This window comes from Chelonia mydas, chromosome 18 (genome assembly GCF_015237465.2).
Source record: "Chelonia mydas isolate rCheMyd1 chromosome 18, rCheMyd1.pri.v2, whole genome shotgun sequence".
In the NCBI taxonomy this organism is placed as follows: domain Eukaryota; kingdom Metazoa; phylum Chordata; order Testudines; family Cheloniidae; genus Chelonia; species Chelonia mydas.
In genome coordinates, this window is record NC_051258.2 from 2,618,113 (window position 1) to 2,690,201 (window position 72,089).

Consider the following 72,089-nt stretch of genomic DNA (forward strand, 5'->3'; position numbering starts at 1 on the left):
AGTTTTGCTTTATCCTCCTTGGTGATTCTTTGTAAGTGTTATACAAATAAAACTCTTTTTCTGCTAAAAAAAAAAAATCACTCTTCTGTAGCTCCTATGACTGTGGGCCCTATGTCCGATCCTCAGTACATTCACGTATCCTGGCGGAGTTCCTCTGGGCAGCGTCCACTGACTCCCTTGATGCCTTCGAGGAGCGGTGGGTGCTGTCTGAGGTTCTCTGCTCGGTGACCCAGTCCGGTTCCCTCCATCTGACCCTTTGATTGAGGGGAAGAGCGAGAGACCCCAGCCCCAGCCGTTGCCGCTGTGGATACCGTCATTATTGTCACCTAGGAGGGGTCCTATCACACGTGGGTGTACGTCCCCTCACCCCCAAACCGCCTACCTCGCAGCCGTGCCCATCTTGTCGGGCACTCTCAGGAGAGGAATAATCGGTGACACTGGGTGAGGCACTAGGTAACTCGAGGGGGTGGAAGACCATGAGTGTCAAGGAAGCCCCCGTGCTCTGGGCCCAGGCTAGCCTGAACACTTCTCCCTCCTGAAGGCTGCTGTGTTATACCTTGCATTTGCTTTTGTTTTGTTGCGTAGTTTTTTTTTTTTTTTCCTTTTTGGTGATTTTTTGTAAGTGTTATGCAAATAAAATTCTTTTCTGCTTCAAAAAAACAATCACTCTTCTGTAGCTCCTGTGACTGGGCCCTATTTCCGATCCTCCGTCCGTTCACGTATCCGGGCAGAGTTCCTCTGGGCGGCATCCATTGACTCCCTTGACGCCTTTGAGGAGGTTCTCTGCTCGGTGTCCCTCGGTGTCCGGGGTTCTCTGCTCGGTGTCCCCGTCTGGTTCCCTTCGTTTGACCCTTTGACCACACTCCGGTCCCTGTTATTTCATTAGTTGTCCCCCAGATTTATTTGGTGTCCAGGTCCTGTGGATCCCCCTCTTAGGCTGGGGGGGGATCCTTCCCAGATCCCAATAGGATCACTCTCCTGTAGCCATCTGGCCTGACCCTGTCACAATACATAGACTTTAAGGTCAGAAGGGACCATTATGATCGTCTAGTCTGACCTCCTGCACAACGCAGGCCACAGAATCTCACCCACCCACTCCTGTAACAAACCTCTAACCTATGTCTGAGCTACTGAAGTCCTCAAATCGTGGTTTAAAGACTTCGAGATGCAGAGAATCCTCCTGCAAGTGACCTGTGCCCCACGCTGCAGAGGAAGGCAAAAAAACCCCAGGGCCTCTGCCAATCTGCCCTGGAGGAAAATTCCTTCCCAACCCCAAATATGGCGATCAGCTAAACCCTGAGCATGTGGGCAAGACTCACCAGCCAGACACCCAGGAAAGAATTCTCTGTACATACAATATGATGGGGGCTAATTTAGCTACAACCAATCAGGAAAAAGATCTTGGAGTTATCGTGGATAGTTCTCTGAAGACATCCACTCAATCTGCAGCAGCAGTCAAAAAAGCAAACGGGATGTTAGGAATCATTAAAAAAGGGATAGAGAATAAGATGGAGAATATCTTCTTGCCCTTATATAAATCCATGGTGCGCCCACATCTTGAATAGTGCATACAGATGTGTTCCCCTCATCTCAAAAAAGATATACTGGCATTAGAAAAGGTTCAGAAAAGGGCAACTAAAATGATTAGGGGTTTGGAACAGGTCCCATATGAGGAGAGATTAAAGAGGCTAGGACTTTTGAGCTTGGAAAAGAGGAGACTAAGGGGGAATATGATAGAGGTATATAAAATCATGAGTGGTGTGGAGAAAGTGAATAAGGAAAAGTTATTTACTTGTTCCCATAATATAAGAACTAGGGACCACCAAATGAAATTAATGGGCAGCAGCTTTAAAACAAATAAAAGGAAGTTCTTCTTCACTCAGCGCACACTCAACCTGTGGAACTCCTTGCCTGAGGAGGTTGTGAAGACTAGGACTAAAACAGGGTTTAAAAGAGAACTGGATAAATTCATGGAGGTTAAGTCCATTAATGGCTATTAGCCAGGATGGGTAAGGAATGGTGTCCCTAGCCTCTGTTTGTCAGAGGGTGGAGATTGATGGCAGGAGAGAGATCACTTGATCATTACCTTTTAGGTTCACTCCCTGTTGGGCACCTGGCTTTGGCCACTGTTGGTTGTCAGGATATTGGGCTGGATGGATCTTTGTTCTGACCCAATATGGCCATTCTTATGTTCTTATCCCAAATATGTCGACCACTTAGACCCTGAGCATGTGGGCAAGACCCTCCAGCTAGACACCTAGGAAAGAATTCCTTGTAGTAACTCAGAGCCTTCCCCATCTAATGACCCATCTCCAGCTCCTGGAGATGTTTGCTACTAGCAGTCGCAGAAGGGCCACGTGCCATTGTAGGCTGTCTCATCATACCATCCCCTCCATAAACATATGAAGCTCAATCTTGAAACAAGTTAGGTGTTTTGCCTCCCACTTCTCACCTTGGAAGGCTGCCCCAGAACATTGCTCCTCTGATGGTTTGAAACTAATTTGTATAATTTAAAGCCTAAATTTATTGATGGTCCATTTATATATATTTGTTCTTGTGCCAGCTTTGGCCCTTAACTTTAATAATTCCTCTCCCTCCCTGGTGTCTATTCCTCAGATGTATTTATGGAGTGTAATCATATCTCCCCTCATCCTTTATCTTGTTAGGCTAAACAAGCTAAGCTCCTTGAGTCTCCTCTCAAAAGGTAGGTTCTCCATTCCTTGGATCATCTTAATAGAATCATAGAATCATAGAATATCAGGGTTGGAAGGGACCTCAGGAGGTCATCCAGTCCAACCCCCTGCTCAAAGCAGGACCAATCCCCAATCAAATCATCCCAGCCAGGGCTTTGTCAAGCCTGACCTTAAAAACTTCCAAGGAAGGAGATTCTACCACCTCCCTAGGTAACGCATTCCAGTGTTTCACCACCCTCCTAGTGAAAAAGTTTTTCCTAATATCCAACCTAAACCTCCCCCACTGCAACTTGAGACAATTACTCCTTGTCCTGTCCTCTTCTACCACTGAGAATAGTCTAGAACCATCCTCTCTGGAACCACCTCTCAGGTAGTTGAAAGCAGCTATCAAATCCCCCCTCATTCTTCTCTTCTGCAGACTAAACAATCCCAGTTCCCTCAGCCTCTCCTCATAAGTCATGTGTTCCAGACCCCTAATCATTTTTGTTGCCCTTCGCTGGACTCTCTCCAATTTATCCACATCCTTCTTGTAGTGTGGGGCCCAAAACTGGACACAGTACTCCAGATGAGGCCTCACCAATGTCGAATAGACGGGAACGATCACGTCCCTCGATCTGCTCGCTATGCCCCTACTTATACATCCCAAAATGCCATTGGCCTTCTTGGCAACAAGGGCACACTGCTGACTCATATCCAGTTTCTCGTCCACTGTAACCCCAGGTCCTTTTCCGCAGAACTGCTGCCTAGCCATTCGGTCCCTAGTCTGTAGCTGTGCATTGGGTTCTTCCGTCCTAAGTGCAGGCCCTTCTCTGCACCTGTTCCAGTTTGAATTAATCTTTTTTAAACATGGGAGACCAGAATTGCACACAGTATTCCAGATGAGGTCTCACTAGAGCCTTGTGTAATGGTACTAACACTTCCCTATCTCTACTGGAAATACCTCGCCTGATGCATCCTCAGGCTGCATTAGCCTTTTCACAGCCACATCACTTTGGTGGGCCTTAGTTATCCTGTGATCAACCAATGCAACCAGGTCTTTCTCCTCCTCTGTCACTTCCAAATGACGTCCCCAATTTATAGCAAAAATTCTGTGAATAGTCCCTAAGCGCATGACCTTGCAGTTTGCACTATTGAATTTCATCCCATTTCAATTACTCCAGTTTTAAAGGCCCTCCAAATCTTCTTTTATGATACTCTCATCCTTCTCTGTATTGGCAATACCTCCCACCTTTGTGTCATCTGCAAATCTTATCAGCACATGCCCACTTTTTGTGCCAAGCTTATTTATGAAAACGTTAAATAAGAGCGGTCCCAAGACTAACCCTTGAGAAACTCCACTGATAACCTGCTTCCAGCCTGACAGTTCAGCTGGCGAACAGGAGTAGCTAACAGGTAAGTTTTGCGAAGGAGTGTGAGGGGGGCTAGATACACTTAACATTCTTTAAACTTAAGGCCAAAACCACCTTAAATGACGGCTTCTTGGAGCAGCTAGTCCTGGAACTCACAAGGGGAGAGGCAATTCTTGATTTAGTCCTAAGTGAAGCACAGGATATGGTCCAAGAAGTGAATATAGCTGGAAACCTTGGTAATAGTGACTATAATATAACTAAATTTAACATCCCTGTGGCAACATCACAGGGAAACATCACAGCAGCCCAACATGGTAGCATTTAATTTCATAAAGGAGGACTACACAAAAATGAGGAGGTTAGTTAAAAAGAATTTAAAAGGTACAGCGCCAAACGTGAAATCCCTGCTAACTGCATGGAAACTTTTTAAAGATACGATAACAGAGGCTCAACTTAAATGTATACCCCAAATTAAAAAACATAGTAAGAGAACCAAAAAAGTACCACCGTGGCTAAACAACAAAGTAAAAGAAGCAGTGAGAGGCAAATAGAAAGGAGCATAAACTCTGGCAAGTGAAGTATAAAAATATAATTTGGAAGTCCAAAAAAGAATTTGAAGAACAGCTAGCCAAAGACTCAAAAAGTAATAGCAAAAAAAATTTAAGTACATCAGAAGCAGGAAACCGGCTAAACAACCAATGGGACCACTACACGACTGAGATGCTAAAGGAGCACTCAAGGATGATAACGCCATTGCGGAGAAACTAAATGAATTCTTTCCATGAATTTTTTCACGGCTGAGGATGTGAGAGGGAGTCCCAAACCTGAGTCATTCTTTTTAGGAGACAAATCTGAGGAACTAGCCTAGATTGAGGTGTCATTAGAGGAGATTTTGGAACAAATTGATAAACTAAACTGTAATAAGTCACCAGGACCAGATGGTATTCACCCAAGAGTTCTGAAGGAACTCAGATGTGAAATTGCAGAACTAGTAATTGTAGTTTGTAACCTATCATTTAAATCAGCTTCTGTACCAAATGACTGCAGGATAGCTAATGTGACACCTATTTTTAAAAAGGGCTCCAGAGGTGATGCTGGCAATTACAGGCCGGTATGCCTGACTTCAGTACCAGGCAAACTGGTTGCAACTATAGAAAAGTACAGAATTGTCAGACACATAGATGAACATAATTTGTTGGGGAAGGGTCAACATGGTTTTTGTAAAGGGAAATCACGCCTCTCCAATTTACTAGAATTCTCTGAGGAGGTCAACAAGCATGTGGACAAAGGGAGATCCAGTGGATATAATGTACTTAGATTTTCAGAAACCCTTTGACAAGGTCCCTCACCAAAGGCTCTTAAGCAAAGTAAGTTGTCATGGGATAAGAGGGAAGGTCCTCTCGTGGATCAGTAACTGATTAAAAGATAGGAAACAAAGGGTAGGAATAAATGGTCATTTTTCAGAATGGAGAGAGGTAAATAGTAGTGTCACCCGGGGTCTGTGCTGGGACCAGTAATATTTAACATATTCATAAATGATCTTGAAAAAGGGGTAAACAGTGAGGTGGTAAAGTTTGCAGATAATATAAAACTACTCAAGATAGTTAAGTCCCAAGCAGACTGAAAAGAGCTACAAAGGGATCTCACAAAACTGGGTGACTGGGCAACAAAATAGCAGATGAAATTCAATATTGATAAATGCAAAGTAATTCACATTGGAAAACATAAGCCAAACTATACATATAAAATGATGGGGTCTAATTTAGCTGTTGCTGCTCTAGAAAGAGATCTTGGAGTCATTGTGGATAGTTCTCTGAAAACATCCACTCAATGTGCAATGGCAGTCAAAAAAGCAAACAGAATGTTTAGAATCATAAGAAAGGGATAATAAGACAGAAAATATCTTATTGCCTCTATATAAATCCATGGTATGCCCACATTTTGAATACTGTGTGCAGATGTGGTCGCCCCATCTCAAAAAAGATATATTGGAATTGGAAAAGGTTCAGAAAAGGGAAACAAAAATGATTATGGGTATGGTACGGTTTCTGTATGAGGAGAGATTAATAAGACTGGGATTTTTCAGCTTGAAAAAGAGACGACTAAGGGGGGATACGATTGAGGTCTATAAAATCATGACTGGTGTGGAGAAAGTGAATAAGGACATGTTATTTACTCCTTCTCATAACACAAGAACTAGGGGCCACCAAATGAAATTAAGAGGCACCAGGTTTAAAACAAACAAAAAGATGTATTTCTTCTCACACCACACAGTCAACCTGTGGAACTCTTTGCCAGAGGACGTTGTGAAGGCCAAAACTGTAACAGGATTCAAAAAAGAGCTAGATAAATTCATGGAGGAGAAGTCCATCAATGGCTATTTGCCAGGATGGGCAGGGATGGTGTCCCTAGCCTCTGTTTGCCAGAAGCTGGGAATGGCTGACAGGGGATGGATCACTTGGGGATTGCCTATTCTGTTCATTCCCTCTGGGACACCTGGCTCTGGCCACTGTCAGAAGACAGGATACTGGGCTAGAAGGACCTTTGGTCTGACCCAGTGTGGCCGTTCTTATGTTCTTATGTTAGGTTTTAGCATAACCCACTGTAATCTACCCTTTAACTGGTTCCTTACACACATCTTAGCTCTTGTATTAATCCCCAACTTTTCCAATTTAACTAGTAATTTCCCACATGGAACTATCAAATACTTTACTGAAATCTAGGTAGATAGGTCTGCATTTCCTTTGTTCAGAAAATCAGCTATCTTCTAAAGGAAGGAGAGCAGGCTGGTCTGGCACTATCTACCTTTTGTGAAACCTTGTTGTATTTTATCCCCATTACCATTTACTTCTATGGCCTTAACTATTTCAAAATTTGGTCCAAGACCTTCTATACAATTGAGGTCAAAATAATAGGCCTGTAGTTTCCTGGATCACTTTTTCCCCCTTTCTTAAATGTAGGTATCATATTTGCAATTCTCTAGTCCTAAGGTATGATTCCTAAATTTATGGATTCATTAAAAATCCTTCCTATGGCTTGCATGTGCCAGTTCCTTTAATATTCTTGGGTGGAGATTATCCAGGCCCCCCAGTTTAGCCCCATTGAGCTGTTTGAGTTTAGTTTCCACCTTGGATGTGGTAATTTCTACTTCCATATTCTCATTGCCATTAGCTACCCTGCCACTGCCCCTAAGCTCCTCATTGGCCTCATTAAAAACTGAGACAAAGTAATTGTAGAGGTACTGAGCCAGGCCTAGAATTTCTGTAATCTCCACACCATCCTCAGTGCTTAGCGGTCCCACTTCTTCTTTCCTTGTTTTCTTTTTATTTATGTGGCTAAAGAACCTTTGACTATTCGTTTAAATTCCCATTGCAAAGTCCAGCTCTGCTTGGCTTTGGGCAGCTCAGCTCTCACTTTTCCTGTACTTTCTGACCTCCAAGAGATAGCTTTCCTTGCAGATCCATCCCCATCTTCCATTCCTGGTAGGCTTTCTGCTTTCTCTTAATCACCTGTTTGATGTGCTTTTTCATCCAGCTTGGGCTGCAACCCTTCCCTAGGAATTTTTCCTCTTGCTTGGGATGCAGGATTCAGATAGTTTCTATAACTTTCACTTAAAGTAATTCCAGGTCTCCTAGCTTCTCTTGTATTCTAAGTTTCCATCCATTGTGAACAGAGGATCGCAGTATGACAGGTATGGCAATTTCCTGCAATAGCCTGGACAAACCTTCCTGAATTAAGTTTAAGTATTTTAGGAGTTTGTTGTACTGGGGGGAGGGATAGCCCAGTGGTTTGAGCATTAGCCTGCTAAACTGAGGGTTGTGAGCCCAATCCTTGAAGGGGCCATTTAAGGATCTGGGGCAAATATTGGGGATTGGTCCTGCTTTGAGCAGGGGGATGGAGTAGATGACCACCTGAGGTCCCTTCCAACCCTGATAATCTATGATTAAAAATGCAAATGTTTTTATACTATTGTGAGATTTTGTGGAACTCCTTTAGCAGGAAGAACAGATCAATGCAATCTCTGGGAAGTAGTGTGAGTTTATAGATTGAACAAAGTAGCAGATTGATTTTTGGGGACAATATGGGTGAAGTGTAATTCCTAAGAAGTACATGAGAGGAGGGGATTACAAAAACCCACCTATGGATTTAGCCTTTGAAGCTTCCCCTTGGGCAGGGGGGACCTTTTTCTCTGCTGATCACCTGTTACATGAGAACAGCTCAAAAACAAACTGTATAAAGGAGTAAGTGACACTCATGAGGGGCTTGTTCTGAACAAATGTTTTGTGAAGTTGTGATCACTGGAACCCTCCCCCTGCCCCACCTGGTGGGATATGAAGGACTGTTCATTGGCCAGAGCCCTTTTGGAGGTGGGTAAACTGATTAGTATGTGTGTGAGTTCTTTTCTTGCTTTACTGTGTTTTCCATGTCATACTTTACCCTAAGAATAAACGTGCTTGCTTAGAAAGAACTGTGTGGTAACTTAACTGTGGCAATTGCACTGTGTGCTGGCTGAGCAGAGAAGTGAAGCAGCCCTGCTTAGGCAGTCTGTCTCTTGTTGGGGATATCGCGGTATAGTCAGGGGACTATGTAGCCTGGAAATACCCCAGTCAGGATGGGGAGAGACATGTCACCTCTCTTGGGCAGAGATAGCCAAGGAGCCTGGAGCCTAGAATGGATTCCCTTGATGTACCACAGAGGGCAAATACGGGTGCAGTTGCCCTGAATTGTGGCACACTGTCTGGTCTTAAATTGGGAAGACAATTCCAATCTGTTGTCAGTCTAATAGTGATTGCTTTTATATCATCTGGCTTCTTAATTCCTCCCTCCCCTTTGAAACACAGAGAATGCTCACTGCAGCTTCCTTTCAAATTGAAGTGGAGTTCCAGTCCAGGACCATCAGAAATGCTGGCAAACCAATGATGGATGAGTCATGTGGCTCTGCTAACAAGGGCAAGAGCAGAAGGCAACTTAAAACCTAGCACATCTTGCCTCTCCTCTGGTGTGCAGTCACAGACACTCTGGGTCAGGGAATGCTCATCTTGATTACAAAAGAATCCATTGCTGATAACAGACACAATCCCCTTTCCTCTGGTGGAGTCAGCAATGTATCCCCTATGCTCCGGGCAGCAGGCTCAAGCCCAGAGGGACATTCCAGCCAATGGCTTTCACCAAACTGAATGGTCCCTCTGGAGGTGAGTCTGGGTGTCTAGAACAGTGTCTTCTCTTGAGCCCTGCAGAGAGCTGAAAGGCTGGCCTGCTGAGAGTCCAAACCCAGGGTCTGATCTTGATCCATTCTGGGGCTTTGAAGGAGCAGCTTATATCCAAATGTGTAATCGTGGGGACCTGACATTGGATGCCTAACACCTTATTTAAGCATCTAAGTGACATGGGGTAAACTTTTCAAAAGCACCCTAGTGATTTAGGAGCTTCAATCTCACTTTCTAAAGTGTCTAAGTGGCTTTTGAAAATGTCACCCTTGGTCTTTAAAGGCTCTGAGCAGCCACAGCTCCTGTGACTCAAATCTACCGACTTCTGCGGGAGCCTGAAGAATCAGGGTCCTTCTGTGTGCTCTGAGACAGGAATTTAGCCTTAACCTCTCACTGCCAAATTCCTCTTTGGTAAAACAAGGCTCCAATTCCTTAGCTCGCCGGGGTCTGGTGAGGGTTTGTTAAAGGTGATCTGGAAAGGACTCTTTTAAAAATGGGGCTTGTGCCCTTTCTAGTCTTTGTGACCTATAAAGGATAAAAGGGGATTTAGTTACATTTTGAGGGTTCTTCTGATGGGTTTTTTTTTTCACCTTAGAAATATCATCTCCCTGTGAGACTCAGGGGAAAAGCAGCAGCCAGGGTGGAGGGGCTGTCTGTTGGACGACATGACCTCCTGAGGTCTCTTCCAACCCTAATCTTCTATGATTTGAACAGCCAGACACAAGCGCCAGTAGAAGAGTTCTCCATGGAGCCGTAAAGCAGAAGGAGGCCTTGAAAGACCATTTGAACAGCCAGGCATTAGAGGTGTCTGCCAAATACTTTAAGAAATGGTGTTCGTCGGTGGATTACTACACTCCTCCTGCTTTGCAATCTGTAACGCTTACTGTAAACTTCGGACTACAGGTTGGTTATTGTCTCCTGCTAGGAATTCTGCCATGTTCCCTGTACAATAAGAAAGAGACTCAGAATTTTTTTTTTAAAGGACTTTATTGTGTGCAAAGAAACAGTCAACAACATTAAAGTGCCAAAAATAAGTGAAAACAGTTTAGCCACAGTGTCAAGGGGGAGCCATACTCTATTCTAAAACCCCTGTCCAGAATGGAATGAAACGCAAGTGCCGTCTGAGTCTGGTTTTCGCAGGCCATGTGTGTGTAGCTGCAGTTTGCCCTGTTTTACCCTGGTGTGGTAGGGGTACAGGGGTACACCATGCTGCCACCCATTGCATTCGGGGTGCAAAGCACCAACCATGGAGTTCCAAGGATTGGAAAGGCTCCAAAGGAGGGGGTTTGTGGACATGTAGGCCACCAATGGTCTGCAACAATTGTGTTTTGTTGCTTGAGTAAACCCAGGATTCTTGCTACAGTCCCCAGTGTGTCTCTTGGTCCTTGTCCCTCTCCTGAAGCAGCCGATTCCCTCCATTCTCAGTCTGTCTCTGTGATCTCAGCATATGGCTCCTCCAAGCTCTGTGTTCACAGTCCGAGGCCGGAGAGAATCAGAGGAGCTCATCAAACATATCATATCCCTTCCTAGTCCTCGGCTTTCCTCTCCTGACCAGGTCAGACATTCACGGGGCGACCTCACAAGGCCCCCCCACTAGGGGCGACTGACTGAAACAGATAGATACACCATTAGATTTATTGTTACAACCACAAGGGGAAAAGTCCCAAACCTCCCTTACATGAGTCCCATAAATAACATTAGTAAGAAATGCTTAGTGAGCCTTTAGCTTTGGAGTGCCTCTCTACAGCACCTCTCTGCGGCACTAACCACGGTACCTGAGAGCTTTACCTGGGAGTCTAAGGTGAATAGTGGCACCGTTTTCACAGGCAATGGTGATCTTGGCTGACATTTCACTCCTGAGGGTGACACAGGCACAGAGAACACAGCTGCTGATGGTGTTCTGAAGCCACCCTGGCCCTTGTGCTGCCAGCCTGTTTACTGCAATGGTGCCAGCCAAACTCATCGCAGAGCGGTGTGGGAAGCAATAAGGCTGCCTCCCTAGAAATCTTCAGGAGAGGATTGCAGAGTATCTCCATGGATGCTTCATGATCTCTCAAGAAGGCAAAAGGGGCATCCCTACTCAGATATCCAGAGTACTCCACGTGGCTCTCACCACCCAGCCCCAAGCTACTGTACCCCTCAGAAGTCTGATTTATCTTGTGTACCCCAAGTTTCATCTCACTTAAAACTACATGCACTACTTGCAGATGGTATTGTGCTTACAAAAGCTTTTTGCATGTTAAGCTGGCAAGTCTGGCACTCTGAAAGCTTTCTTTGAAAAAATTCTACTGGCTGACCTGCATGCACAGGGTGTTTTGTCTTCAAATGTTGTTGAAAATGCACCGGCTTCATACAGTTATTTGATAGTTTCTCGGCAAAGGAAACAAAGCTTGAGATGGATTGCTATTTGTAGATGTGAATCCAAAAGCAATATATTCCTTGCAGAACTGACGGCGGGTTTTTTTTCAGTCATTTTCACTTTCTTACAATTTTCACTGTCACCACTACTGCTGCTTCCAGCTCCTTGTGTTAAATATCTATCCAGTTTTACATCACAACTGCATATACACCATGACAACTTCAACTTCATTAACGTGCTTGCACACATCAGTAAATGACATAAAATGCATCTCTAATACAGTGTGTATATGCATGTTACGTTACCGTATAATATAGCATATAGAGCAATATGAAAAAGTCACTGACTGTATGAAATTTTAGTTTGTACTGACTTCACTAGTGCTTTTTGTGTTGCCTGTTGTAAAACTAGGTAAATCTCTAGCTGAGTTGATGGACCCCACAACAAACCGAAGAATTGAAAAGCAGAACCTGACTATCTCTGTTTATTCTACATCTCCCTGCCCGCAGGACCCTGATCTGGTGTGGATTGTGCACCTGGATTGCCAGACAATTTTTTAAATGTTTTTTCTAACACTACGCCAGTAAAGTAATCATTCAAAAGTCAAACCTTTGTTCTGTAAAATTGCAGATGGGATGGGCACCATTTTTAAATGCCCAAAAAGGGCAACAGGGAGAGGGGGTGAGATGGTGTTTCAGGAAACAAAAAGGGGAAAAAATTCTGTAAGCCGGAATAATTCCAATATGAACTTACCTGAGCTCCCTTCCCCTTCCTCACAGGGCTCATCTGCATTCACCTGTTGGGACTGGCCTGACTCCAGAGGAGTTTCAAACAGCTCCTGGTTCGAGTCCCCTGCTGTTCCCTCCCCCCACGCCCCCACCCACACTGGTCATGGCAGGGGGCTCTGCCTCATGCTCCTATGATGTATCCACAGTCAGACACGGGTTCTGGATGGGGTCCCCACCAAGTATGGCCTGCAGTTCATTGTAAAACCACCCGGTGTAGGGGGCAGCAGCAGATTTCTTGTTACCCTCCCTCCCCTTGTGGTCAGCCGGGCAGAGTTGTTTGTTTTCCTGTGGCACTGTGGCTGAGCCTGGTCATGCCCCTCTCACCATCGCAACGTTGAACACCCGGGGTTGTAGGATGGCTCTCCGCAGGTCCCAGGTGCTCTCCTTCCTTCGGGAGGGAGGGTACTCTATGGTTTTCCTGCAGGAGACCCATACGGACCCGACCGCTGAAGACAGTTGACGGCTGGAGTGGGGGGACAGGGTCTACTTTAGCCATGCCACGGTTCGACAGGCTGGAGTGGCGACTCTGTTCTCCCCCGACCTACAGCCTGAGGTGCTAGGGGTCGCCGAGGCCGTGCCGGGTTGCCTGCTGCACCTCCAGGTCCGTATGGAGGGGCTCGTGGTTAACCTCGTTAACGTCTATGCCCCGACATCTGGCCCGGAGAGGCTGCAATTCTACCAGCAGGCGTCCGCCTTCCTCGGCACCTTAGATTCTCACGAGTGCCTGGTCCTGGGAGGGGATTTTAATACCACCCTCGAGGAACAGGACCACTTGGGGACCGAGCAGAGCCCGGCCGCCGCGAACACCCTCCGGGAGATAGTCGAACATCACTCCCTAGTGGACATCTGGCGCGACCACCACGCGGATGACACTTCCAGGTTCACCTTTGTCCGGGTGGAAGCCCATCGGTCGAGCCACTCCCGGTTGGACCGCATTTATTTATCATGCTTCCATCTCTCACGATCCCACTCCTCCAGCATTCGGCTGGCCCCATTTTCTGACCATCATCTAGCTATCATGACAGCCTCCCTCTGTGCGGAGAGGCCAGGGCCTGCCTACTGGCATTTTAACAACAGCCTGTTGGAGGATGAGGACTTTGTGATGTCCTTCCGGAATTCTGGCTGGCCTGGCGAGGGCAGCGGCGTGCCTTTCCCTCGGCGCGGAGATGGAGGGACCTGGGGAAGGTGCGCGCCAGGCTTTTCTGCCACGGCTACACCTGGGGCACCAGCCAATGGAGAAATGCGTCAATAGAGCATTTGGAACGGAAGGTCTTAGAGCTGGAGAGGCGTCTGGCCGCCAGCCCCGAAGATCCGCCCCTCTGAGGAGCACTCCGGGAAAAGCAGGAGGAGCTCCGGGCCCTCGAGGACCATCGGGCCTGGGGCGCCTTTGTTCGATCCCACATCCACCTCCTTCAGGAGATGGATCGCAGCTCCCGCTTCTTCTATGCCCTGGAGAAAAGGAGGGGGGCCAAGAAACACATCACCTGCCTCCTGGCAGAAGACGGCACCCCCCTCACGGAACCGGTGGAGATGTGCGGGAGGGCCCGAGCCTTCTACGCAAGTCTTTTCTCCCCGGATCCGACCAACCCTAGCGCTTGTAGAGTGCTCTGGGAGGAGCTCCCTATGGTCAGCGCGAGCAACCAAGACCGGCTAGAGTTGCCTCTCACTCTGGCCGAGTTCTCAGAAGCCCTCAGTCGTATGCCCACTAATAAGTTTCCAGGCATGGACGGGCTGACCGTGGAGTTCTACCGCGTGTTTTGGGACGTTCTCGGCCCAGACCTAGTCACCGTCTGGGCCGAGTCTTTGCAGAGCAGGGTCCTCCCTCTTTCGTGCAGGCGAGCTGTGCTCGCATTACTGCCGAAGAAGGGGAACCTCCGCAATTCACGAAATTGGCGTCCCGTCTTGCTCCTCAGCACGGACTACAAAATCGTAGCGAAAGCAATCTCGCTGTGGCTAGGGTCTGTGCTGGCGGACGTGATCCACCCAGACCAGACCTACACCGTCCTGGACCACAGTATCTTTGATAACCTATTTCTGGTTTGGGACCTTTTGGAACTCGGGCGTAGAGACGGTCTGTCATTCGCCCTCCTGTCCCTAGATCAGGAGAAGGTGTTCGACAGGGTGGACCACGGGTACCTCCTGAGCACTCTGCGGGCATTTGGCTTTGGACCCCAGTTTGTGGGTTTTCTCTGGGCGCTGTACGCTTCCGTAGAGTGTCTGGTTAAGCTCAACTGGACCCTGACCGAACCGGTCAACTTCGGGCCAGGAGTACGGCAGGGGTGCCCCCTCTCAGGCCAGCTGTACGCTCTGACGATCGAGCCCTTCCTCTGTCTCCTTCGAAGGAGGTTGACAGGGTTGGTGCTGCGGGAGCCAAAGTTGCAGCTGGTCCTGTCGGCGTACGCTGATGACGTGCTCCTTGTGGTCCAGGACCACGACTTGGCGCTGGTGGAGGCTTGCCAGGCCATCTATTCGGCAGCCTCCTCCGCCTGGGTGAACTGGGTCAAGAGCTCTGGCTTGGTGGTAGGAGACTGGCGGGAGGCGAGCTCCCTCCCACCCGCACTTCAGACCGTCCGGTGGAGCGCGGGTCCGCTGCTCTACCTCGGCGTTTACCTTTCTGTCACGCATCCCTCTCCGCCGGAGAACTGGGAAAACTTAGAGGGCGGGGTGATAGAGCGGCTCCAGAAATGGACGGGACTACTCCGATGTCTCTCCCTCCGAGGGAGAGAGCTCGTGCTTAATCAACTAGTCCTGTCCACGCTCTGGTACCGGCTCAACACCCTGGCTCCTTTATGGTGCAGGCAGTTCGGCGTGGAGCATACTGGTGCACACCATCCTGCGCCGCATCCCGAGGGCTCCGATATGACTGGCAGCTCTTTTATCTCTGTCCGGGAGGTCTTCCGCGAGACCTCTCCGGGCTGCCGGTCTTCTACCAGGACCTTCTCCAGACTTGGAAACTGTTTTTAATGACCAGGTCCGTGGCGGCCACCGAGGGGGAAGATCTCCTCACGGAGCCCATGCTACACAACCCCAAGCTCCTTGTGCAGGTGGCAGAGTCCCGCTCGGTGTGCCAGAGCTTGATCCTGGCGGAAGTCACGAGAGTCGGAGACCTCCTGGACTACGACCGGGGAGACTGGCTGGATCTCATGACACTCGCTCAGCGCATGGGGCTCTCCAGACCTCATACTGTCCTGCACATACTTCAGGAGGTGAAGGCCACTTTGCCGCCCGCTGCTCGGGTTTATCTCGACTGGGTCCTCCCCTTCCCTCCCTGCTCCCGATGGCGGGGGACGAGACGGGTGGGGCCCCTCCAGCAGCCCCAGCTACCCCTCCCCCCCCACCCCTCCATCACTCCCCCAAGCCTCTACCTCTGCTGCCGAACCACCTGCTACCGCACCTGCGGTGACCTCCGCTGCTGCTGCATCCCTCCCCCCCTCAGATTCGGGGGGAGCCCCCCAGCCGTTGGGAAGGGCCAGGGGAAGAAGAAGGGGAAGGGCCCCGCTAAAAAGACCAGATCTTCCATGTCAGGGGCTGCCCCCACTGCCGCGGCCCCACCACCGGCCGAGGCGTCCCTCCCCGCTGTTCCCTCCACCAGCTCTGCAGGTGTCCCTCCCCCGGCCCCCAGGGCCTACGCTAGAGGACTTGTGCGCCCTCCTGGTCCTGACCTCTGTCCCTCCCTTTCTTCCCAATGCCGCCCTGTTACCCGTTACCGTCTCTGTCATCAGCCCTCTCCCGTTGGGCTGCAAAGACCCCGCCCTCCGTTACGTCCGCTCGTTCTGCCAGCAAGTGCAGCTTCAACTGCCGCCGGCGGCGCGTGATGGAGAGGCGCTCGAGGGGTCCTTCTTGGGGGCCCATTACCGGGTGCATTACTCTACGGGGAGGCCAGGTGCAATCTGGTGCAATCTGGTGGGGCCTGTGGAGGAGGGTGCGGCAGGGACACCGCCGGGCATGGGAGAGGGCCCGCCCCAGGGGAAATCCTCCCTCCCTCATGCTGCCCCACCGTTACCCCCCCCCCGAGTCCCTGAGCCATCGCCTCCGCCCCCTGACACGACCCCTGCTAGCCAGCCCCCGGATGATGCCATGGAGGGCTGGGCCCTAGTCCAGGGGAAGTGGGGCAAGCAGAAGGCTTGAGCTCCGTTCCTCCCAACCGATGCAGAGGACCCCCGGAAGACCAGGAAGGGGAGAACCGATGCCGAGCCTTCTGCTTTGCCCACAGGTGTATTCCATCCACCAGTGCCGGCTGGGGAAGACGTGGCAGCACCGGAAGGCAGTATCTCCCCTCCACGGGAGTCCCTCCCCTCCGAGACCCCTCAGGGAGCCCCTTCTGCTCTGGTACCATCTGAAGCCTCTGTAAGCCCCGAGGCGACCATCGCGTCGGGTGCCAGCGGGGAGAACCCCGGGGTGGCAGAAAGCGATTTCCCCTCCATATACGAGGAGATCAAGGCCCTGGGTCTGACCCCGGTCACCCAGGGGGCGGACGACCCTATGCCAGCGGGCCTCGATCTGGGCGACCTCACTCCAGCCCCCCTTTTTCCATGCTCCCTCCCCCTAACCGCTATTTCCGCTCCCACCTCCGAGGAGCCCCTGGACTCCTCCATCAACCTGGCCGCAGATGTCATCCCGCTGACGGCCACCGAGCCTGTTGAGGTGACGGCCAGTGCCACGCGGCCGGTACCCGAGCCACCAGGGGCACCCCTCGTTGGTGTGGAGCAATTGACTTCCTTCCCGGCAGGGGGTCCTACAGAAGATAGTCCACCTCCTGATGCCATGGCTGCAAAACCCACCAAATCTTGCCTCTGCCCCTGCCCCTGCCCCTGACCCTGACCCTGTCCCTATCCCGTCCACCTTCCACGATGTTATTGCCGCCCCTGGGGCTGTCTCCTTCCCTTTTCCAGGAGATGACCCCCAGGGAGCAGCATTTGTGTTTCCCTGTCCTGACCCACTCAGGGCTGCTATCCTCCCTCCACCGCCCCTTAATGCCCCAAGGTTCAAAGAGGGCCAAATGGTGCCAATCCATCAGGCACCCCGTCAGGGGTCCGCACCGTGTCCGCCCTGTCATTTCGGTGGGCCATGGGGCTGTACCAAGGGTCCCGTCAGGGGATAAGCAGGAGACCGTAACCCCACCCCCCCAAGCGCTGTGAGAGGAGTTGCGGGAGTTTTTAGAAGACGTCCGTGGCTCCCTCAACAAGGCACAGCTTGCTCTCCAGCGATGGGGGGACTTTCATCAAATCCTCTGGGCTGCGAGGGCCCTCATGGGGGAGGGTAAAAGGACCGGGAAGCAAGGCGCCATGGCCTACCAGTGGGTCTGCATGTTCCGTGACTCCTTACTCACTTACGGGGTAGGTCACGGACTGTTGCGCGGCCCGTCAGGAGCCGCGAGCATCCCTGCCAGCGAGGATCCCCCTAGCCCTCCTCATGGCACTGCTCATCATCTCAACATTGAACACCCGGGGCTGTAGGATGGGTCTCCGCAGGTCCCAGGTGCTCTCCTTCCTTCGGGAGGCGGGGTACTCTGTGGTTTTCTTGCAGGAGACCCATACGGATCTGACCACCGAAGACAGCTGGCGGCTGGATTGGGGGGACAGGGTCTACTTTAGCCATCTCACAGTTCGTACGGCTGGAGTGGCGACCCTGTTCTCCCCCGACCTACAGCCCAAGGTGCTGGGGGTTGCCGAGGCTGAGCCGGGCCGCCTGCTGCACCTCTGGGTCCGTATGAAGGGTGTCGTAGTCAACCTCATTAACGTCTATGCCCCGACATCGGGCCCAGAGAGGCTGCAATTCTATCAACAGGCGTCCGCCTTCCTCGGCACCTTGGATCCTCATGAGTGCCTGGTGGGGACTTTAACACCACCCTCGAGGAACGGGACCACTTTGAGACCGAGCAGTGCCTGGCCGCAGAGGACGTCCTCCGGGAGATAGTTGAACACCACTCCCTGGTGGACGTCTGGCGCGACCACCACCCAGATGACATTTCCACATTCACCTTTGTCCAGGTGGAGGCCCATCAGTCGCACCACTCCCGGTTGGACCACATTTCTTTATCACGTTTCCACCTTTCACGAGCCCACTCCTCCAGCATCTGGCCGGCCCCATTTTCTGACCATCATTTAGCCACCATGACGGCCTCCCTCTGCGCGAAGAGGCCAGGGCCGGCCTATTGGCATTTTAACAACAGCTTGTTGGAGGATGTGGGCTTCGTGGCATCCTTCCGGGAGTTCTGGCTGGCCTGGCGAGGGCAGCGGCATGCCTTTCCCTCGGCGCGGCGATGGTGGGACCTGGGGAAGGTGCGCGCCCGGCTCTTCTGCCGTGACTACAACCAGGGCATCAGCTGACAGAGGGATGCGGCGATAGAGCTGTTGGAACGGGAGGTCTTAGAGCTGGAGAAGCGTCTGGCCGCCAGCCCCAAGGATCCGCCCTTCTGCGGAGTGTGCCGGGAGAAGCAGGAGGCGCTCCGGGCCCTCGAGGACCATTGGGCCTGGGGTGCCTTTGTTCGATCCCGCATCCACCTCCTTCGGGAGATGGATTGTGGCTCCCGCTTCTTCTATGCCCTGGAGAAAAGGAGGGAGGCCAAGAAACACGTCACCTGCCTTCTGGCAGAAGACGGCGTCCCCCTCACGGATCCGGTGGAGATGTGCGGAAGGGCGAGAGCTTTCTACGCAAGCCTTTTCTCCCCAGATCTGACCGATCCTAATGCTTGCAGAGTGCTCTGGGAGGAGCTCTCTAAGGTCAGCGCGGGTGACCGAGACCGGCTACTGCTGCCTCTCACTCTGGCCGAGTTCTGAGAAGCCCTCTGTCGCATGCCCACCAATAAATCTCCGGGCATGGACGGGCTGACCGTGGAGTTCTACCACGTGTTCTGGGACGTCCTCGGCCCAGACCTAGTCACCGTCTGGGCTGAGTCTTTGCAGAGCGGGGTCCTCCCTCTTTGATGCAGGCGAGCCATGCTCACCTTATTGACGAAGAAGGGGGACCTCCGCGATTTACAAAATTGGCGTCCTGTCTCGCTCCTCAGCATGGACTACAAAGTCGTGGCAAAAGTAATCTCGCTGCGGCTAGGGTCCGTCCTGGCGGACGTGGTCCACCCAGACCAGACCTACACCGTCCCGGGCCGCAGCATCTTTGACAACCTATATCTGGTCCGGGACCTTTTGGAACTTGGGTGTAGGGATGGTCTGTTGTTCGCCCTCCTGTCCTTGGATCAGGAGAAGGCGTTCGACAGGGTGGATCACAGGTATCTCCTGAACACTCTGCGAGCGTTTGGCTTCGAACCCCAGTTTGTGGGTTTTCTCTGGGTGCTGTACGCCTCCACAGAGTGTCTGGTCAGGCTCAACTGGACCCTGACCGAACCAGTCAGCTTCGGGTGAGGAGTATGGCAGGGGTGCCCTCTCTCGGGCCAGCTGTATGCTCTGGCGATCGAGCCTTTCCTCTGTCTCCTCCGAAAGAGCTTGACAGGGTTGGTGCTGCAGGAGCCGGAGCTGCGGCTGGTCCTGTCGGTGTACACCGATGACGTGCTCCTCGTGGTCCAGGACCCGGGCGACTTGGCGCGGGTGGAGGCTTGCCAGGCCATCTATTCGGCAGCCTCCTCCGCCCGGGTCAACTGGGTCAAGAGCTCTGGCTTGGCGGTAGGAGACTGGTGGCAGGCGAGCTCCGTCCCACCCGCACTTCAGGCCATCCTGTAGAGTGCAGGTGCACCAGATTGCAAGCAGCGGGGGCGGGGCTCTCCAGGTGGAGTCCCGCTCGGTGCGCCAGAGCTTGATCCTGGCGGAAGTCACGAGAGTCGGAGACCTCCTGGACTACGACCAGTCCTCTAGCGGTTCCAGGGGGACGAACACGCCCCCCACCACCAGGCCCTTCTCCACCGCCTCCTGGGCGGCAGCCTCCGATGCTAAGAAGAAGACGACCTTGCCATACATTTTGGAGGCTGCCACAATGGCCGTGGGCTCCACCACCCTCGCTAACGCCCGCACATAGGTCTCCACGTGGGGCGAGGTGGGCACCAGGAGGCAACGGACGCTGTGCTTCCTGGTCATGGTGGGGAAGGGGCCCCAGCCGCTATAGATGGTAGCGGAGGCGATGGGTGGGAGAGATGACGTACCGGCAGGCGGGGAAGCTGCTGCCACCTGGACTACGACCAGGGAGACTGGCTGGATCTCCTGATGCTCGCTTAGCGCATGGGGCTCTCCAGACCTCATACTCCCCTGCACGTACTTCAGGAGGTGAAGGCCACTTTGCCGCCCACTGCTCGGGTTTATGTCAACCAGGTCCTGCATGAGGGCGTGCCCTGCCCACCCTCCACACCAGGCCCGTCAGCCCGTTTAATTGGGCCCCTGCCCCGTGGACCCAGCCGACCCACTCACCCCTTCAGTGTGAGCCGGCTGCATCTGTTTCCAAACTGCGCCAAGGAAACATCTATACACGCTCGTGCTCCACACCCTTCACGCCCTCACCCTCGTGTCCCACCCTGATACAAAATGGCGGGACCTCCTGCCACCTTTGGAGGGTGAGGATCCCCGGTGGGCCAGCCTTTATTCCACCTTGGTCCTGAGGCCAGCCAGGGATATCAGTTGGCGGCTCCTTCACGGAGCAGTGAGCACGGGCATGTTCTTGGCGCAGTTCACCCCATCCCAGACACCTGCCCCTTTTTGCTGCGTGAGGGAAACCCTGGCACACTTATATCTGGAGTGTGCCAGCCTGCAGCCCCTATTCTGGCTCCTCACCAATATTTTATTACGTTTTTGGCTGCACTTTTCCCCTCACCTTTTTATTTATACACTCCCTATCCATGGCCCCACAAAGTCACGGGATCTCCTGGTCAACCTCCTCCTGGCCCTAGCTAAAATGGCCATCTATAAAACCAGAGTGAGGAGGTTGGCCGATGGAGTCTCCTGTGACTGTGGGGCCTATTTCCGGTCCTCCGTCCATTCACGTATCTGGGCAGAGTTCCTCTGGGCAGCGTCCACTGACTCCCTTGACGCATTTGAGGAGCCATGGGCGCTGTCCAGGGTTCTCTGCTCAGTGTCCCCGTCCGGTTCCCTTCGTTTGACCCTTTGACCACATTCCTGTCCCTGTTATTTCATTAGTTGTCCCCCGTATTTATTTGGTGTCCAGGTCCTGTGGATCCCCCTCTTATGCTGAGGGGGATCCTTTAGCAGGATCCCAATAGGATTACTCTCCTGTCACCATCTGGCCCTACCCTGTCACACTATGCTTGCACTGTGTTGACGTAGGTAGGTGGACCACGCTGCTGCCCCCTTTGGGGAGGTGGTTATTGCGTGACTGTAGCAAGGTGCTTACATTGCGAGGTGTGTAGATACTTGCAATTAGGGCAATACAAGCCAACTTAACTGTGTCGTGTAGACCAGGCCCAAGCTCTAAAGTTTGTACAGGGCTCTGGAAATGAAGTGTTATGTGTGCTCTGGCCAAGGATTTCCAGTAAGAACTACGGTCTGGTGGACAGTTAGAGAGTTTCCAGTAAAAGCAAAGACTTTTTTTCTTCTGCATTTTATAACGCAGCCGTAACTAGTCAGTAACTGAAATTGTCAAGGAACCTCAGCGTGACAAATTATTTAAGCTCAACTGGGTGGAAGGAGCTGATGGAGCCTGTCAGCCTGTTGAGCTGTCACTTGGCATTTTCCAGCTCTGTGAATTCACAGGAGAAATCTAAAGTTTCCTGCATGAAAAAATCTGTCTTAACAGATTCCAGTTTTTCACATGCATAAAACACCACATTGTACCATAAACAACATGTAGCCTGTGCCATGTGCTGTCCAAATCCAGGAAATCTGAATGCAGGGCTGCGTTCCCGCACACAATGGTTGCATTATAAAAGTTCCCCCAGTGCACCGTGGAACGGATGGCAGGAGTAGCGATTACCGGGTGCTCCATGCCATGGGGCTGACAGCGTGTAGGCACAAATAGGGTGAGTGAAAGCCCAAACAAAGAGAATCCTTCTCCAACGTTAACCACCAAGGCCCAACATTGCTTGAGCGTCACTGGATCTGGCACCCCCTGCTTTCAGTTCCAACCCTGGTGAATATTTCTGATCATGGGTACTGGTGGGAAGTGAAGACCGGACTGGTTACACAGAGGAAATGCTACAGTCATCACTGCATCGGGCTGGGGCAGGAGGTGATGTGAGAGACAGCTGGGAGGCCCTGATGTTCTGTTCCTCCTTTTGCCACTGGCCAGCTGGGTGACCTGGGGCATGGCACCTCCCCATCCCACTTTGTGTGTGGCAACTGTAAGTTCTCTGGGGCAGGGACTGTCTCTGTGTGTCTGTGCAGTGCCAGCACAATGGAGCCCACACACAGTAATGGAGCAGAGAGGCCTTTATGCTGTGCAATGCTAAACCAGAGACCCCACATCTCTCCAACCTGCTGGCAGGATCAGAGTTGTTTCCCAGTCTAAGCTGGCAATAAAGCTCTATATCCTGACAGCCCTCTGTTTTGCACTGCTATATAAAACATACAGGGTTTGCCTGAACTGGCTTTTACCCACGTATGGCCCCTAAGCCCCCTCCCAGCCACACACAACACTCTGACATGCGTCTAGTCCTGTGTTCAACACAGGCTAGCTGGCCTGGCTGGAGGTGGGTTAGAGTCCAGATGCCACGTTCACTCAGGTGCGTAGCCAGTCCACTTTGCAGTGAGAACGTAAGAACGGTCACACAGGGTCAGACCAATCATAGAATATCAGGGTTGGAAGGGACCTCAGGAGGTCATCTAGTCCAACCTCCTGCTCAAAGCAGGACCAATCCCCAACTAAATCATCCCAGCCAGGGCTTTGTCAAGCCTGACCTTAAAAACTTCTAAGGAAGGAGATTCTACCACCTCCCTAGGTAACGCATTTCAGTGCTTCACCACCCTCCTAGTGAAAAAGTTTTTCCTAAAATCCAACCTAAACCTCCCCCACTGCAACTTGAGACCATTACTCCTCGTTCTGTCATCTGCTACCACTGAGAAAAGTCTGGATCCATCCTCTTTGGAACCCCGTTTCAGATAGTTGAAAGCAGCTATCAGATCCCCCCTCATTCTTCTCTTCTACAGACTAAACAATCCCAGTTCCCCCAGCCTCTCCTCATAAGTCATGTGTTCCAGTCCCCTAATCATTTTTGATGCCCTCCGTTGGACTCTTTCCAATTTTTCCACATCCTTCTTGTAGTGTGGGGCCCAAAACTGGACACAGTACTCCAGATGAGGCCTCGCCAATGTCGAATAGAGGGGAACGATTACGTCCCTTGATCTTCTGGCAATCCCCCACTTCTACATCCCAAAATGCCATTGGCCTTCTTGGCAACAAGGGCACATTGTTGACTCATATCCAGCTTCTCGTCCACTGTAACCCCTAGGTCCTTTTCTGCACAACTGCTACCGAGCCATTCGGTCCCTAGTCTGTAGCGGTGCATGGGATTCTTCCGTCCTAAGTGCAGGACTCTGCACTTGTCCTTGTTGAACCTCATCAGATGTCTTTTAGCCCAATCCTCTAATTTGTCTAGGGCCCTCTGTATCCTATCTACCTCTCCTCCCAGTTTAGTGTCATCTGCAAACTTGCTGAGGGTGCAACCTATGCCATCCTCCAGATCATTAATGAAGACATTGAACAAAACCAGCCCCAGGACAGACCCTTGGGGCACTCCGCTTGATACCGGCTGCCAACTAGACATGGAGCCATTGATCATTACCCGTTGAGCCCAACGATCTAGCCAGCTTTCTATCCACCTTATAGTCCATTCATCCAGCCCATACTTCTTTAACTTGCTGGCAAGAACACTGTGGGAGACCGTGTCAAAAGCTTTGCTAAAGTCAAGGAACAACACGTCCACTGCTTTCCCCTCAACCACAGAGCCAGTTCTCTCGTCATAGAAGGCAATTAGATTAGTCAGGCATGACTTGCCCTTGGTGAATCCATGCTGACTGTTCCTGATCACTTTCCTCTCCTCTAAGTGCTTCAGAAGTGATTCCTTGAGGACCTGCTCCATGATTTTTCCAGGGACTGAAGTGAGGCTGACCGGCCTGTAGTTCCCAGGATCCTCCTTCTTCCCTTTTTTAAAGATTGGCGCTACATTAGCCTTTTTCCAGTCTTCCGGGACTTCCCCCGATCGCCATGAGTTTTCAAAGATAATGGCCAATGGCTCTGCAATCACATCCAGCAACTCCTTTAGCACTCTCGGATGCAGCGAATCCGGCCTCCTGGACTTGTGCTTGTCCAGCTTTTCTAAATAGTCCTGAACCACTTCTTTCTCCACACAGGGCTGGTCACCTTCTCCCCATGCTGTGCTGCGCAGTGCAGTAGTCTGGGAGCTGACCTTGTTCGTGAAGACAGAGGCAAAAAAAGCATTGAGTACATTAGCTTTTTCCACATCCTCAATAAGGATTCTTTAAAATACAGCCAGCTCTCCTGGACTCCTTTCCCCCTCATGTTATTCTCCAAGGGGATCCTGCCCATCAGTTCCCTGAGGTTGTCAAAATCTGCTTTTCTGAAGTCCAGGTCTGTATTCTGCTGCTCTCCTTTCTTCCCTGTGTCAGGATCCTGAACTCGACCTTCTCATGGTCACTGCCTCCCAGGTTCCCATCTACTTTTGCTTCCCCATCTAATTCTTCCCAGTTTGTGAGCAGCAGGTCAAGAAGAGCTCTGCCCCTAGTTGGTTCCACCAGCAATTGCACCAGGAAATTGTCCCCTCCACTTTCCAAAAACTTCCTGGATTGTCTGTGCACCGCTGTATCGCTCTCCCACCAGATATCACGGTGATTGAAGTCTCCCATGAGAACCAGGGCCTGCGATCTAGTAACTTCCATGAGTTGCCGGAAGAAAGTCTCGTCCACCTCATCCCCCTGGTCCGGAGGTCTATAGCAGACTCCAGCCCCTGCTACCGCCCTGGGGCCCTTTAAATCACTGCCAGAGCCCCACCGCCACTACCCCAGGGCTCTGGCAGCAGGGGTCAGGCGGGGATTTAAAGGGCCAGGGCAGTAGCGGCAGCTGGAGCCCCGGGGTCCTTTAAATCCCTGATGGAGCCCGGCCACCGCTACCCCAGGGCTCGGGCAGCAGGGCTCAGGCGGGGATTTAAAGAGCTCGGGGCTCCAGCAGCCACTACCGCAGCGGAGCCCCAGGCCCTTTAAAGCTCTGCCAGAGCCCAGAGCCCCGGGGTAGCGGTGGCAACCAGGAGCCCCCAGGGCTCCTCAGTGATTTAAAGGGCCCGGGGCTCCGCTGCAGTAATAACCCCTTTAAATCACCCCCGAGCCCTGGGGCTCCCAGCCGCCTCTGCAGCTGGTAGCTCTGGGGTGATTTAAAGGGCCTCAGGCTCCCAGCCACCACTACCGCAGCTGGAGCCCAGGGCCCTTAAAATCAAGATGTAAAGGGCCCAGGGATTTAAGGCTCCGCCTCTTCCGGTTGAGGCCACGCCCCTGCTCAGGACTCCGACGTACCCGTAAGTCCTTTAACTTACTTTCACTCCTGCACGTGTCCAGGACATGCACGTTCTCCCACAACTCACTGGGAAAGAGCCACAGAGCAGCTCAGCTCAGCTCGCTGCAATACGAAGAACCATGGGACGTACCCCTAGAAGTCCTCGTGACACACATGGGGTATGCCCTTCAAGCTGCAGAACGCACGCTCCAAAGCCAGGCTCCTGATTGCAGGGCACTTCCCCTGTACACTCCACCAGGGATGCTCTCCTGGAGCACCCCACCACAATGCTACACCACCCTAGGGGAAAAGAACTGGAGTACTTGTGGGATGGGGTCCTGCCCCCCTCAGATTTGCTGCCCCAGGCTGAGAAATGCCTGATTTAGTTGCATTTGAAGTCTCACTTGGCACAGGACTTGTACTTCGATTTCCCTTCCCATTAGGTGAGTGCTGTAACCACTAGGCTGAACAGCCATTCTCTCACTTGCACTTTCTTTTTGGCCCAGCATGAGCTATTTGCTTTTCAGGCATTTGGTTTTTCCACAAAGATTAGACATTTTCTGCAGAAATCGGGCACCATCTGCAAAATACCTTCATCTGTCAAAACCCAGTTTTCTACTGTACACACTTTAGACAGAAAATTTTCATCCAGCCTCTCTGAGGATGCAGCTCCCCTTGTAGGACTCACTCCCACCCACCCCTGGCCAGGTATATACAGGCTGGGTTGCCTGATGGCAGCATGTAGTGAAGGACGAAATGCTGTTCTTCATCCTTCCTGGGCTCGGTTTCAGGCCAGAGGTGGTCTAAGCTACACCAGTGAGTGCAGGGCAGAGCATGTTCCTGGCCCTACACAGGCCACACTCCCTTTCACTCTGACACATTTCCGATAGGGTTGCTAACTTTCTAATTGTACAAACTCAACACCCTAGCACTGCCCCTTCCCTGAGGCCCCGCCCCCTGTCCCACGCCTTCCCCAAGGCCCCACCCCTGCTCACTACGTTCCCCCTCCCTCAGTGGCTCTCTCTCCCCAACCCTCACTCACTTTCACTGGGCTGGGGCAGGGGGCTGGGGTGTAGGAGGTAGTGATGGCCCTTACTGGCGGTATAGACTCCAGGGTGGGGCCAGAAATGAGGGGTTCAGGGCACAGGAAGGGGCGCCGGGCTGGAGCAGGGAGTTGGGGTGTGGGAGTGGGTGAGGGCTCCGGCTGGAGGTGCAGGCTCTGGGGTGGGGCCGGGGATGAGGGGTTTGGGGTGCAAGAGGGGGTTCCAGGCTGGGGGGTGGGGCCGAGGGATTTGGAGTGCGGGAAGGGATTTCAGATGCTGATCTGCAAGTCCACCCGGACATTCATTTAAAGAGCGGACACCTCCCAGAAAGGAACCCAAATATCCATGATACATGGCAGCCTAGCTCATTCATTTCTGGGGAAAACCCGTCCCTTCTCTTCAGTCATGTCACTGTACAACTCCCCATGAAACTGATGCAGCCTCTCATATTAGAGGTGATCGCAATTAGGGATCAAATTAAGGTCGGACAAACAATTACATAACTCAGGTACCTGGAGGACCTGATGCTAATGGACAAACTCACAGCACTAAAAAGCCAGTGGAGAAGTCCAGGAATCCATTGAACCAGACTGGCTGAGTGGGGACCATTGTCACCAAGTATGAGGGACCTTTGTCTGCATGGCAAGTACAAACCAAACGGCAGCTGGGAGGGTGCAGAAATGTCCTGAGCCCAAGCTCCTCCCATCCCATGGGGGTGGAGTCGCAGTGTCGAGGGGGTGGTGTCATTTGCATCACGACACTCTGCTCACCAAAGCTGAGCTTGCAATAGGTTGGGTGACTTCTCCTGGCCCTTGGCGGCACTGCTGCTTGTCCTGCACTGGGCACTGCTAGCTCTGCCCTCTCTTAGCCCCTGGCAATGTTGTTGTCTCTCCTGTCTTGACCACTTCCAGTTCTCCCCTTTCCTAACCTTGGGAGCAATTCCTGCTCTCTTGTCCTTGGCATTGCTACCTCTCCTGGGACACTGCTGAGCCTCCCGTCCTGCAGCTACCAATCTTCCATGGTAGTGGCTGTCTTCTCCCGGTCACAGGCATCCGGTCTAATGGGGGCATGGCTGGCTCTGCTTATCCAGGGCACTGCCATCTCTTCTCTCTCCTGACAGTGCTGCTGGCACCAGCAGGGTTCCTGGTTGCTGAGGTTAAAAGTCGTGTCTCTAGAGTCATCGGCAAGCCGCAAACATGCCCCAGCAGAGAATGCTCACAGCCCTTAGCTCTGCACAGGCTTCTGGCTGGCAAGCTAGGGCAGCTGTACTCACTTAGCTAGCAGGAGAAATCCATCTCCAGGAGATGCTCTTCACCCGTTGGCACCCAGAGCTCGGAAGCTGTTTGCTGCTGATGTCTTTATTGGTGGCAGTGGCTCTCTCTCGTGTGATGTAGCCACCCTCCTAGGCCCAGTTTGTCTGTGGGTTGGATTCATTTGGAAACTAGAGCGAATTTGTCTGAATCATAGGCTGAAAACACTGAAAACAGGCCACAACAGGATCCATCAGCACTGGAATCGGCAGGGACTGGGGGAGATCTGTGGAAATTTTACTGGAGTCTGAACAATGACTCTAGTTTCATCCTGTCGTAAAGAGGAGCCATCCAGAGCAGATAAAATAAGAGTATACCCCACACTCCCAAACCGCACGTTCCTCTAAGGATGGGCGGTCTTATGGTTAATTAATCAGCCTTGGCCCACCCACTGAGTGACCCTGGGCAGCTCATCTTCACTGCTCTGTGCCTTGGTTTCCCCATCCGTAAAGTGAGGATCATGATACTGGCCTGTCTCACAGGGCTGTCATGGGGCTAAATTCACTAATAGTTGTAAAGTGCTTTGAGATCCTCTGATGGAACGTGCTTGAGAAGGGCAAAGGGTTAAAGAGAAGAAAGCCAGTGTGGTCGAGGCACAGGACTGGGGCTCAGGAGATCTGGGTTCAATCTAAAATGATGGGTGACAAAATTTCAACCATGTCTCCTAACCCCTTCCAGGACTAGGGGCTTGACTCCCAGCTCACTGAAGTTGAGGAATAGTCCTTGCCTCTCCCCTGCAGCCCCACCCTGACTCCGCTCTGCTGGTTCCTGACATCAACTGCCACCACAGGGTCCTGGCGCCCCCCACCCACTAGTGGCAGACAGGTTGGCCTGACCCTGCCCCTCCCCCTCAGACCCTTCCCTTTTCCGGCAGGACCCTCCACCAGCACAGGGGGCTCCCACCCCACTGTCACTGCTTCTGCCCCCAGCTGGGCAAGAGTTAGCCCCATCCCCCACCCCCAGTGAGGCTACAGCAAGGGCCAGCAAGAGGGGAGGAGGCGCACATGTGATGGCAGCTGCCCCCCCCCCCGGCACCCACCACAGGGGAGGCAAGGGGGCTTCCTGGACCTGAGAGGGGCCCTAGGAGCACGTGCAGTGACAGTGGTGGGGGTGAGTGTGCTGCTGGGGGGAAGAGGGGGCCCCTCCCCTGGAACTCACTGCTGCCAGCAGGGAAAGGGCTGCGGGGAGTCCTCCTCTCTGACCCCAGCCCAGGGGCAGCCTGCCTGCACCCCAAACTCCTCATCCCCAGCCCTGCCCCACCCCAGAGCCCACACCCCCAGCCAGAGCCCTCATCCCCCGACCCCAACCCTCTGCCCTAGTCCCAAGCCTCTCCAACACCCCAAACCCCTCATCCCTGGCCCCAGCCAGAGCCCTCACCCCCCCCCCCACACCCATACCCTCTGCCCTAGCCCTGAGTCCCCTCCTGCATCATGAACCCCCCCAGCCCTAACCCCAACCCTCTGCCCTAGCCCTGAGCCCCCTCCCACACCCCAAACCCCTCACCCCTGCACCCCCTCCCTCCGCACCCCCTCCCATCCCCAGATTCCCTCCCAGAGCTATACCCCCTCCCCCTTCCCACACACCCCCTCCCGCCCCCAAACTGCCTCCCAGAGCCTGCACCCAAACTCCATCCCAGAGCCTGTACCTTGCACCCCTCACCCCCTCCTGCACAGCCACCCCCTGCCCCAGCCCGGAGCCTGCCCCCAAACTCCCTCCCAGAGCCTGCACCCCAGACCCCCTCCCACACCCAAACTCCCTCCCAGAGCCGAACCTCTCACCCCTTTTGCACCCAAACTCCCTCCCACAGCCTGCACCCCAATCCCTTGCCCCAGCCCAGGGCCTGCACCCCAGACCACCTCCCACACCCAAACTCCGTCCCAGAGCCTTAGGCAGGTGGTGGGTGGAGTTTGGGGGGGCGATTCTGGGCACCACCAAAATGTCTACAAACCTGCCACCCCTGGGCCAGACAGAGCCTCCTCCTGACTGCAGCCATTCAGCACAGCCCCATCCACTTCCCTTGCAACCCAGTGTGCCTGGAGAAGCCCTCACTGAAAATGCCAAGGTCAGGGCAGGCTTCAAAAACCAGAGCAGATTCTCCCAAAAACTGGTGGTTAACAGTGCAGTTAGACTCACTGGCCAGTCACAAACTGTGCTTCTGATCCCCCTGAACACTGATTATCAAGAAGTAAAAAAAATATAACATAGTCCCCTTTATTGCATTCCAGTTCTCTGGCTCCCAATGAGCACATAGGTCCAGTACAGTGAGAAGTTATTTAAAAACTCTGCTCATTATACAAAATGTTCTTCTGACCCGAAAGGGCCAGCCACATTACCAGGTCAATATTATTTTAGATCTTACCCAAAATATCATGCTGCCAGTCAATCCTTTAGTAACTAAAAATAAAGATTTATTATAAAAGAAAGAAAGAACGAGAAGAGAGTTGTCAAATGGTAAATCAATCAGATACATACATAAGACTACAAAGTCCATGTGTCAGGTTCTTAGCAGTGTTGGTGAGTTTTCTGGCTTGAAAGTCCCTCTTGAACGCACCCACAGCTTAGACTGGTCTATCAGTCCTGTGTCAGAGCTTCAGTTTGTGGAACAGTTACTCCAGAGGTGAGAAGCAGGAATGAAGACAAAATAGAGATGATGCAGCTACCTTTTATACCTTTTGCCATGAGGCTTGTACTTCCTTTGTCCCAAGGAGCACATGGCATGGAAAAAGCTCGGAGTCCCCTGTCCATAGGCATATCCCTACAAGTCTGCTGGCTCATAAAGTGTAGTCCCTGGCTTCTTTCAATGGGTTCATAGTTCAGATACTGTCCCTTGATGGGCCATCAGGCAGGCTTAATGCTGATGGCCTTTTATCTGAGGATGTCACTCAGAAACACAGCACAAGTTTGGAAATACAGATATACCCTAGATATCTAACTCACAGTACAAAGGTGATACAAACATATAAACAAGTTTATTGTACTTGGCAAATCATAACATTTTCACTGACACCTTACTCAGCAATATCTGGTAAGATTTATTGCAACTTTATAACATTGGTATTAATAGTATTATAAAGTGTCTCTTATTCCACACAGTGTCACATCCCTGGTCCGAAATAAGCAAAAAATTGGGGGAAATTGGTAAAACCCCAAATGCTGGCTCTTTCAAAAATCGGGACATTCTCAGGGAAAAATCAGTAAATACCGATAACAAAGGGCTTTAAAAGTAAGGGACAACCAGAGTGTGCCACGCTGGCTTGGGTGTGCCAAGCTGCTGGGTGTTGGGATTTGGCCTCAGGTGTATCCGGTATATGGGCAATAACTTAACTTCCTCTGTGTTGTGTCCTGCCAGGGGCAGGATTGTTTCCACTGAGAGAGGAGAGAAGCTGGAGAGGGAGAGGCTGAAAAGAAACAGCCCATAAAAAGTTATAGGGAGAATTGTGCTAGCTGCTGGCCCATTTATCACCCGTCTCCCATCAGGTAATCCTGCGGCCCTGGGCTAGGTTACCTGAGACTAGAGAGGACCCTGCTGTAGTAAATGGCAGCGTGTTGGTAGGTGCTTTAGAAATATGTATAACACGAGTAATAACAGTCGGTAGTAATCCATAATGGACATTGAATTTGTAATAATATTTTTTGTATCTGATGCACTGGGAGGCTGCATCTTTCCCCAGCAGCGGGATGGACACATGGTTTAACAGTGCTTTTCAATAGCTAGCTACTATGATCCTGTATGCCAGAGGCTGATCACTGACCTGGCTGTCAGATAACGCCATTATGGTTGTTTCAGCCACACAATCGGTGCAGGTGCAGCCTGCTGGTGAGTGGTTCTGTGTCCTCCACCGTGTCTGAGCCCCAGAAGATATGAATCTGCTACAGGCCCGGCTGGACAACTGTAACTCTTTAGCTGAAGCTATAGCTCTGGACACCCCTGGTACAATCTCGGTGTGTTGGCCGAGACGGTAACCCGGTAGGCAAAGGGTTTCCAAAATGACTCCTGACTCTGGGTGCCTCCATTTTTGAAACACTTGAAAGGGGCTGATTTTCAGAGGGCGCTTTTGGGGTTCTCAGCATTTTTGGAAAACCAAGTCCCTTGAAGGTATCTCAGATTGGCACCCAAAACTTGAGGCCCCCAAATCATAGAATATCAGGGTTGGAAGGGACCTCAGGGCGCCATCTAGTCCAACCCCCTGCTCAAAGCAGAACCAATCCCCAACTAAATCATCCCAGCCAGGGCTTTGTCAAGCCTGACCTTAAAACTATCTAAAGAAGGAGATTCCTCCACCTCCCTAGGTAACGCATTCCAGTGTTTCACCACCCTCCTAGTGAAAAAGTTTTTCCTAATATCCAACCTAAACCTCCCCCACTGCAACTTGAGACCATTACTCCTTGTTCTGTCATCTGCCACCACTGAGAACAGTCTACATCCATCCTGTTTGGAACCCCCTTTCAGGTAGTTGAAAGCAGCTATCAAATCCCCCCTCATTCTTCTCTTCTGCAGACTAAACAATCCCAGTTCCCTCAGCCTCTCCTCAGAAGTCATGTGTTCCAGTCCCCTAATAATTTTTATTGCCCTCCGCTGGACTCTTTCCAATTTTTCCACGTCCTTCTTGTAGTGTGGGGCCCAAAACTGGACACAGTACTCCAGATGAGGCCTCACCAATGTCGAATAGAGGGGAACGATCACATCCCTTGATCTTCTGGCAATCCCCCACTTCTACATCCCAAAATGCCATTGGCCTTCTTGGCAACAAGGGCACACTGTTGACTCATATCCAGCTTCTCGTCCACTGTAACCCCTAGGTCCTTTTCTGCCGAACTGCTGCCGAGCCATTCGGTCCCTAGTCGCTTTGGAAGCTGTTGGTCCTGGGGTAGTGCTCTTCAGATTAAAATAACATGACTTTGTAAAATGAAATAACATGGGAGATTGTTGTGCAAATTTTAAAATGCAAGAGCCCAGAGTTGCACCCCCAAAAACACACACAGGCCAACGCCAGCGACTATTGTTGTCAATGGGAGACCAGAATTAGACCCATAGGAGTAAAATTCAGTCCCCCACATAGAGGGCCCATGCAAGCTTGAGCTTCCCTTGTGTACAACCTTGTGTGGCTTTATGCCTTGGGAGCAATTTCACCCATAGTACATAAAGGTGATGCAATGGGTACCTACCTCTGCAAAGGGGGTGATTATGGTTGCTCATCCACTGGGCACCCAGTTGCATGTTGCACACATAAGTATGTCTGGTTTTGACAATGTGTGGCCTTATTTTTGTTTTAATATGAGGGAGACTCCAGACACTTCCCCCCTTTCTTCCTTTGTAAGAGATTTTCTCGGCCGGCCTCCCTCCCGAACACACACACACAGCAGGTGAAGGCAGTGGGTAAGGCAAAAGCCTGGGTGCTAGAAGACTTGAATTTTAAGCCCAGCTCTGCCATTGACTTGCTGAGTGACCTTGGACAAGTTGCTGTGCCTCAGTTTCCCCAACTGGACTATGTTACCCTGTTGGAAAACCCACAGATGAAAAGTGCTCTGTGAATGATTTTCATTTATGACTAGATGTTTGGAGACTATTGGAAAACCAGTACTTACAGGCCCCAGCCTCCATCTCTGCCATGTACTGTCCACAACAGTGCAGGGCTAGTGCGTTATTTCAAAGAGTATTTCACAGAAGGCTGCATTTTTCTAGCCCCTTGGAAATGATTACTTGAAAGCAGGCTACTCCACTTTTGGTGCTCCAATGTGCATTGCTTGGGAACAGGAGAAGCAGCCAGCGGTGAAGTTGTTAGCTTGCTGGTAAATTGCTGAGCCTGATTCCAACAGCATCCAAAGACATAAGGCCCCTGAAGTCTGCACTGGGCTAAGCTGGAGAGGAAAATACACTTCAGAAAAATCCTTTCCCTTCTCTTTGAAGGAATAATGGTCTGAGGGATGGTAAATTGGCTCTGAGAGCCAACCTCTAACAATCAGACCAGGTATCCATCCAGCCTGAGACCTCAGCACACACTTTGTCCCTTTTGATCCTCCACTTTCTGCGAACCACACTGAGCTGGGTGTTTCTGTCCTAACCAGTCACAGGACAGCAACATCCAGGGAAGGTGAATACACAAGCCCATTATGCTGTAGAATGTATTAGCCCCTTGCACTTCTTCAGCTCTTTGCTTCAGAGGGCCTCAAAATGCTTTCAGAGCTGCAGTTAATGTAGCCTACTATCTTCTGACTCTGCTCCACAGAGAGGTGAGGATTGTCCCATTCTACAGATGGGGAAACTGAGGCACGGAACCATGCCATGATTCACCCAAAGTCTGATGGTGAATCAGTAGCAGAGAGAGGAATCGAAGTCAGGTGTCCTGGCTCCCAGTCCACTGCTCTAGCCACTAAACCTCATGATTGCCCTTTATGCTACCAAGGGCCAGATTCTGCTCTCAGCTGCACTGTGCACATCCAGAGGGCTTAATTCTCCACTACCAGCCATGTCCCCTCCCAGTGCAATCGGCTCCCTCGCTTCCCTGGCTTATCTATATTCTGTCTAAACTCTGTCCACAGCCCCACCCACACTGCTTCCCGCCCAAGCCAGAGCTACTGTGGAGATGGCAGAGGGTACAGCCAGCTCTGTAGGGGCCCCTACAGCAGGGAGCATTCTGCAGAGGGGCCGTGGGCCTGCTCTGCAGTTGGATTGCCCCAAATTAGCAGGTGCAAAGGGGCCAAAGAGCAGCAAGGAATTAGGCCCCTTTTGTTCCCTCTGAAAATCAGTCAGGGCTGAGCTGGGCTGCACCATAATTTCCTGCTGCTGAACACTTCAACCCCAATGGGTAAAAAGGACATTTTGTTCCATGTCTCTAACTCTGCTTTCACCACACCATCCAACTCAAACGTTAGTGTTGCTCCCAGGCATAGGAATCTGGGAGTTTCACTGGGTGTTAAATGTTCCTTGAACTGCCACCTTCCCCTCTCCTGTGAGTGCAGTTCACTGCCACAGGCCGGGCACGCTGCCAGCATCCATCCTCCCCATGCTGAAACCCTCCATTCCTATAATCGCTCCCAGTCTGGGCTAGTCAAGATCCTCCTGTTATAATCGCTCTAGCTCCTCATTCTCAGCCTCATTTCACAGGAGTGAAAATCAGCACAGCCTACGTCCTCAGAGGGGTTATAGGCCTTGATTTCAGCAGGAGTTGGGTGCCCAAATACCTTGGAGGCTCTAGGCCTAAAGCTTATGCTAGTCACAATAGGGTGAATCATCCCTAGAGAGGAGACCAGCTGGCCCTGGTCTTTTGGGAGTGCAAAGACCAGAACCCCATTGTGCTTAGCACTGTCCAGACACAGAAGCAAGAGTCTCTGCTCCGAAGAGCAGACCTTCTCAAGGCTCATGCGCCACTTAAGCCCTTAACTGGGACAGAGGCCTGGCGCTGGGACCTTTATAAGCATCAAAGGTTACACTTGCCTGTAAATTGGTCTTGGATGCTGCAGTAGCAGACACATGCAGAAATGCTGAGCTGGAGACAGATAAATTCACCTGGTGGGGTCAGAGTTTGGAACACGCTCACGTGCAGATCCTTAAAGGGAGATCAGTGGGAGCTAGGCTCAGAAAATAGGATCTGGGCCTCAGCTCCCATTCAGGACCAAACTAACGGCCAGGTTTGCAAAAGTGCTCAGCTCCCCCACAGCTCCCAGACAGATTTTCATAAAAGCTCAGCAGCACCCAAAGTGAGCACCCTGTGAAAATACTGTCCCTAGTGAACACACCTGACTCTGGTGCCCACAGAGCTCTCGGGTTCTCTGATGGGGGGGCTCCCCACTCCAGCCCTGGAAGAGTTGAATTGGGCCAGGTGGGCCCAATCAGCCAGTTAAGCTCCAAACAGAGGAGATGTAGGCTGAGCGGAAGGCACTAATTAGAAGGAAGCCCACCTGTGATGGACCAGAGCAGGCTTCTGTAAAGCCAGAGGCTGATGACAGTAGGAAGGGTGCAGCAGGGAGAAGCCTGCAGTCTCTCCCCCTGAGGTAAGGGAGAAGGAAGGGGGTGAGTGATAGGGGCCCTAGAAGGCCTAACAGCGAGGGGTCTTATGAGTGTAAGCAGAGTCAGGATGAGCTCCACCCTGACATCTGGTGGTGAGGTGTGGCAAGTTGTGGAAAAGAACTTCAGGGGCTGATCTCATTTGCATAGGCACACCCACCCTGCCTAGAATGAGCCCATAGCTGCCCAAATGGTCACTTTGGCTGCTGTGGGATCTCCAGTGTCTCTGTTATTGGGGCAGGAAAATAAATTATTACCCTGATTATGGGAATCAAGGACAGTGGAACTGTGCTTGGCCTTTTGTTAGGATGGAGGGACTCGCCATCAACTAAGTAGCACTCGCTAGACAAGGGACATGGGTTCCAAAACTCTGTGAATGGAGAGAGAGGCTGGAAACAGGTATTAATAGTTGGTGGCATAGCCCCCCGCCCCCCTTTCTGGTGAGGGCCTTACATGCTAATTGTACTGCCTCCTCTCTCCAGTGTGGAATATCAGAGCTAATTTTGATTCTATTAGGAGTCTAGTTACAGGCTGCTGAGCTGAATTCACTTTGGGCTAATGGTGTACCAGCACTGAGGCTCTCCTACTACAAGCTGAAATCACAAAAGAGCTAAACTTACTAAGAGCTGAAATCACTGAGTGTTGTGTTAAGTGGTGGGGGAGCCTGAAGATATATAGTGGAGCAGTTTGCGGGACGGTGAGTGGAGCGGAGAGGCTGGTGGAGGAGAGCAGTTTGTTGGATGCCTAGAGTAGCTCATGGGGCGGCTGGCAGAGCGGAGCCCCATGGAGAGGTGGGGCCATCAGATTTGGACTATGTAAGGTGCCCCTTAACGCCACCCCCCACCCCCACAATCTCCACCCGGGTTGGGAGGTAAAACTCTGCAGATAAACTTTTGAACTCTGGGGCTGCCCTGACCAGGGACAGAGACTTTTGGGACTTTGGGTGATTTTGGGTTGCTGGACTCAAGAACCAAAGGGAAAGGACATGCCCCAATTTGCTTGGGGTGGGTTTTTTTTGCTCATGGGTTGTGTTATGAATCCTGTTGGTGGTGTTTCCCCAACATAATGCCACACTGTTTCTCTCTGTTATTAAAAGGCTTTTTGCTACACTCAGACTCTGTGCTTGCGAGAGGGGAAGTATTGCCTCTGGGAGGCGCCCAGCGGGGGTGGTATATATTTGTCCCAGGTCACTGGGTGGGGGCTCAAGTCGGTTTGCATTGTGTTATTGGAATGGATCCCCTAGATATTGAACCCGGCCCTTGTTGCTGCCAACTCTGACAGGCAGAAGGGTTACATGAGGAAGGCTGGTGAAGGATTCAGAGTAACAGCTGTGTTAGTCTGTATTCGCAAAAAGAAAAGGAGGACTTGTGGCAACTTAGAGACTTACCAATTTATTTGAGCATAAGCTTTCGTGAGCTACAGCTCACTTCATCGGATGCAAGTGAGCTGTAGCTCACGAAAGCTCATGCTCAAATAAATTGGTTAGTCTCTAAGGTGCCACAAGTCCTCCTTTTCTTTTTGCTGGTGAAGGAGAAGCTTAAAGATGCTCAGCAGGAAGTAGTCCAGGGAAGAGAGCAGTAAGATTGGTAAAAACCCAGAACTTAACTTCTTGCCGTCGGGCCTGGGACTGGAACCCAGAGTAGAGGGTGAGCCTGGTTCCCCTGGCGTTCTTGGGGCAGTGACAGGGACTGCCTGAGTCTCTGCGGGAGTGACGCAGTCAGGGCAGCGGGTCCGAACCACAGGAGACCTAGCAGAAAAACAACAAAGAAACAGGTCACACATTTCTTCTGTGTTTTACTAAGGTCTTGGCTACACTTGCACATTATACCTCACTCCCCGCCCACGCTGGCAAGGCACGTAGAGCGCTCGGACTCCCTGGCTAGAGCGCTGCTGGTCTCCACCTCCCGGAGAGGGATAAGGTTTGCTGCATATTGGGTGAGACGCTGCAGTGTCGGTGTGAACGAGGAGTTACCGTACAGCGCTCTGACTGGCCTCCGGAAACGTCCCATCATCCCCTTCAATCAAGTGGCCTCTCTTCTCATTGTTGTGAAATCGGCAGGACGGCAGAAGTGCCCTTTCAAAGCTCCGTTTCAGACAGCCGGCTGCTTATCTGGTCCAAGAAAAAAACAAACAGTTACTGTTTACTTTGAGTGAGAGGGGGGTCTGGACTTACAAGACAGCATTCTGACATGCTCTCAGCACCCCAAAAACCCACTCTCTCTCCCCCCACATACATCCAGCACACTCCACCCCACCCACTTCCTATTTGAAAAGCATGTTGCAGCCACTTGAATGCTGGGATAGCTGCCCACAATGCACCGCTCCCAGTGCGGCTGCAAGTGCCGCAAATGTGGCCACACCGCTTCGCTGTCAGCTGTCAGTGTGGACAGGCTGCAGCACTTTCCCTACTGCGCTCTCCGAAGGCTGGTTTAACCCGAAGCGCTCTACAACTGCAAGTGTAGCCATGCCCTCAATGGCAGTTATTGTGGTTCTTGATTCCAACTCTCCAAGGTCTCTAAGGGCTTGGCTACACTTATATTTTATAGTGCTCTAAATTGCTGGCTCAGGGGGGTGGAAAATCACCCCCCTGAGCACAGCAAGTCAGAGCACTTTAAAGTGCTAATGTAGACAGGATCCAGCGCTGGGAGCTAATCCCCTCATGGAGGTGGATTACCAGGAGTGCTCCGACAACAGCGCTTTGAAGTGTCCAGTGCAGCCATGCCCTAAATACTTGGGAGGGAGCACATGCACTGGAATGCCTTTGCTGAGTGTGACTGCATGTCAAGAATGGCTCTTTACTCCTGGCCAAGATAGGTTGTTACCAGAACCTGCAAAATAGATATTGCGGGTTAAATAATGAGCCTGGCTTGGGAAATGAGCTGATAGCTGCTGAGAGGGTTTTTTGCTGCCAAATGCACCCCCAGGGTTACTTTTATCCCTGTGTGATTTCTTTGTAACTAATCTGCTAAAAACTTTATTCCTTGCCTGGTATTTCAGGGCAAGGTCAGTGTTAATGCTCTGACACAGCATCACAAGGGCATCTGAGTGCTGATTTGATATGAAAATATTTCATTAGCACAGGAATGCCTCTGCATCGGGACTAATGCCAGAGCTTAGAGCAATTGTGGCAGCTAATAAAATGTGGCTCCTTGTTAACAGGGAGACTTTGCCACTGTGTCTTTAAATGAGAGATTTTTCTTGTTCTATTATTGACATTTTCAGCCATGTGTGAGGCTACAAACTCACTGCACTGAATACAGAAACAATTGCATTTCTTAAGTAGCATGCAGGAAGGCCTGGCTTTAACCCAGCTTTCCCGCCACAGGCTGGCAGGATTAACCTCCTCCAAGCCTGGGACTTCGTTCACGAGTGGAGCTCTGCTCAGATGAAGGGGTTGCAGAACGGTTTGCTCAGCTCTGGGATGACAATGGAAAAGGTGCACAGACTCCCCGGAATAGCCAGGCGTTAGCTTAGCTTGCACAGCTGCCTGTGTCAAGGGCTCTCTTCCCAGGCTGGTTTCCCATCATGGCTTCTTCGGCCTCTGGAATGAGTGACTCATGATCATGCCCAGAAGGGGGGCTGGGGTCTGAAACTCGAAGCCAAATCCCGGCCTTCTACCTTTAAACACAGCAGCTTTGATCTGAAAATGGGACTCTTTGAAGAGCAATTCAATAGCAGGAAAGACGGTTTTGTTTCTACTAGACCACGGAGACACGAGTCTCTCATGGAAGTGCAGCCAGGGTAATGAGCCATGCCTGGCGGCTGAACCTGTGTTAACCTGATCACCCGAAACTTGAGGCCTGGCAGTAGCAGTCCTGAAGCAGCATGCTTGGTGGCCCACCCCTGGCAGACACAGCAAGAGTTTCCAGGTTTCAGAGTAGCAGCCGTGTTAGTCTGTATTCGCAAAAAGAAAAGGAGTACTTGTGGCACCTTAGAGACTAACCAATTTATTCTTTTACATAGAGACTGACAAATCAGATGTCAAGAATTATAACATTCAAAAACCAGTCGGAGAACACTTCAATCTCTTTGGTCACTCGATTACAGACCTAAAAGTGGCAATTCTTCAACAAAAAAACTTCAAAAACAGACTCCAACGAGAGACTGCTGAATTGGAATTAATTTGCAAACTGGATACAATTAACTTAGGCTTGAATAAAGACTGGGAGTGGATGGGTCATTACACAAAGTAAAACTATTTCCCCATGTTTAATCCCCACCCCGCTGTTCTTCAGACTTTCTTGTCAACTGCTGGAAATGGCCCACCTTGATTATCACTACAAAAGGTTTTCTCCCTCCCCCCTCCCCCCGGCTCTCCTGCTGGTAATAGCTCACCTTACCTGATCAATCTCCTTACAGTGTGTATGGTAACACCCATTGTTTCGTGTTCTGTGTGTATATAAATCTCCCCACTGTATTTTCCACTGAATGCATCCGATGAAGTGAGCTGTAGCTCACGAAAGCTTATGCTCAAATAAATTGGTTAGTCTCTAAGTCCTCGTTTTCTTATTCCCAAAACAGACAAGGAAACATCCACTGGGAACACATTACAGGGCAGAGGGACGGACCCCAGGTGTAGAAGTGGGGTGCCAGGGAGCTGGAGAGGGGCATCCACTGGAGGAAACAGAGAGTCAGTGGGCAGCCATGCTGCCCAGTCCTGATCCTCAGTCCTGTATCCCCCATGCCCACATCCCTACTCTGATATCCCACCCACAAACAATCCACCTCCTTTTACATCCCCTGCTACCACCACTGCTGCTCCGTGCCTCGTCCTTTCCCACCGCCTTCCCATGCCCCACAACCCCGACTGTCCCATCCCGCACCTCCACACTGCTCACCGCTTCCTTTAAAAAACACGGAAACTCCACCCACCAAAACTCTATGATCTTAGAGTTCGGCTTCTTCAAACGCATTTCAGCTGCTAAAAATCAAGGAAACCACCTGCTAAGATAATATTAACATCCTCCCAGCACCACAATACTCGGACACAAACATTCTCCCAGGCTCCACAACAGAGTCCCTTTCAGTTCTAATCTAGATCCACACACAACACACCCATGCGCTCACATGCAGAACCCCTGCTCCGGCACACACACACCCACCCCCGCACAGATACCCCTACTGATGTGTCTGTTGGGAAGATAGCTGAGGCTGGCAGGTTTAGCATTTGGGCACTGGCTGTTTCCCAGCTCTGTTCACTTGTGCATGCTCCAGCCTGGCACTGAGCGTTGGGTGCCCTGAACTCCAGCCTGGCACTCCCAGGAGCAGCCCGCAGGCAGCAGGGTAGGGAAGGGTGTGCTCCGATGAATGGGAAGCAAGTAGCAGCAGGGTGCTGGAGAGCTGCACAGAGGCTCATCACTTAGGAGTCAATTCTGCACCCCCTTCTCATGCTGATGGCCCAGTCAGGGAGGGGGAGTCTCTCAAGTCACAGCAAGGGGCAAGGCCTGACTTGCCAGCACACTGGTCCAGGCACAAGTGCGTAGATGCCTCATGAGGTTCAATTCCGCCAGTCTGTGGCTTTTCAGGCCAGCTCCCACTGTTGGCTACGGAGATGCTCTGGGGCCGGACAACGCCCCTTCCACAGCAGCGCCACAACAGACCATGGGGCAGGTGTCAGCTGGAAGTGGCTCACCCACAAGGGCAGTCTGTGCTTGGTCACCCCACACGTCAGCAGGTGCTGCAAAGAGCTTGTCGCTAAGACAACCGGGCCCCTGGCCGCAGAGTTGCATTCTCAGCCCCACTGCTTGCTGCACGGCCGTCACGCCCAATGACCTTCAGCCGGGCCCTGCTGCCCGCTGCGCCTCCCCACCATCGGGTCACGTCTTGTCCAGACAAAGGCTGTGTTGGCAACTTGCCAGGAGCCTCTAGGCAGCACCAAATTTGCAACTAATGGAGCCTAAATCTTCAATGAAAGAGTGAAGCCAACAAAGATGACAGGCCCCAGAATGCAGCAGAACTGGGATGCTGAGATCAAGATGGAGCAGAGTCTGCTGGGATACGCAGGGCCTCCTTCTCATGCTGGACGTACACTGCAGTAACCCCATGGGCTTGGCTGGAATTACTCTTGCTCCTGGTGAGGGGAGGAGCTGAGCCAGGGCCCGTGCAAGGAGGTTTCACACCCTAGGCGAAACTTCCACCTTGGACTGCCCCCCGCGGCAGCTCCCCGCCCCCCCCCCCGAGGTGCCCCCCTGCGGCAGCTCCCCGCAGCCTCCTCCCTCCCCTTGGCCCGTGGAGCCACGTGCAGCAGCCCCCCACCCCAACTCACCTCTGCTCCGCCTCCTCCCCAAGCACGCCCCAGCTTCTCCAGCCTCCCAGGCTTGTGGCACCAATCGCTGTTTGGCGCGCAAGCCTGGGAGGGAGAGAAGCAGAGCGGGGCGGTGCTCAGGGGAGGAGGCGGGGCAGAGGTGAGCTGGGACGGGGAGCGGTTCCCTGTGCGCCGCCCCCCCCCATTACTTGCTGCAGGAGGCCCTCCCTGCGCCCCCCTGCCCCAGCTTACCTCCGCTCCACCGCCGCCCCCAACCCCTTGGCGCCCTAGGCGACCGCCTAGTTCACCTAGTGATTGCACCGGCCCTGAGCTGAGCTCCAGTTCCCACAGACTTTGGAAGCCCTCATTGCTATGGATAAGAGTGGCCACAGGTTGAATGTTTAAACTCACACAGGCCCCATTGGGCCACCCCCTGGGGGCTGTCTCAGGCCTCTTTGATGTTTTCTACTGGAAGCCTGAAAAGCACTTGCTGAAATACACTGGCCCAGCTTAGCCTCTGGATCCAGCCACCAGCATGATTCAAAGGGAGGAATTTTAATTGCCTGCGTCATAAACACAGGTGGTAAATAGCTGCTTGGAGCCCAGTTGCAGCTAGCAAGAACTCCCCAGCATCATTGCTGGGGCCTTGAGAGCGAGTCACTGCAAAGCCCGGTTACAGACTGGGGTGTGATCTAAGGGAATGTTCCCTCCCAAATGTTTGGTCAACATCTTCATGCCGGCCCTGTTTGTCTTTCTGAACCAAGCTGTTTTGTCCACACACTTGGCCTGAGGTCTAGTCTTACATTTAATCCTTTTGGAGTGTGGGTAGGAGTCCTTTTAAAGGTGAGAGCTCTAGCGGGCCTCCCTGTGTTCTGTGCTGTAGAAGGTGCCAAAGTAGCAGTGTTGTGCAGAGTTGGCAAACACCGTTATTGAGACCCCACTGTGTCCGTGTGGTTCCTCAGTATTCGTATTGTTGTGTAAAGAGCAAACGCCATGAGCTCCTTGCCCTGAATGGGGATGTGCTCCCTCTCTCATGTAGATCCTCACTGGGATAGACTGAATTTGATTAATGGCACATGAATTATGAAAACTCACTGAAAAAATGTCATGATGATCGAGCAAGGCAGCGGAGCTGAAAAGCTATTTAGAAGAAGCTGTTAGGTTCTGTCAGGGAGGGTGAGAGTCAGAGAAAGTGAAGTTAATCTAAAGCCTTTTTCCCCTAATCCCTTGCGTGTTTCTCTTCTCTGTGTTCTCTTGAGACCCGAGGCAGTTCCAGATTTAAGAGTTTATTTTACTCACGTAACTAAACCAAAGTCATTTCAGGCGTGCTCTGGAGCAAGGCTCCCTGTCACCCTTGTCTGTGGAACCACCAGTCCCGGAGAGGGTGCTGTGCTGCAGTCTGGGGGCAGTGGGGGACCGGAGCCCTGCTCACTAGAGCTGATCCCAGGAGGAAAGGACGTCCCACAAGTAGCAGAGTCGTCCTCTGCTCACAGCTAAGGAGCGCCTGCAGCCAAGACTGGTCTCAAATCCTAAAGCAACAATGGTTAGACCAGATTGTGATTGCAGCCCCAGCCTTGAGCAAGGGTCGCAGTGCGGCTGCACCACCCGGAAACACTGGGGCTCAGTCACCACCCTGGCTTCCTCCTTGCTCCTGAGGGGCTGTTATTTACTCTGGTCTAGACCAGCAGTAATTTACTACCCACATGCCCTGTACTAGCTCAGCTCCCCTGGCCTGTGAATGAGCATCTGCCCCTTCCCTGCTCACTGGCTCCACATTGAGCAGCCTGCTGTCCTCCCACACCTGGACCCCAAAATTCTGGGTTGCCAGTGTGGGGATGAAAGGGCAATTCTCATTCCCTCTGCAGACAGTCTTCGCCACGGCCTGTGGACTCCCTCCTGCTCATTAAGGTCTAGGTGGGTGTCAAAGGGTGTGGCTGCCCTGTGGCACCCCCTGCTGGCCAAGCATGGCTCTGCAGCACCCTGCCTCAATTTCCCCTTCACAGGTTGCCAGGAAATATCCAGAAAGACTTGTATCCAATCACAAACCCCTTTCTTGGGGACTGGTTTATGAATATAAAATAACCCCCAAGTAAAGTCAAACCCAAAACAAAGTCTCACTCTCCCCCTGAGTGCAGTGAGGGTTGCCAGCCCTCCAGGATTGTCCTGGAGTCTCTGGGAATTAAAGATCAATCTCTAATTAAAGATTGTGTCATGTGATGAAACCTCCAGGAATACATTCAACCAGAAATGGCAACCCTGGCGCAGACCCTGCTCCCTGAGACCTGCCCAGCTCTAAGCTTCTCTGCTAGGCACAATTTCCAGCCCTCCCAGGCTTTGCTCAGTATCTCTCCTTTGTGGTCAGGGGGTTGTACTCGTCTCCTTCTTAGGCCTGGGTCTCTGGACTCTCAGCCATTCCTCCTGGATTCATAGACTCCAAGGCCAGAAGGGAACATTATGATCACCTAGTCTGACCTCCTGTACACACAGGCCAGAGACCTGCCCCACAACAACCTCTAGAGCAGAGCCTTTAGAAAACCAGCCAATCTGGAGTTAAACATATCCGGTGATGGAGAATCCACCACGATGCTTGGTAAGCTGTTCCAATGGTTAGTTACCCTCCCTGTCAAAAGTGCACCTCATTTCCAGTCTGAATTTGTCTAGCTTCAACTACCAGCCACTGGGTGACATTAGAATGTCCTCTGCTAGACTGAAGAGCCCTTTATTAAATATTTATTCACCATGTAGATACTTATAGACTGAAATCAAGTCACCCCCAGCTAAATAGATAGACTCAAGGAGCTCAATCACTATCAGGCAGGTTTTCTAATCCTTCAGTCATTCTTGTGGCTCTTCTCTGAACCCTCTCCAATTTATCAACAAAAAGAAAAGGAGTACTTGTGGCACCTTAGAGACTAACCAATTTATTTGAGCATGAGCTTTCGTGAGCTACAGCTCACTTCATTGGATGCATACTGTGGAAGCTGCAGAAGACATTATATACACACAGAGACCATGAAACAATACCTCCTCATGTTTCATGGTCTCTGTGTGAATATAATGTCTTCTGCAGCTTCCACAGTATGCATCCAATGAAGTGAGCTGTAGCTCACGAAAGCTCATGCTCAAATAAATTGGTTAGTCTCTAAGGTGCCACAAGTCCTCCTTTTCTTTTTGCGAATACAGACTAACACGGCTGTTACTCTGAAACCAATTTATCAACATTCTTCTTGAAATATGGGCACCAGAACTGGACAGAGGATTCTAGCAGTGGTCGCACCAGTGCCACATACAGAGGTAAAATAACCTCTCGACTCCTACTTGAGATTCCCCTGTTCATGCTTCCCAGGATTGCATTAGTCCATTTGACCACAGCATCATATTGGGAGCTCATGTTCAGCTAATTACCCACCACAATCCCCCATCATTTTCAGAGTCTCTGCTTCCCAGGATAGGCCTGTAAGTACGGTGTGCGTTCTTTGTTCCTCCTGCAGCTTCCCTGGCTGATTCCTTCAGGAACCCTTTCAGCAGCTCTCCCCAGCTCTGCAGCAGCTCTTCCCACATCCACAAAGGGACTTTTGCCACCACCATGGCTATGCTATATTTTTAGTGCAATAATTTGATCAAAGCTAGCAGGAGTATGTCTGCTCAAGCTGGAAATTACAACCTCCTGCTCCAGTGTAGATGTGCCCTCAGGATGGAAGAATCCAGCCCTAGGAAATTTCTGAAAATGGTTTTCATACATGGCTTCCCAATCCCTCTCTTCTAACTGAACTTGAAACACAGCTGGTTTAGTCCAAGCCGAGCTTTATTCCACATCCTTTTCCAAAACCAAAGTCAAGATTTCCTGAAAGGAGCAAATTAATCACTGTAGATACGGAAAGTGAATGTCGTAGCCCTTTTCTCTCTGGAAATGGTCTGAAGCCCACACCTGCCACTGTGACTGTATCTGTTGTTCCAAGGATTTCTGGAAGAGCTTGGACAAACTATGTTCAGACTGTGGAGTTGTCACAAGTTCTTTGCTTTTCCCTGTTCATTATTCATGGTGTGTGATTGGTTTGGCATTGTTTCCACTCCTGGGCAGAATGACTGAAACTTTAAAACAAAAGAATAACAGCTGATGAACAGCAACTAGTGAATGAAGGAGAGTGCACTTCCCAGTCTAGTTTGGACAAATATTTATTCCTCTTACAATTTATTGGGATCTGTGAACAATGACATGTCCCAGCCTTTCTTCAATAAGGGAGCACAGGGTGGTGAGCCCCTCCCTTGTTCTTCCTATTTGTTTGTACAGCACCTACCACACGGTGGGTATTACCAGACAGAAATAACAGATAACAATAGTGCTACACAGCGGTCATCCAAGTACAAGAAAAAGACACCCTGTTGGATCAAAGTGATCCAAACTCTCCACTCTTATTAATACAAGTATTTATGGATTAGTTTTGTAACTAATCTACCATCTCTGTGCTGAACATGATGGTTCTGATGTGATCTGCATGTTCTAACTAACCATCTGTTTGCCAAACAGCCACGTTGGAAAACCAATTCCCTACATAGCTCCATTCCCTTGTGTAGACAGGGCCTGAGTTCTGCGCTCTGAACTCCAGCACTGATCTCTAGATTCCAGTTAAGATGCATTCCAGCTAGCACTAGCCTTAGACTAAGTCAGAAAGAGTTTAGATAAGATTCAAGACTAAAGTTCCTTGTGGTGCAAGTAGATAGAATGGAATCTCTGCCAAAGAGGCCATTGAGATACCAGCAAGGGCAGCATTTGCGGAGGAGGGGAGGGATAAAGCACTCTCAGGCTGTGAGCTTGGCCTCTGTTGGAAGGCTCTATCTCTTGTAGGGTCCAGGGAAATGAATAAAGAAATGTGTCATCTTGCTTCAATCCTTTATCCTCGGAACCCAAAGGCAGAGCCGTGTGTTGCATACAGCATGCTCTTGAGAAGTTCTGTTTACTGAATTGTGGGCAGAATTGGAAATAACCCAGGGAGATGTGCCCCTATCCACACAGAACCCTGCTTTCCCCAGATGTAGGGCTGACCCCTTTTGTTTTCAGTTGGGGGCAGTGCGGGGAGTTCACATCCAAAGGGTATGAAGCACATGTGTATTCTCTGCTATTTTAAGGCAGGTTCACTGGGGCAATATTAAGCTGGTGAATTAATGACAATCAGTCCAAAAAGTGCAGCTGACCACAGCAAGTGTGCAATTCCTGGGCACAGGGCTAATACTGTAGCTGGATTTACAAAGAGGCTGGGTGGGTTTATGTCTAGCCGTAACACTTGTCGTTATGGGAGGTAAAAAAATGGTAATTAAACCTCATGCTTCAAGGGAGCAAGCTGATTACCACTCAGGTCAGGAAGGAATCATCCACCCCCCACCCCCTCATTCCACAAACTGGACAGGTGAATAAGGGATATTTTTACCTTTGCCTGACATATCAGACATTGCCATGTCTAAACCTGCAATCTGGTGCTGAGATCTGTCAGCTCTAAAGGTCCTGTGTAAAACCCACACAAGAAGGGAACTCTGTGGATTGGGGGAGGGTGACAAGCACAGTACCATCCTCTCCTGCATTATGGTACCAGTGGGGTGCAGACGGGAGGTGCCTGGCTCAGCACCTCTCCCCGGCAGGGAATGATGTCAAGGCCCAGGCCTCTTTGATGTCACTGGTCAAGCATATCAGGGAGGGAGCAGGATGAGACACTTCCGGGGGGAATGTGATGGGGGTGGAGAGGGCCGTGACTGGGGGACATTTCTGGGTAGGGAAGATACTGCAGGGAGCTGAAGTGGGCATGGTGGGAGGCAGAGAGGTGTCTCACAGCTGGTGAACTGCCAACTCTGGCAGCTGTTGATGGTGAAGCTGTAAAGGCGGCTGCATGCCTTTTGATGGGTTTAAGGCAGCTTCAGTGTGGCTGAAACTGGCGGAAAGTGGCTAGTGTGGCTACACTTGTCCAGAGCTGCTTCGGGGTGCACAACAACCTGTTGGAAAGCTGTAACGTAGGTTATGGAGGCCGATTCTGCACCAAGGAGTGAATTCGTCAACAATTCTGCAGCTGCAGAATCCGGGAGTACAAACGTTGCTGAGCTGGCACCACAAGCCTCTCTGAAGTCACTGTTCTCCTGAGCGCTGGTTACCATGCTCAGCCAAGCCTCTGGGAGGTGACTGACTCAGGGCCTCGATGTCAAAGCCCAGGCTCTAAGGGTGGGCCTTCTTGCAATCAGAGGTGGGACTGGAGCATGCATAGGCATACGCAGCCAGGCTTTGAATGAGCTCACTCACTAAAGATAGGCAGCAACATGGGCTAGCCCTTCACGTGCCTCCGCAGGGTCCCGCACGCATGCACAGAGCCAGAAGGGTAGGGAAGAGGTACGGGGTTAGAAAGCAGCTTGGTTCGTGACGTTTTTAAAATCTCATGATTTGTGGGGCCAATCTCATGATTTTGGGGGATCTGACTCATGTTTTTTCTCTCTTGAGATTGACGACAGGGCTCCTCCTGACTGTGGCATAGACATGCCCGTGCCTAGCCAAGCCAGCAGGGCTGATGACAAGGCCCAGGCCTCTAGGAGTTTATCAGCTCATTTCCTTACCCCAGGCCAGCATCTGCCTATGCTCGGAGGGCGGGGGGGGGGGTAGCTGTTCTTGCATAAAAGAGCCCAGAGTAGATACCACTCTCCAAGATGCCAGGTTGTCTCACAGATTCCAAGCCTTTCCTGGCCTATTTGTCATCTGGCCAGGTGTGTGCTCAGATGTCTTCTCCCTGAAGCATTTAACAAATTCTTCAAATACCTGAACTGCTGTGGAGCAGAGGCAGGCACGGCAGAATGCTTTAGTAATGCTTGCAGCAAATCAGGCAGGAAATGCAGGAGTGTTATGTAATGAGGGGAAAAAGAACAGGAGGACTTGTGGCACCTTAAAGACTAACAAATTTATTTGAGCATGAGCTTTCGTGAGCTAGAGCTCACTTCATCGGATTATGAAGTGAGCTGTAGCTCACAAAAGCTCATGCTCAAATAAATTTGTTAGTCTGTAAGGTGCGATAAGTTCTCCTGTTCTCTTTGCAGATACAGACTAACACGGCTGCTACTCTGAAACCTGTAATAAGGGAGCGTTCCCAGCACCACCCGTCACTCTGCTAACAGAACACATCTGATCCGGGCGACTCTCCAACAGCCTTCTAATAATAGGGAGAATTCAGATAGAAGGAGAGACGGGAAGGATTGCTGGGAAGTTGTACCCTTCTTCTGTCACCTATTGCTAAGAGCTAGTTTTTCAGGGTGCATGTCCTGTTTTATTTCCCTTTCAGGGCCTAACTACTGTAACTATTAGCATCCCACAGGAGCCTATTTAATATCCCCTGGGGTAGGAGTAACTCCTTTCATGTCCAACCCCCTTTCCAAATTAGAGGAAGCTCCCAATTTGAGAGGCTCGGTGCTAGTGGGAGCCAGGAACCTGCCAAGTTCAAACTCTGGCTTGGAGAGACTGAGGGTTTGGATTAATCACCCTGCCTTGGTTTTCCCTAGTAGACAGGAGAGTGAAACTACTTACCTGTCTGGCAGGGCAGTCATGGGACTGATAAATAAAGTGATTGAATTCTAGTTGGGGTGGTGGTGTTGGCTTTTAGTAGTTTGAAGGCCTTTGTTTCCCTGGAATCCTTGTACTTCTTTTCCTAGATGGGCTTTTTCAAGAAACAGGCAACCCTCACTTAATAGCTTTGTTTGGACCTAAAACATCCTTTGCCTCTTCTTATTCTTCTGTTATTAACTGAGATGGGCCAGAAACAAAACCTTGGATCCAGCTGATCCAAATCCACCCAAATTTTCACCGGACTTTGTAGTGGACTACGCTAAAACCCCCAGATTGTCAACATCCCCAAATCTGGGAATGTTTGAAATCTGGGTCCAAATTTTACAGTGTGAGGCCAAAAGCCGTATGATCAAATGTTTTAGGCTTAATACATCTGGTCTCTTCAATTTATGCCATACGCTGTCTGTTGTCTTCATGACTGGTCAACAGTTTTTTTCAACTTTGCATGTGTGTGTGTGTGTGTTTGTGTGTGTGTGTGTAAAAGGGGGGTTGTCAAAAATGAAATTTCTGGCAATAAAATTTAGTAGTTTGATTTAAAAATTGGGACTTTCATTGAAAACCAAAACTTTTTGGTTTTTCTACAGAAACCCAGAATTTCTCACAGGAAAAAAGTGATTTTTTTCCAACCAGTTCTACTTTATTTCTTGAACAACTTATCTAGGTATGCAGTGGAATCTCTAGCACTTGACATCTTTAAATCAAGACGAGATGACTCCAAAAAATCTGCTATAGCTCAGGCAGAAGTTATGGGTTTGATGCAGAGATTATTGGCCTAGGTTCTCTGTGTTATTCAGGAGGTAAGATGAGATATTCTTAATGGTCCCCAGATGTATAAATCTATAAATCTTGTATTGAGTCCTTGAAAGCCTTAGGCTATAGTCTGCATGGAAGATGCCCTATAGAAGACAACTGTGAAGTATTCCAATGACAATACATTGCGAGGCACTTAAATAGAAACTTTAATTCCAGAATCGAAAAGAGTGCAGGAAATATTAGAACCAGTCAAAAACAGGAGAAAAAACATTTTTTTTTAATTTTTGTTCTTGTTTGTTGTCAATTTCAAATTTGAAATTGACAACAAACAAGAACAAAATGTGAGAAATTTTGACCAGTCCTGTATTTGGTGGGAAAACAGGAAAGAAAATTGACAACAATTTTTTCTAATGACATTTTCCTTGGTTTTTTAAAATTCAATTTTGAAAAATTTGACCCAGCTCTAATTATTCTCTGCACTTTATACATGAGGGACTCAAATCGTGGTCCTAAACTCCATCAACTTCAGCACCTCAAGGGCTTCTTTTCCATGGGTCCAGATGATGAAGATGTCATCAGCCCCCAACTAAAACCCCTCCAACGCATTATCAAGGATCTACAACCTATCCTGAAGGACGACCCAACACTCTCACAAATCTTGGGAGACAGGCCAGTCCTTGCCTACAGACAGCCCCCCAACCTGAAGCGAATACTCACCAGCAGCCACATACCACACAACAGAACCACCAACCCAGGAACCTATCCTTGCAACAAAGCCCGTTGCCAACTGTGCCCACATATCTATTCAGGGGACACCATCACAGGGCCTAATAACATCAGCCACACTATCAGAGGCTCGTTCACCTGCACATCTACCAATGTGATATATCCCATCATGTGCCAGCAATGCCCCTCTGCCATGTACATTGGGCAAACTGGACAGTCTCTACGTAAAAGAATAAATGGACCCAAATCACATGTCAAGAATTATAACATTCATAAACCAGTCGGAGAACACTTCAATCTCTCTCGATTTCTGATCTCAAAGCGACTATCCTTCAACAAAAAAACTTCAAAAACAGACTCCAACGAGAGACTGCTGAATTGGAATTAATTTGCAAATTGGATACAATTAACTTAGGCTTGAATAGAGACTGGGAATGGTTGATTCATTATAACAAGTAACCTATTTCCCTTTGTTTATTCCTTCCCCCCCCCCACCCCGACTGTTCCTCAGACGTTCTTGTTAAACCCTGGATTTGTGCTGGAAATGGCCCACCTTAATTATCATACACATTGTAAGGAGAGTGATCACTTTAGATAAGCTATTACCAGCAGGAGAGTGGGGTGGGGGAAGAGAAAACCTTTTGTAGTGATAAACACCCATTTTTTCATGGTCTGTGTGTATAAAAACATCTTCTGTATTTTCCACAGTATGCATCCGATGAAGTGAGCTGTAGCTCACGAAAGCTTATGCTCAAATAAATTGGTTAGTCTCTAAGGTGCCACAAGTACTCCTTTTCTTAATGCATACATAGCTTGTGACTTGCCCACACCACCACACGCAGAGTTGCAGAGGCAGGCATTGAAACCCCATCTCCTGTGCTCCTTACAGGACACACTGTTTCTGGGATGTGAGGGCTGGATGTGCTCTGGTTTTATCTGAGGCATGGCATACATCCAATTCACAAGACAGCCCCCTTGCCCCAAGTCCGCTGGCATGGCCAGCCAGAGCTGTGCCTTTAACATCTGCGGTGGATCGTAATGAATGTTCTTATCTCATAGCTTTTCCGCAGCATGTGCAAATAAAAGCGAAAACTCCACCCTTTGCTTTGCGTAAGTGCTGGCACATGCCATGCTCAGACTTACGTAGCTGCCCTGAGCAGATTTACTTAAGCCATGAAACGGGTGCTGGTGACATAGCTTAGATCATCTAACTTTGTCTTCAGATATTTACTGGGCTAGGCCCCAGCTAGTTATGTGGAAAGCAGTGTGTTGTAACAACCAGGCAAGGTACTAACAAACTTCAACAGGACTTTATTTTTAAAGTGGAAACCTCTTTACCAAGCTGCTTCTGCACCCTCAGTAGCTCTCACTCAGACTCCTCAGCTCGCCCCCTCCTTCCTGTTTCCTGTCCTTTCAGACCCCCAACAGCCAGTGCTCCCAGTTCTAATAATTACAAGCAGCATCTAAACACAACATTCCCTTCTCTCCTAAGAAACGCTCCCAATTAAAATAAACATTGTTGTTCTAAACACAGGAACAAATATGAAACAAGACACTATACTGTTGGCAGAAATATTACACTAAAAACACTGTAGATACTACATAACATAGTCTCTAGTCCAGACAGGTGGTCGTCTGGGTCTGACAGGCCGTCTCTCAAGCCCCGGTTCCAGTACAATGTCTTGTTGTGTTGATACTATGGTGAAGTCATCCAATGCAGACTGGGTGTTGGTATAATCTCCTCTTGGTGCATAGGCAGGTGCAAGATAAGAAGCATGCCATACCCGCCCATCAGAAAGTCAATAGGTGGAAGGTCCCTTCTTCTCTATGATTTTAAGATAAGCTGTGAATTTATGGTCCCCTTTGCATAAAGTTTCAGGTTTTCGTATTCTAAGGAAGGAACCACACTCAAACTTTGGTTCCTTAGCACCCCCCTGCTTGTCTGTGAAAGCCTTATACTTTTCTTGGTTCTGTTCAACTGTTTTTCTCACATCATCCTCAGTTGGGGCATCAGGTCGTGCCTTTAACAATCCAGCAATGTTCAGTTTAGTATTCATCTATTTCCCATGCAGTAACTCTGCGGGTGATCTTTGCGTTGTGGCATGTCGTGATGCCCGGTACCCTTGCAAGAAATCAGTAGTGAAGGTTATCCACAATCGCCCTTCCAGTTTAGCCGTTTGCAAACGCTCTTTGCACACTCAAAGTTCTGTTAAACCATTGGATTTCCCATTGGCTTGAGGGTAATATAGGGATGACCTTCTGTGTAAAATGTTCCTCTGTGCTAGAAAAGTTTCAAACTCCAGGAAAGTAAATTGACTACCATTATCTGAAACCAGTTCTTTGGGGTTACCTTCCCTGCTAAAAACTGAAGAGAGGAACTTAATTACTGTAGCAGAAGAGTTTCAGAGTAGCAGCCATGTTAGTCTGTATCCGCAAAAAGAAAAGGAGGACTTGTGGCACCTTAGAGACTAACCAATTTATTTGAGCATAAGCTTTTGTGAGCTACAGCTCACTTCATCAGATGAAGATATTTGCGATGTAAATGCTACCTCAGGCCATTTACTGAAATAGTCTATTAAAGTGATGGCATAATGGCAGTCAATTGGAGCAGTATCAAAGGGTCCTACAGTGTCAATTGCCACTTTTTCCCATGCAGATTCAGGAAGAGGAACAGGCTGTAATGGAGGGGTACGTGTCACTGCTGTCTTATCATGCATTTGGCAAGTGACACAGGATTTTATGAGTGCTTCAGTTTGCGAGTCCATCCCTGGCCAACAATACAGATCCCGTAGTCATTGTTTGGTTCGGACAATTCCTTGATGAGTACCGTGTGCCAGGTGTATGAGTTTTGACTGTAATTCTTCTGGCACAAGGAGCCGTTGTGTATCTCATAACACACAGCCATCAAACAAAGAAAGTTCATCCCGAACTCTAAAATAAGGCAGCAAAACTGGGTCAAGGTTTTTAGGGTTACTGGGCCATCTCTTTGTCAGAATTTCCCATAGTTTTTGTTGAATTGGACACGCTGCACAAGCAGCTTGAAATTGTTCTCTTGTAACTGCAGTGAGAGCGCTTGTAATAAGCCCAACCACTACATCCTCATCCTCCTGTGGACCATCTGGTGAAGGCAAAGGCAGGCGAGAAAGGCAATCAGCGTCCACATTTTGGTTTCCAGGCTTATATTCCAGTTCATAATTGAAAGAGAGTAGTCTTGCAGACCACCGAGCAATTCGGTATCCTGCTCTTCCCAGTCCTTTCGTGGTGAGCAACGTCGTCAAAGGGCTGTGGTCTGTGCGCGACTTGAACATGAGGCCCCACAGGTAAGTTCTCCATTTTTCAGTAGCCCAGACACAAGCAAATGCTTCTTTTTTGACTGTAGAATATTTCCTCTCAGAATTACTTAGTGTCCTTGAAGCAAATGCAACCGTCCTCTCTGTGTTGTCCTCATGAAGTTGTGTGAGGACAGCCCCAAGTCCATAATCAGAAGCATCAGTAGTTACAATTGTGGGCAATGCAGGACTGAATAGTGCAAGTGTTAGGGGGCTTATTCCTTCACCCACTTACTTCCCTGGTCCTTCTCGCATGAACAGAGAGCAACAATACCTGAAGTCCAAAGTTGCAAACAATTCAATGTTTATTGGGGTGAACTTCCAGCAAGCATGATTCCAGTTTCCTTCCTTAGTGTCCTCCTTCCCAGCTCTGACACCACAGAGCCTTACACCTGTGTCCCTGTTCCCATTCCTGCCCTTGGCCAAACATGATTCCAATTTCCTTACCCCCATTCCCTGTTCCTATCTCCCCCTTTAGCAAAACATGATTCCAATTTCCTTACCCCCATTCCCTGCTCCCATTTTCCCTCCCCACACCCACCCACTCACTTCCTGATTGACTGCAGACTATATAGTAAAACTTGAGTTCTGCTTAGCTATACCTTAACCAATCATTTTCCTGAAATTTAACTAACCAATCCTAACATATTGTAACATGATTATGTAACCAATTATATCCCCCCACCTTAATTAGTTTACACCCAGCAAAATTAATTATACAGCAGACAGAAACAATTACAGAACCAGACAGAGATTATACAGACAAACAATAGCAAAGTGGGAACTATAATGACAAAACAATACAGAAGTGAGGATTTCACAACCTAGCTATTGATAAGTGAGTTCTTGCCAGACAGGATGCTATCAAACTAAGTTTCCTTTTACATTTTCTAGGCACTTCCATTTCTCTGGAGATGATAGGCACTATCAGGACAGGATTGTATCCTAACAGCCCAATAGCACCTTCTTTCAATGTGACTATTTTGGAATGTGAGGATGTGACCGTTCACTTCCCAGCTTATGGCTGCTTCTGTTGCTTAGCCAAAGGCCTTAGCCTAAGAACAGGGCCTCAGACTGTCCCAGTAAGAGAAGAACCTTACACCAGCAGACAGTGATTTTGATTCTTTCTTTTATATCTCTAACTAGCCAAGTGATAAGAATACACCTAAATTCTTAGAGTACAGGCCTTTACAGACAGGCCTGAATATCTATATCCTAACAGCAAGTACTGGACTATGTACAATCAAGTTTTTCACTGTTTCGAAACTAACTTGTCCACACTAAGGTTGAACTTCTCCTTAGTAATTCTCATAACAGTTCAATGACAGAAGCATAATTGGGAATGAATTTTGCATACCAGGAGGTAAGACCCAAGAAGGAACGTAAGGTTTGCAAATCTGTTGGAGAAGGAGCATTTGAAATTGCCAGGATATGATCTGGATCAGGTTTTAGTCCAGCCTGTGAAATTGTATGCCCCAGAAAGGAGAGTTCAGGTTGTCTAAATTTGCATTTGGACCTATTGAGCTTGAGGCCTGCTTTGCTGGTGCAGTTTAGTACAGACTGCAGGTTATTGTCATGCTCCTCAGAAGGATTTCCAAACACGATAACATCATCCAGATAGCACTGAACTCCATGTTGATTCTTCAGAATCAATGACATCATTGTTTGGAAGGCACCTGGGGCAGATGCGAGACGTATGGAACATGTTTAAAATGAAATAGTCCCTCATGTGTAATAAATGCTGCGAGGTCTCTGCTATCTTCATGCAACATAACCCAGTGGTATGCGCAGTGGTGAGCTGGAGCCAGTTGTTAAATTTAGAAGCCCTTTTAGAACCGGTTGTCCTGCAAGGGACAACCGGTTCTAAAAGGCTTCTAAATTGAACAACTGGCCAAAAGTGGCACCTTAGGCGCTGACTCCGTGGGCTGGAGCACCCATGGAGAAAATTTGGTGGGTGCAAAGCACCCACCAGCAGCTCCCCACCCGGTGCCCGGCCCCAGCTCACCTCTGCTCTGCCTCCAGCTCCTCCCCAGAACGTGCCACCCCGCTCTGCTTCTCCAACCCCCCCACCCTGTTTCCCGCAAATCAGCTGTTCGCGCGGGAAGCCTGGGAGAGCTGAGAAGCAAGTGGTGGCTTCATGCTCAGGATCAAGGAGGCGGAGCGGAGGGGAGCTGGGGAGGCGGGTGCGAGGAGGGCCACCTGCACAGCAGCAGGTAACCTGGGGGTGGGGGTGCACAGGGGAACCGCTTCCCGCCCCAGCTCGCCTCCACCTCCCTGGGCCTGAGCGCAAAGCCGCCGCTTGCTTCTCAGCCCTCCCAGGCTTCCCGCGCAAATTGCTGATTCGCGGGAAACCGGGGGCGGGGGGACGGCGAAGCAGAGTGGGGCGGCGCATTCAAGGGAGGAGGAGGAGGCGGAGCGGAGGTGAGCTGGGGCCAGGTGTGGGGTGGGGCAGGGAGCTGCCAGTGGGTGCTCTGCACCCACCAAATTTTCCCCGTGGGTGCTCCAGCCCCAGAGCACCCACGGAGTCATCGCCTAAGGCACCACTTTTGATGTGAATTGGGGGGAATGGCCGCTCCCTCCCTAGCTACACTACCCCGCCCCTAGGAGCCAGAGGGCAAGGAGCTGCCCCAGATAAGCACCGCCGGGACTCCCCACCTCCCCCTGGCAGGTCCCTCTGGCTCTTAGGGGTGGGGTGGGTGCCCACTACAGTGGCTCATGAGACCCTCCTGCCAGTTCTGGGGGCAGTCAGGGGATAGGGGAGGTGGATGGATGGGGCAGGGGTCCCGGGGGGAGCGCGTCAAGGAACACGGGGAGTTGGATGGGGCAGGAGTCCCGGGAGCTGGGGGTGGGCCACGACCCCCTCGTGGGGTGAGGAGGGAACTGGTTGTTAAGATTTTGGCAGCTCATCACTGGGTATGCGCTCTGCAAATCAAGAGTAGGAAACATCTTTGCTCCATGGAGTTCTGCGAATACTTCTTCTATGTGAGGAAGAGGATGGCTGTCAATCACAATAGCTTTATTTGGCTCCCTTAAGTCCACACAAAGGCGAATGCCTCCACCCTTCTTCTGCGTCACTACTATAGGTGAAACCCATTCCGAGGAGCCGATCTCTTCAATAATGTCCTTTTGAACAAGTTTTCTAAGTTCTTCTGAAACAGCTTCCCTGACTGAAAATGGTAAGCGCGGTAACTTCTGTCGTACAGGCATCACATTATTCCGCATTTTAACTTTATGCAGAAACCCATAAGCACAGCCGAGTTTCTCCTCAACCTGGTGTTGGGTCCCAGCTGAAACTGGTGTGTGTACCGCAAGAGTGCTTTGCTGAGGAAGATCAATTCATCCATTAACTACCCTGAGATTTAAAGCAGCCAATAAATCTCCGCCAAGGATAGGAGTGCCTTTGTGGACAATGTAGAACTCTGCGGTTACACAGCAATCACCAAAAGTAACTATTACTGGCAGGCAGCCATGTACTGGAATATGGTTTTTCAAATAGCACACCAAGTGAAGTCTGGGTTCAGTAAGACGCCATCTTTAAAGTAATGCAGATAGATGGAATCAGGTAGTATAGATACTGCTGAGCCAGTGTCCAACATTAGCTGAATAGAGCGTGGTTTGCCTGAGGGTACGGTGGAAACGTTTACAGCGCACTTTATCTGTTCTGGAATATGTGCAGTAGTGATTTTGTCCATGCTCAGCACAGTAATATCTGGTATTGTAACTGCGTGCCCCTGTTGATTGAACTGGCTACTGTGACATACTTTAGCAAAATGTCCAATCTTTTTGCAATGATTGCACTGAGCTACTTTTGCCGGACATCCTGTGTAGCTTGCAAGGTGTTGTGGGGATCCACAGCGAAAACAGTCTTTTACTGTGTTTTGAATTTGCTGATTTGGTGGTTATTCATTAGTTTTCCTCTTGTAATCCTTTGTCTACAGTGATAGTGAACTTTTCTGCAAAGGAGTCACATCCTGGACTGTGCCTCCTGTATCCATGCTCATTATTTTGGCTTCAGCTGAAGCTGACTCAGTCTGAGTAGCAATGGTTATTGCTTTTTCTAGTGTAAGTTGTGGTTCTAGAAGTAAGCGTTCTCTTACATGAAGCATGGTTGTTTTCTCAATGAGCTGGTCTCTAATCATCTCATCTGCCATATTCACAAAGTCACAAGTTACAATCAGACTCTCAGGGAAGCAATATACTGCATTATAGTCTCCCCTGTTTTCTGCTCATGATGGCAAAATCTGTAGCGATTAGCTACTACATTCACTTTTGGCACAAAAAAGTTCTTTAATGCAGTGAGTGCAGACTCATATTTATCATCTGCAGGGGGAAAAGTGTAAAATATCTCTGCCCTTCTGCTCCAAGGCAGTGGATTAGCAGAGCACGCTTTCTTACTTCAGAAATCTCTGTAGCACTGATTGCAAGCAGATAAGTCTCAAACATATGGATCCAGGTAGTAAAAGCAATTGGTGGCTCACCTGGGCTTTGCAGAAAGGGTGCAGGTGGGTTCAGAGGCAGAAGATTCCCACCCTCGTCGCCAAAATGTTGTAACAACCAGGCAAGGCACTAACAAACTTCAACAGGACTTTATTTTTAAAGTGGAAACCTCTTTACCAAGCTGCTGCTGCACCCTTGGTAGCTCTCACTCAGCCTCCTCAACTCCCCCCTCCCCTTTCAGACCCCTAGCAGCCAGTGCTCCCAGTTCTAATAATTACAAGCAGCATCTAAACACCACATAGTGTCCAGCTGAATTCAGCACTGAGGATTTGGAAACTGATGTTCATGTGACTGTGGGAACTGATTGTAGCCTGTAGCTTCTGAGAACCCCTGCACTATCCAGGAGCGAGGGAAAGGTGTCTCTGGCAGGTTGTAGCGTGACAAACACACCAGGTGCACCCTGCCACAGCTTCCCCTTTCAGAGTCCCCAGTAAATCCACAACAACTGCTTTTGACACAAAATCCTCCATAGGGCTGGGTAAAATTGCTATAAAATTACTATAAAATTCTCGTGCAAATAGTCTAAAACATAAGTCCCCAACATCTAGTCCATTTCTCAACCCAGTTGAGAACAAACGGTCATTAAACTCAAGATTTCTTGTCCTGCAATGTCCCATGTTCCACACCCCAGCACCTTCGACAATGCCTGGCCTCAGTCAGTTCTCTTCTGGCTTTGGACAGCCACCCTAACCCTTCCAACTGGAGTGCAACCCAGCTCTGCCCCATCAGAGCCCCCCAGCCTCTCTGCTGGGAGGTTATCTTTGCATCCATTGCTCCCCCAGCCCTATCATGGTTCCTTAGGGTCCAGCTCTCCGGCCCCGGAGATGTCAGCCCTCCGCTGCTCCCTAGACTTCAGCCCTCTCTGGCCCTTGGCTCCAGCTTAGAACCAGCAGGCAAGTGCTCCCTGCTCTTATACCAGCAAACCCAGCTTGCTGCTCTCCTGCCTTCAGCCTTCTCCCAGGCCCCGCACATACTGTCTATAGCAGCTCTTCCTTCTACTGAGCCATTCCCGCTGCCTCTGACTCACCAGGACCCTCTTGCCCTCATGTTCTCCCCAGTGCTTTATAGCCCCCAGGTGCTGCCCTGCCCTCTTAATTGGCCAATAGGAGCTGCAGGGGAGGCACCTGTGGGCACAGGCAGCATGCAGAGCTGCCTGGCCATGCCTCCACCTAGGAGCTGAACATGCCAGCCACTTCTGGGAGCTGCCTGAGATAAGTGCCACCTGGCCAGAGCCCGCACCCCAAACCCCATCCCGTACTCCAACCTCCTGCTCCAGCCTTGAGCCCCCTCCTATATCCTAACTCCCTTCTGGAGCCTGCACCCCACACCCTCTCCTGTATCCCAACCCTCTGTCCCAGCCTTGGGTGGGGCAGGGGCAGGGCAAGGGTGTTTGGTTTCGTGCAATTAGAAAGTTGGCAGCCCTACCTGCTCTTATCTGGGGGTCTGTCTCCACAGCAAAGAAAAACCTGCAGCTGGCCTGTGCCAGCCAACCTGGGCTTGTGTGGCTCAGGCTGCAGGCCTAGTTCATTGCTGGGTAGACTTCCAGGCTTAGGCTGAAGCCCAGGCTCTAGGACCCTGCAGTGTAGAAGGTCCTGGAGCTTGGGCTCCAGCCCGAACCCGGAAGTCTACACTGCAGTGAAACAGACCCCTGAGCCCAAGTGGGTTGGGATTTTGAAGCAGCCAGCCCTGGTGAACTTCACACCCTAGAACAACCCTCTGAAGCCTTATCTACACTCACGTCAGACCGGTTTCTCTGTACCAGTATAGTGCAAGCAGTGTAATCACACACACACCCCCACAAGTATACCCGTATAAATGTGCTTATAGCAGTACAGCTTATTGCTGTATAAGGGGAATAAGCTACCCGAGTATAAGGCACCATTTTACTAACGTAACCGTCCACATCTGGGGTTTTACTGGTAAATAATCACATCCCTAACTGACACAGTTACACCACTCCAAGAGCTTTGTGTAGGCCAGGCCTACAAGCAGTGGGTATGCAGAATATAATGGCCAGGGCTGGAGTAGGGTGGCCGACCCTCCAGGATTGGCCTGGAGTCTCCAGGAATTAAAGATTAATTTTTAATTAAAAATTATGTCATCTGATGAAATCTCCAGGAATTAGGGTGCCCAGGTGTCCGGTTTTCGACCGGAACACCCTGTCGAAAAGGGACCCTGGCATCTCTGGTCAGCACCACCGACCAGGCCATTGAAAGTCCAGTCAGCAGTGCTGTGGAGATACGATAGGCTAGTCCCTACCTACCCCGGCTCCACAATGTGCCCCAGAGACAACCAGCAGGTCTGGCGCCTAGGCGGGGGGCCCCGGGGGCTGCACGTGCTGCCCCCGCCCTGAGCACTGGCGCCACACTCCCATTGGCCGGGAACCTCAGCCAATGGGCGCTGGGGGGCGGTACCTGTGGGTGAGAGCAGCGCACAGAGCTGCCTGCTGCACTGCCGCCTAGGAGCTGGACCCGCTGGTCTCTTCCGGGGCGCAGCATGGAGTCAGGACAGGCAGGAAGCCTGCCTTACCCTGCAGCACCACTGACTGGGAGCTGCCCGAGGTAAGCCAGTGCCCCAACCCCGAACCCCAACCCTCTGCCCCAGCCCTGACCCCCCCCAACCACGAGCCCCCTCCTGCACCCCAAACTCCTCGTCCCTGGCCTCACACCAGAGTCTGCACCCTGCACCCCAACCCCCTGCCTCAGCCTAGAGCCCCCTCTCACACCCTGAACCCCTCTGCCCACCACCCAGCCTGGAGCTCCCTCCTGCACACCAAACCCTCATCCCCAGCCCCACCCCAGAGCCCACACCCCCAGCCAGAGCCTTCACCCGCTCCTGCACCCCAACCCTCTGCCCATCCCAGAGCCCCCTGCCACACCTTGAACCCCTCTGCCCCACCCTCCAGCCTGGAGCTCCCGCCTGCACTCCAAACCCCTGCCCCAGCCTGGAGCCCCCTCCCACACTCTGAACCCCTCATTTCTGGCCCCACCCCAGAGCCCGCACCCCCAGTTAGAGCCCTCACCCCTTCCCGCACCCCAACCCCCTGCCCCAGCCTGGAGAAAATGAGTGAGGGTGGGGGAGAGCAAGCCACCAAGGGAGGGGGAATGTAGTGAGCAGGGGGCAGGGCCTCGGGGAAGGGATGTGGCAGGGGCGTGGCCTCGGGGAAGGGGCAGGGTTAGGGTGTTCAGTTTTGTGCAATTAGAAAGTTGGCAGCCCTACCAGGAATACATCCAACCAAAACTGTCAAGCCAAGGCTGGGGTCTCCAGCATGAAAGCCCAATAAACAAATGCTCCCAAAGTAGAACATTTTGTAGGTACTCCTGCCTTTCTCTAGCAACAGTCAAGACCTGCAATGTTACTGCTCCTGTCAACAGCCCTCTTGTAATTTTCCAGTCAAGCTGTTTTGCTGTTTTGCAGCCTTGAAGCATTTCAGGAAGAGGAAAGAAAACAGAGATCAAAAGCCCCTGGAATGTCTCCTTCAGTCAGGTGATGTCTGAGCCTAATATCCGAAAAATGTTAATGCCTGTGGTGAGAAAAAAAAAACCTGTTCCGATTAAAGCTAATTAGAAAAGGTTTCTCCTGACAAGGCTGGATTGTGTTGGCCAGAGACACTGGAAACCCTTAAATAGCTCACAAGAGCCGAGCAAGTAACTAACTCTTCAGGTCGGTGGGCAAACCGAAATGTGTAAAAAATCATGGGTCAATCTGAAACAATTCTTTCATTTTTTTCTTGCCAAAACACAAAACTGAAAACCCCTCATTGCAGGTCCCACTAAACATTCATTTTCAGGTGTTTTACCTGTTTGGGTTTTTTAATTAAACTGGCCTACATTTGTAAACAAAATGTTTCAAACTTGAAATTTTCATTTCTAAAATGTCAGTGAGATGTTTTGACTTTTTAAAGAACTTTTCCACCTTTTTAATACTATTTGCTGAATTTGACCCAAATTGGTGAACAGTTTTGATCAACCCAAAACTGCATTTTTCCATGAATAAACTCTTAGCCGAAAAAATACCACCCAGCTCTGTAACTCACATGTGACACCATCTCATAGAACAGTTCTACGGGGTACATTAGTGATGGTGCTTTCAAGCAAGTGGACTTCAGAGAGACAATTTCATAGATTCCAAGGCCAGAAAGGACCGAGTCAGCTGGGAGAAAAAATTTAATCGGCACTATATATGAATGATAATGGTGAATCATATGAGAACACCTACTAAATGCCCAAAAAGCCACAATCAAGGAAGAAGGCCTTACAAAAATAAGAAATTCTCCCAGCTGATCTGGTTCATAATTGTTTTCAGCTTTGTGAAATTGGCCCTATTAAAGTGCCAAGTATATGTATTACTGGTATGGACTTTATTCTGCTTCCACATTATAAATGTGATCAAGTCATGATCACTTGTAGCTAAGCTTAATTTTTAGTTCTGTGATCAGTTCCTCTTTACCGGTTAGGACAAGGTCTAATAAAGATTTCCCCCATGTTGACTGCAACACTTTTTGAATTAGGAAATTGCCATCTATAATGGTTAGAGATTTCAAGGATGTTTTGGAACTGGCAGCATGAGACCTCCAGCATACGTCACTCAGATTGAAGTCTCTGATCACACAGCTTTTTTTCCTGCACGTATAGATAACAGCATAAGCAGCTGGTTGTCCTGTTCCCTAGTGTGATGTGATGGTCCATACCAGACACCAACTAATACCCCATCTTCTGCTTTATCTGTCAGGACATTGAGCTGTAAGCATTCAAGATCGTTTTCTTCCAAGTTATCAGTGACTTGGAAACAGGTGATGCCATTTTTGATATAGAGTGCCCCGCCTCCTCTCCAGGAGCACTGGGTGGGCAGAGTGGGTCAGGGTGAGGGGGTGCCCATTTTTCTGGGGCCTCTTAATTGGCCGAGCCCCTGGGCATGGGCCCCATTGGTCCAGTCGCTAATCCGCCACTGCCTGTTGATATTAGTTTAACCCCCTCTTAACTACTCTACCCTTGCCAGTGTGTCCCCATGGAGACTGGATGAACTTCACCTCAGTAGAACCAAACTGTTCAGTTCCCTCTCTACATGGAAGATGGACCGATGTTCCACAAAACCATAACCTTCCACCCTACATCACTACCTAGCCAGTGATTCACACCTTCTGTCTTCCTTTGCTTGTGGGACAGGAAGGATCTCAGAGAAGGTTACTAGGACATTTTATTAGATAAGTTATCAGTGCTGCGTTCACTTTGTGGTTTGCCTCTCTCGCTAGTTGTGTAATTCAGAGAGACACTTCATCACATCTTTACCCTTCACAAAGCCAGCACCTTTCCTCTAACGAGCTCTCCAGGGTCTGTCCTTCCCAGACACTAACAGGTAGTTGTGGTAATACTTCAGGGTGTTGTGACTTGTTCCGCAGTGCTCCCCACTGATGGGCCGTGATTGTGATGCTGGGGTTTGGTGCAGCCCATACTCCACTGCTAATGAGCACAGGCGGAGTGGGAGATGTTGGACATTGGTTAACACTGCCAGCATCCCCAGCATCTTACTCAGACCATTACAGCCTGGGAACCACCAATGCCCACCACGGTTAGATCATAGAGTCATAGACTTTTAAATCCAGAAGGGACCATTATTAGATCATAGAGCCTGACCTCCTACATAACACAGGCCACAGAATTTTACCCAGTTTCTCCTGTATTGAGCCCAACAACTTGTTTGACTAAAGCATATTCCAGAATGGCATCCAGTCTTGATCTGAAGGTTTCAAGAGATGGAGAATCCACTATGTCCCTTGGGTGTTTGCTCCAATGGTTCATCACCCGGAGTGATAAAAATGTGTCCTTTGTCTGTCTTCAGCTTCCAGCAATTGGTGCTTGTTCTGTCTTTGTGCACTAGATTAAAGAGTCTACTACCTTCTCCCCTGAAGATACACCACAATTAAGTCACCTCTTGATCTTCTTTTTGATAAGCTAAACAACTGAGTTGCTTATAACCGGTCCAGTGGTGCTAAAAGGGGTCCTATGACAGAGCCTTATAACAGGTCATGTGACCAGTTGCTTTGATTTATATTTATGATTAAAAATCAGCTGTTAAACCTGGGGATTGGGGGCAAACTAAGGGTATGTCTACACTACGAAATTATGTCAAATTTATAGAAGTCGGTTTTGTAGAAAGCGTTTTTATACAGTCGATTGTGTGTGTCCCCACACAAATGCTCTAAGTGCATTTAGTTGGTGGAGTGCATCCACAGTACCAAGGCAACCGTCGACTTCGGGAGCGTTGCACTGTGGGTAGCTATCCCACAGTTCCCGCAGTCTCTGCGGCCCATTTGAATTGTGGGTAGAAATCCCAATGCCTGATGGGGCAAAAACATTGTTGCGGGTGGTTCTGGGTACATATCATCAGGCCCCCCCTTCCCTCCTTCCCTCCCTCCATGAAAGCAATGGCAGACAATCGTTTTGCGCCTTTTTTCCTGGGTTACCCGTGCAGACGCCATACAACAAACAGCAAGCATGGAGCCCGCTCAGCTCACCGTCAGCGTATGTCTCCTGGGTGCTGGCAGACGTGGTACTGCATTGCTACACAGCAGCCGCTCATTGCCTTTTGGCAGCAGACAGTGCAGTGTGACTGGTAGCCATCGTCAATGTACTCCAGGGTGCTCTTTTAGCCAACGTCGGTGAGGTCGGTGGGGGCGCCTGGGCAGACATGGGAGTGACTCAGCCAGGTCATTTCCCTTTTAAGTTTTGTCTCATGGCGATTCAGTCCTGCTGGCAGTTGTACCGCACCGTCTTCTAATGAGCAGCCAGGAGACGATAGCCAGCAGTCATACTGCACCGTCTTCTGCCAAGCACCCAGGAGATGACGATGGCCAGCAGTCGTACTGCACCGTCTGCTGCCAGCAAGATGTATAAAGATAGATGAAGTGGATCAAAACAAGAAATAGACCAGATTTGTTTTGTATTCATTTGTATTCATTTTCGTCTCCCTCCCTCCGTGAAATGAACGGCCTGCTAAACCCAGTGTTTTGAGTTCTATCCTTGAGGGGGCCATTCTGTTTCTCCTTGATGCAAAGCCACCCCCTTTGTTCATTTTAATTCCCTGTAAGCCAACCCTGTAAGCCATGTTGTCAGTCGCCCCTCCCTCCGTCAGAGCAACGGCAGACAATCGTTTTGTGCCTTTTTTTAGAGCAGACACTATAGCACTGGGAACATGGAGCCCGCTCAGATCACCATGGCAATTATGAGCATGATAAACACCACGCACATTATCCAGCAGGATATGCAGAACCATAACCTGCAAGAAAAGCGAAACCAGGCGAGGAGGAGGCAACTGCAGCACGGTGACGAGAGTGATGAGGAGATGGACATAGACTTTTCACAGAGTACGGGCCCCTGCAATGTGCACATCATGGTGTCAATTGGGCAAGTTCATGGCATGAAATCTGATTCTGGGCCCGGGAAACGAGCACAGACTGGTGGAACCGCATAGTGTTGCAGGTCTGGGATGTTTCCCAGTGGCTGCGAAACTTTCGCATGCATAAAGGCACTTTCTTGGAACTTTGTGACTTGCCCTGAAGCACAAGAATACCAAGATGAGAGCAGCCCTCACAGTTGAGAAGCGAGTGGCGATAGCCCTGTGGAAGCTTGCAATGCCAGACGGCTACCAGTCAGTCGGGAATCAATTTGGAGTGGGCAAATCTACTGTGGGGGTTGCTGTGGTGCAAGTAGCCAATGCTATCACTGAGCTGCTGCTATCAAGGGTAGTGACTCTGGGAAATGTGCAGGTCATAGTGGATGGCTTTGCTGCAATGGGATTGTGGTGGGGCCATAGACGGAACCCATATCCCTATCTTGGCACCAGAGCACCAAGGCAGCGAGTACATAAACCGAAAGGGGTACTTTTCAATGGTGCTGCAAGCACTGGTGGATCACAAGGGACATTTCATCAACATCAACGTGGGATGGCCGGGAAAGGTACATGACGCTCGCGTCTTCAGGAACTCTGGTCTGTTTCAACAACTGCAGCAAGGGACTTACTTTCCAGACCAGAAAATAACCAAAAGTTATCCTTGGGGACCCAGCCTACCCCTTAATGCCATGGCTCATGAAGCCATACACAGGCACCCTGGACAGTCGTTAGGTGCTGTTCAACTATAGGCTGAGCAAGTGCAGATGGTGGTAGAATGTGCATTTGGGTGTTTAAAAGCGCGCAGGCGCAGTTTACTGAGTCGTTTAGACCTCAGTGAAACCAATTGTTATTACTGCTTGCTGTGCACTCCACAATATCTGTGAGAGTAAGGGGGAGACGTTTATGGCGGGGTTGGAGGTTGAAGCAAATTGCCTGGCCACTGATTATGCGCAGCCAGACACCAGGGCGGTTAGAAAAGTACAGGAGGGTGCAGTGTGCATCAGAGAAGCTTTGAAAACCAGTTTTAGGAATGGCCAGGCTACAGTGTGAAAGATCTGTTTCTTTCTCCTTGATGAAGCCCCCCCGCTCCTTGGTTCACTCTACTTCCCTATAAGCTAACCACCCTCCCCTCCTCCCTTCGATCACCACTTGCAGAGGCAATAAAGTCATTGTTGCTTCACATTCATGCATTCTTTATTAATTCATCACACAAATAGGGGGATAACTACCAAGGTAGCCCAGGAGGGGTGGTGGAGGAGAGAAGCATCAGGCGGGGTGATGGAGGAGGGAAGGACAAGGCCACACAGCACTTTAAAACTTTAAAACTTATTGAATGCCAGCCTTCTGTTGCTTGGGCAATGCTCTGAGTGGCCAGAGACCCCTCCATCACGTTCTTGGGTGTCTGGATGAGGAGGCTATGGAACTTGGGGAGGAGGGCAGTTGGTTACAGAGGGGCTGTAGCAGCGGTCTGTGCTCCTGCTGCCTTTCCTGCAGCTCAGCCATATGCTAGAGCATATGAGTTTGATCCTCCAGCAGCCTGAGCATTGACTCCTGACTTCTTTCAGCAAGCTGACACCACCTACCATCTTCAGCCCGCCACCTCTCCTCACGGTCATATTGTGTTTTCCTGCACTCTGAGATTGTCTGCCTCCACGTATTTTGCTGGGCTCTGTCAGTGTGGGAGGACAGCATGAGGTCAGAGAACATTTCATCACGAGAGCATTTTTTTCACCTTCTAATCTTTGCTAGCCTCTGGGAAGGAGAAACATATCCAGCTGGTGGAGGGGGAAAAAAGGGAGAGTGGTAGTTAAAAAGACACATTTTATAGAACAATGGGTAGACTCTTTCATGGTAAACCTTGCTGTTAACATTACATAGCACATGTGCTTTCATTACAAGGTCGCATTTTGCCTCTTATTGAGGCTATGCCGGTTTGGTGTGAGAGATCACACATGCAGGGCCGGGCAGCAGAATTCGGCTTGCAGGCAGCCATGGTAAGCCACAGTCTTTTGGCTTCTTTAACCTTCATAACATGTGGGAATGGTTTCAAACAGCAGCGCCCTCATTTCCCATACCAAGCACCTGTTGGGTTGGCCATTTAAAAGGAGGGGCTGCGGTTTCCGGGTTAATGTTCAGCAGAAACCCAATTAACCCCCCCCCCCCCCCACACACACACACACACCCAAATCTCTGGGATGATGGCTTCACCCCTCCCCGCACCGCGTGGCTAACAGCAGGGAAGATTTCTGTTCAGCCACGGGCAAAAAGCCCAACAGGAACGGGCACCTCTGAATGTCCACTTACTAAAACTACCCTATTTTAACCAGGTGACTATGAATCATATCACTCTCCTGAGGATAACACAGAGAGATAAAGAACGGCTGTTGTTTGAATGCCAGCAAACACCGGGACCATACGCTGCCATGCTTTGTTCCACAATGATTCCCGACTACGCGCTACTGGCCTGGCATGGTAAAGTGTCCTACCATGGAGGACGGAATAAGGCTGCCCTCCTCAGAAACCTTTTGCAAAGGCTTTGGGAGTACATCCAGGAGAGCTTTATGGAGATGTCCCTGGAGCATTTCCACTCCATCCCCAGACACATTAACAGACTTTTCCAGTAGCTGTACTGGCCGTGAATGCCAGGGCAAATAAATCATTAAACACGCTTGCTTTTAAACCATGTATAATATTTACAAAGGTACACTCACCAGAGGTGCCTTCTCCACCTTCAGGGTCCGGGAGCCTGCCTTGAGTGAGTTCGGGGGGTACTAGCTCCAGGTCCAGGGTGAGAAACAGATCCTGGCTGTTGGGGAAACCGATTTCTCCGCTTCCTTGCTGTGAGCTATCTACAACCTCATCATCATCATCATCTTCCTCATCCCCAGAACCCACTTCCGTGTTGCCTGCCACTCCTTGGATGGAGTCAAAGCACAGGGTTGGGGTAGTGGTAGCTGCACCCCTTGAATGGCATGCAGCTCATCATAGAAGCGGCATGTCTGGGGCTCTGAACCGGAGCAGCCATTTGCCTCTCTAGTTTTTTGGTAGGCTTGCCTGAGCTCCTTAATTTTCACGCGGCACTGCTGGGGGTCCCTGTTATAGCCTCTGTCCTTCATGCCATTGGAGATTTTTTCAAATATTTTGGCATTTCGTCTTTTCGAACGGAGATCTGCCAGCACGGATTCGTTTCCCCGTACAGCGATCAGATCCCATACCTCCCGTTTGGTCCATGATGGAGCTCTTCAGCGATTCTGGGACTGCACGGTTTCCTGTGCTGATAGGCTCTGCATGGTGACCTGTGCAGGTGAGCTCACCACGCTGGCCAAACAGGAAATGAGATTCAAAAGTTCGCGGGCCTTTTCCTGTATACCTGGCCAGTGCATCTGAGTTGAGAGCGCTGTCCAGAGCGGTCACAACTGAGCACTGTGGGATAGCTCCCGGAGGCCAATACCGTCGAGTTGCATCCACATTACCCCAAATTCAACCCGGCAAGGCTGATTTCAGCGCTAATCCCCTCGTCGGGGATGGAGTAAAGAAATAGATTTTAAGAGCCCTTTAAGTCGGAAAAAAGGGCTTCATCGTGTGGACGGGTGCAGGGTTAAATCGAGGTAACGCTGCTAAATTCAACCTAAACTCATAGTGTAGACCAGACCTAAGAGGCATGCAGCATGCCCTAAGCTTCTACAGAAAGGGCATTGTCCCATATTGTACATTCCCATAGCTCCTGCCCTGCCCGCATGTGTGGAAGCCAGAATCCATGCAAAATCAGGTTCATGTGTGGGGAGGGGGTTGGTGGTGGAAGGGAGACAGCCATAAATGGAGTGTCCTCCCCTCACAAGCAGAGAATCATACCCTGAGTGGCCCTCCCCCTTGCATACAACACTGGGGTGTGAACCCTCGGCTGTGATGACAGGAAATCAGAACCAGCAGGGAACATCGATTTGATCCCATTCAGAAGCAGCCCCTGGTGCCTCTCTTGTCACTCCCCAGTGGGGTCCTTCTTCTAAGGCTGAACAGCATTATCTCTCCCTACACAAAGAAGTCATAGACTGGCAGAGGACAGGGTCTGACATAGGGCCTAATCCAAAGCTGACTAAAGTCCAAGCGAGTCTTTCTAGTGACTTAACAGTGTTTGGATCAGGCCCAGAAAGAATCCTAGTGTGTACGTACTGCAGGAGAATGTCTAGCTATTAATCAGCTCCAAGCCAGCTGGCTAACCTAGTGAGGAGGGCTTTAAACTAGGTTCACCGGGGGAAGGAGACCAAAGCCCTGAGATAAGTGGGGACGTGGGACACCGGAAGGAAGCACAAGCAGGAGCGCGCGTGAGGGCAAGGTTCCTGCCTCATACTGAGAAAGAGGGACGATCAGCGAGTTATCTCAAGTGCCTATACACAAATGCAAGAAGCCTGGGAAACAAGCAGAGAGAACTGGAAGTCCTGGAACAGTCAAGGAATTATGATGTGATTGGAATAACAGAGACTTGGTGGGATAACTCACATGACTGGAGTACTGTCATGGACGGATATAAACTGGTCAGAAAGGACAGGCAGGGCAGAAAAGGTGGGGGAGTTGCACTGTATGTAAGAGAGCAGTATGACTGCTCGGAGCTCCGGTATGAAACTGCAGAGAAACCTGAGAATCTCTGGAATAAGTTTAGAAGTGTGAGCAACAAGGGTGATGTCATGGTGGGAGTCTGCTATAGACCACCAGACCAGGGGAATGAGGTGGACGAGGCTTTCTTCCAGCAACTAACGGAAGTTACTAGATCACAGGCCCTGGTTCTCACGGGAGACTTCAATCACCCTGATATCTGCTGGGAGAGCAATACAGTGGTGCACAGGCAATCCAGGAGGTTTTTGGAAAATGTAGGGGACAATTTCCTGGTGCAAGTGCTGGAGGAACCAACTAGGGGCAGAGCTCTTCTTCACCTGCTGCTCACAAACCGGGAAGAATTAGTAGGGGAAGTGGATGGGAACCTGGGAGGCAGTGACCATGAGATGGTCGAGTTCAGGATTCTGACACAAGGAAGAAAGGAGAGCAGCAGAATACTGACCCTGGACTTCAGAAAAGCAGACTTTGACTCCCTCAGGGAACTGATGGGCAGGATCCCCTGGGAGAATAACATGAGGGGGAAAGAAGTCCAGGAGAGCTGGCTGTATTTTAAAGAATCCTGACTGAGGTTACAGGAACAAACCATCCCGATGTATAGAAAGAATAGTAAATATGGAAGGCGACCAGCTTGGCTTAACGGTGAAATCCTTGCTGATCTTAAACACAAAAAAGAAGTTTACAAGAAGTGGAAGATTGGACAAATGACCAGGGAAGAGTATAAAAATATTGCTCAGGCATGCAGGAGTGAAATTAGGAAGGCCAAATCACACCTGGAGTTGCAGCTAGCAAGAGATGTTAAG